This window comes from Vicia villosa, linkage group LG2, assembly GCF_029867415.1.
Source record: "Vicia villosa cultivar HV-30 ecotype Madison, WI linkage group LG2, Vvil1.0, whole genome shotgun sequence".
In the NCBI taxonomy this organism is placed as follows: Eukaryota; Viridiplantae; Streptophyta; class Magnoliopsida; order Fabales; family Fabaceae; genus Vicia; species Vicia villosa.
In genome coordinates, this window is record NC_081181.1 from 183,929,854 (window position 1) to 184,001,942 (window position 72,089).

General features: G+C 34.5%; 6 protein-coding genes across 8 annotated transcripts; 2 read left to right on the top strand and 4 right to left on the bottom strand.

Annotated features, from left to right (window-relative positions):
* Positions 1-9,960: 9,960 nt before the first annotated feature.
* LOC131653219 (uncharacterized) lies at positions 9,961-11,675 on the bottom strand. Its single transcript, XM_058923303.1, has 2 exons — positions 11,476-11,675; positions 9,961-11,398 (listed from the first exon to the last, which is right to left on the bottom strand). Exon 2 carries the CDS (start codon positions 11,395-11,397, stop codon positions 10,543-10,545), a length of 855 nt encoding a protein of 284 aa, XP_058779286.1. The 5' UTR covers position 11,398; positions 11,476-11,675; the 3' UTR covers positions 9,961-10,542.
* Positions 11,676-13,955: 2,280 nt separating this feature from the next.
* Positions 13,956-18,653, bottom strand: LOC131653218 (OVARIAN TUMOR DOMAIN-containing deubiquitinating enzyme 12-like). The gene is made up of 11 exons (XM_058923302.1): positions 18,468-18,653; positions 16,999-17,398; positions 16,744-16,898; positions 16,065-16,138; positions 15,742-15,796; positions 15,530-15,604; positions 15,351-15,424; positions 15,201-15,249; positions 14,798-14,882; positions 14,394-14,450; positions 13,956-14,259 (listed from the first exon to the last, which is right to left on the bottom strand). Exons 2-11 carry the CDS (start codon positions 17,324-17,326, stop codon positions 14,198-14,200), a joined length of 1,014 nt encoding a protein of 337 aa, XP_058779285.1. The 5' UTR covers positions 17,327-17,398; positions 18,468-18,653; the 3' UTR covers positions 13,956-14,197.
* Positions 18,654-20,402: 1,749 nt separating this feature from the next.
* LOC131650826 (uncharacterized) lies at positions 20,403-23,048 on the top strand. Its single transcript, XM_058920538.1, has 11 exons — positions 20,403-20,540; positions 20,740-21,007; positions 21,123-21,213; positions 21,311-21,441; positions 21,535-21,625; positions 21,708-21,864; positions 21,948-22,105; positions 22,199-22,319; positions 22,427-22,636; positions 22,736-22,789; positions 22,869-23,048. The coding sequence occupies exons 1-11, from the start codon at positions 20,403-20,405 to the stop codon at positions 23,046-23,048; spliced, it is 1,599 nt and encodes a 532-aa protein (XP_058776521.1).
* A 1,086-nt stretch (positions 23,049-24,134) lies between these two features.
* On the top strand, positions 24,135-29,580 carry LOC131650827 (uncharacterized). Its single transcript, XM_058920539.1, has 8 exons — positions 24,135-24,738; positions 24,816-24,873; positions 24,937-25,257; positions 25,345-26,261; positions 26,348-27,568; positions 27,679-27,897; positions 28,009-28,866; positions 29,003-29,580. Exons 1-8 carry the CDS (start codon positions 24,135-24,137, stop codon positions 29,578-29,580), a joined length of 4,776 nt encoding a protein of 1,591 aa, XP_058776522.1.
* Positions 29,581-39,866: 10,286 nt separating this feature from the next.
* On the bottom strand, positions 39,867-42,051 carry LOC131647623 (uncharacterized). Its single transcript, XM_058917493.1, has 6 exons — positions 41,726-42,051; positions 41,200-41,559; positions 40,904-40,987; positions 40,655-40,816; positions 40,375-40,462; positions 39,867-40,268 (listed from the first exon to the last, which is right to left on the bottom strand). Exons 3-6 carry the CDS (start codon positions 40,963-40,965, stop codon positions 40,104-40,106), a joined length of 477 nt encoding a protein of 158 aa, XP_058773476.1. The 5' UTR covers positions 40,966-40,987; positions 41,200-41,559; positions 41,726-42,051; the 3' UTR covers positions 39,867-40,103.
* A 25,436-nt stretch (positions 42,052-67,487) lies between these two features.
* Positions 67,488-71,785, bottom strand: LOC131653220 (serine/threonine-protein kinase PCRK1-like). Of its 3 annotated transcripts, XM_058923304.1 has the most exons (6): positions 71,366-71,783; positions 71,038-71,152; positions 69,879-70,289; positions 69,324-69,584; positions 69,070-69,192; positions 67,488-68,073 (listed from the first exon to the last, which is right to left on the bottom strand). In XM_058923304.1, exons 3-6 carry the CDS (start codon positions 70,266-70,268, stop codon positions 67,567-67,569), a joined length of 1,281 nt encoding a protein of 426 aa, XP_058779287.1. In that variant the 5' UTR covers positions 70,269-70,289; positions 71,038-71,152; positions 71,366-71,783; the 3' UTR covers positions 67,488-67,566. The 3 variants fall into 3 exon arrangements, with proteins under 3 accessions (XP_058779287.1, XP_058779288.1, XP_058779289.1); XM_058923305.1 differs by lacking the exon at positions 71,038-71,152 and having other exon boundaries at positions 71,366-71,785; XM_058923306.1 differs by lacking the exons at positions 71,038-71,152; positions 71,366-71,783 and having other exon boundaries at positions 67,488-68,088.
* Between the last annotated feature and the right edge of the window lie 304 nt (positions 71,786-72,089).

Sequence of the window (72,089 nt, forward strand, 5' to 3'; positions counted from 1 at the left end):
TACAAAGGGTTCCTCAATTGAGTTTATCACGTTAGTCCCTCGGCAGTGATCTTCTTTAAAACTTCACCGAAAACAAACAAGGGTTTTATTTTTCCAAAGTTACTAACATACTTCAACTAACATAACTAACAGTCGTGCATCATTCAATTGCATACCTCATTCATACATACTGCACATACATACATTGCTCTCATTGATTTTGAGAAGCTCACTGCATCATACATCACATGCATCATGACATTGCATAAAATTAAGGTTGCCTTTTCAGGCCATGCTACAATCAAAACACGTGGCTCCTTCCAAAAAGCGGTGGCTTCACATTCAAAAAAGAGGGATATTTACCTAGGATGGCATCTTTAAGCCCATCTCCCACGGAATTTCTTCCCGAAAAATGCAAATTTCAGGGCATTTCAGTGTTCAATCATCTTCTACCTTTAGATTACGATAGGCAGACGTGCCTATCTAACTCTTCAGGTTTAAGAAGATTGAACAGGGGCAGCTGTCATACCCCAAAATTTGCCCGATCAAATCTACGTCTATTAATCCATCAAGGTTCAAAATTAAGAGCATTTCTATTGTTAAACCCGCTCTCTTATAAATCAGGTTGAGTTAAAACAAGGGCGTAATTAACAGAGATTTAGGACCCAAACGTTGGGCCCAATTATTACAAGGGTTTTATCATTTTTGGGGGTATTCTGGGTTTTACTAACATTTGTTTCGATTATTATTATTTTTTATCATGACTAACTATTAATATTTATCATTACTATTTTTTATTATTTGATTTCTTTTAGTTAAATAAAAATATATTATATTATTATTTTAATGTTATTATTATTTTATTATTACTATTAATTATTATTATTGTTAGGCTATTAAAATGAAAAAAAAAATGGAGAGTCTTTTTAGAAGCTAAAAGTCTGATTTTTGAGAAAAAGGAAACAGGTGTGTATCATGAGGATTTGGTATGGTTTTGCTAACCTAATTAGTCCCTTATAAATAAAAGAGAGACTGAGATGTAGGGGGTTTTTTTTTTCTGGCCTCCAAGAACCAAAAACCGAGTTCAATAATTCAAAGAAAATTCAAATTCGAATTCCAATAGACAGCCACTTTCAAGAAGGTTTGAGGATTAAATCACGTCCTTGGAGCATTCCTGAAGCGATCCCAATAGTTATCAAGCTCATAGGCGTCAAGAATCAGCACCAGTGCATCATGGTTTGCACACTTATTTTTAATAATCGAATCCTTTAATTCACGCGTCATTAACTGATTTCGATTGCGTATTCTTGTTATTCATACTGCTTGCAATGTGTGGGAATGTTTCGATTCGAGTTTTGGGCCAAATATAGCCGTATGCCATTGTTAGGGTTCATACCTCTCAAAAGAGGGATTTTGGGTTAGAAGCGATTACAGAGTAAATTAGCGTGCCCATTGGATTCTGGAGACATTGTTTGGTCGATCTGGGCGGTCAATTGGCTTTGTTTGGTATTGATTTGCAGGTTTGAAGGAGAAGGTATATGGCCACAAACGAAAACCGTAGCCATATTGAGTGGTATTTTCAGAAGAAAAAAAACATGAGGAAGACGATATTGTGCAGGCGTGAGTTTTTTGTTTTAAAAAAATATGTAACGCTTATTTCTTATATATTGCTTTCATTTAATTTTGTAAACAACTCATAAACGCAACACAGGTGGCTTGGTTGCACAAAGCGAGACCTATGAGGACTGGGTTTGATCACTGTTGCCTCACCATTTGTTTTGAATATTTTTCTTCTGTACAATCCAGTGCTGCGCATCAACGTACGCCCACCGTATACCCTTCAATCATCACCACTGGATCATACCCAGGTCAAATCCAACGCATCAGGGACTGAGGGAGCACCATGGAGTTTCACAGGCGCGCCACATAGGATTACTGTCCAGGTGTTATTATTCTTTTATTTTCTTTTATATATTATTTGTATAATTACATTTTAATGCTTTTAAATATGATTTAGTTTTTAAATTAAATTAATGATAGAATATAAATTAGGATTAGGTGAAGGACTAGGGTTAGGATTTTTCCGATTATTTCGATTATATCGATTTAATTTATTTAATTAGTTTTTACTATTAAATCACAAAAACCCTAGAAAATTATCAACACATTAGGGTTTGCCCAATCCCACTACCCATTTGGCAAAAACATTAATCCTCAATTAATTTTCTCCTCGATCCGACTATACCTATTAGTCGCATTGGCGAGAAATAAATTTAATCTAATTAATTTATTCGTTAATATTAATTTGACTAATACTTGACTAATTCTCTCCTCGATCCGACTAAACCTATTGGTCGCATTGGCGAGAGATAAAATAATAAAACATAAATAATGAAATTCATTATCATGTAATAACCAAATATATTGGTTATGAGAGGTGATGATAAAACATGAAATTTAATTATACAAAATTAAAATATACTTTATTTGCTGTTCGTGACGACCGAATCTATCGGCCAGAATGGTCAGCAATACTTTATTCACTCCGTTAACTATGGTGATCAAACCTATTGATCATCGCAACTAACGGTAACATATTAAACCAGGGTTGTACGCCAAATTCAAACACATCTAAAACACATCAAACCAAAACTACGGATTTTCATCACTTCGACAAGGAAACTCAAAATGCCTTGCAAACCACAAAACTCAAAACTACGATAGGTAATTCAAAATACCTTTAAGTCTTCGTTTAAATCTAAGGTGTACAACCTTGTGCCCCGAACTACGTAGACTCTGATCCTCCATAAGGATGTACGTAGGCACTTGGCAACAAGGCGAGTCCCCTTCCCCAAAACCTCCATTCAGTCAAATCTCACTTTTTGCCCTATTCATTTCCTTAGCTATTAAACCTTAATATTTAGCCATAAACCTTTACTTTAAATTCAAAACCTTAGGAAAGGGTTAAGGGTGCCTAAGACCTTCCCTTGACCTGATTATAATAATCTTACCCCGAATCTTTTAACTGCATAGGGTTTCCTATTCGCCCTGGTAGAATAGGTGGCGACTCTAAAAAGTTAATTTTAGGGCAGGTTGCTACAAGTATGCCTAATGAAAACTCCTTGTGATCTCCTCTGCCTCCTATATGTTAGAACAAGATTTGTTCTGATCAATATTCTTAGTTTTGATGATAACAAGGATATGAATTTTGTGTGAGATAATGTGGTACTCTAATACATTGCAATTTCCATTTCAGGAAATATATAAAGAGTATGCACAAATCAGCGCTCAGAAGCTTTGTCTCAGAAGGTTCAGCATGCAACATCAGAACATGGTCTGGCAAGACATCAGAAGATGGTCAAGGCAGAATCAGAACATGGGTCTATGAAAGCATCAGAAGAACTTGAGATCAGAAGCAGAAGCACTGAAGTTCTCATGGTATCACGCTCAAAAGCACTTCAAGGTCAGAAGACAAGAAGATGCTATGCACCAAGCTGTTTGACTCTGATGATATTCAAATATTATATTCAAACATCAGATCAGAAGAAAGTACAGGTGGCAGGCTACGCTGACTGACAAAAGGAACGTTGGAAGCTATTAAAGGCAACGTCAGTAGACACAGCGTGAACAAGGCTCGAGGTAGTTGACAAAAGCGTGAAACATTAAATGCAAAGCTGTACGGAATACGCAAAGCATTAAATGCGCTCAACGGTCATCTTCTCAAACGCCTATAAATATGAAGTTCTGATGAGAAGCAAGGTCACACCAATTCCGAACAACTCTGAACCAAATTCTGTGAATATTAACTTGCTGAAACGCTGCTAAATTCAAAGCTCAGAAACTTCATCTTCATAAAAGCTCACTACATTGCTATTGTAATATATTAGTGAGATTAAGCTTAAACGTTAAGAGAAATATCACTGTTGTGATTATATCTTTTCAGAAGCATTTGTAATACTCTTAGAATTGATTACATTAATTTGTAAGTAACTAGAGTGATCAAGTGTTGATCAGGATACTCTAGGAAGTCTTAGCTTGTGTCTAAGCAGTTGTAATTAGAGTGATCACGTGGTGGTCAGGATACTCTAAGAAAGTCTTAGCTTGTGTCTAAGCATTTGTTCCTGGAGTGATCAGGTTGTGATCAGGATACTCTAGAAGACTTAGTCGCGGACTAAGTGGAAAACCATTGTAATCTGTTGCGATTAGTGGATTAAATCCTCAGGTGAGGTAAATCACTCCGCGGGGGTGGACTGGAGTAGTTTAGTTAACAACGAACCAAGATAAAAATAACTGTGCAATTTATTTTTATCGTTCAAGTTTTTAAGACTACACTTATTCAAACCCCCCCTTTCTAAGTGTTTTTCTATCCTTCACTATACGCCGCCACACCGAACGCCTCACTGACCATCCTTTGTACTATGGCAACCGCCTCTAAACCGCCATGCTCAATAATCCCTCTCTCCAATGCCTCCATCCCCAATTGAGTATATCCGCAGGCATATCGGCAGGAGATCAGTGGCATGGTCATCCTCAGTCTGCTGGTTCTTCAAGAGCTCCTCGTGTGCTGGCCTAGGTGGACACCCTGGAGCATCGGGTGTCATGATAGGATGTGACACCTGATAAAACCATGTCATGTACCCATCTACACAGTGCCAGCTCTGGTGGCCCGCATACACCGATACTCCTCTGGGACTAGATGATGCGCCTAATCCTCAAATATAGCAATGAGATCTCGGCGAGTAACGGTGTCGAGAGCAGCCTCAAATGGAGATCTCGATATAATCTGCACACGACCAAATTGTCTCATGCACCGCTCTGGCAGATATCTGACCATGGTGTTGGACCCACATGCCAAGCATCTGGAGTATAATTTGATGCGGTCGAATGGGACAACATCACCGTAATCACCGAAGGGCGTCCACTAGATGTCATTGTGAGCAGTACGATCAAAGTATACACGATATGGTCCCACTTTATGATTTTCCTAATGGAGGACATATCGTGCAGCCCTGAGCTTGGCGTTAGTGTAAAAGGGATTAGGATCGTAGTCGTGGATGCGGTAGAAGTAAGAGATGATCCAACTCTGAAACATAACTACGATAATATGTTAAAAAGAAATGTGATATAATTAAATGTGATATAATTAAAAAGAAATGTATTGTGATTAGTGTGTAAGAGCCAGTCAACTGTTTGATTCTCCAGTTGCGGGCTTCATTCAGCTTCTGATATAGGTATACTAGAATGGCGACCCCCCAGTTCCACTCATAAACTATAGTCAGATCAATAAAGTACCGGAGATAATTCATGTCCACGTAGGTTGCACTTTTGTCCACAAAGAGGGAAGTGTCAACCAAGAACATGAACCAACACCGCAAAGCGAAACCACGGTGGTACTCAACAAAAACCCCATCACCCTCCTCCTCAAACTTCGCTGCCGCCACCAAGTGGTTCTCATAAAGCTCTTTCATTATGGAGAACCGGATATGCGCCCCATTAGTTGTTATGCACTCATTATCCTCCATATTTAGGTCCATACCCAGATAATCCACCGTCCACTCTATGTGCCACCTTACAGAAAATTCCCCATGCATGCTGTGGCTTATGGTACTATATTCGGCCATGCATAACCCTCCAAGTCCGGAACCAGCTACAACATCATTAAATCACTGAGCCTGCGTTTTAAACAGATCAAATATTTTCCGCAAATGGTTCACGGATTTTATGGTAGGCCGTTATTGTCACAACAAAAAAAACAATGTTAGTTAAACTGTATAAATTCATTTGAACTATTTGTAATTAAAATGGTTAAACTAGAAAGTGCAAAAAAAAACAACCTCACCGACCCAAATACGTCGAGCGGCATGGTCTTGGTAGTAAATCAAGAGGGATGTGTCAGAAGGCCCTCCCGGGAAGCCGCCCTTTTGTGCGTCCTAAGCATCGTCATGAGCATCCTCTCCGTGCTCAGGATGAACCTCAGGTACCTCTTCCTACTCCTCCCGACTAACCTCACGAGAGCAAGACGCCCAATATAGCCGACTCCTCAGTGCAGATGATGATCCTTCAGGCGCCTCATCCATTTGGAATTGGACTCGGACTCGACCCTATTCTCGTCCTATAGTCACTCCTTGATGCGCGACTCTCTCACACAGAGCCGATGTTGTCTGTGTCTGCCTCCCCTGGCTAAGTCGTGCGGTCGGTACCTGATTATCTGTCATTTTCCTGAAAAAATGTCATTGGTAAGAGTATGAAGAAAAAAAATCGAAAATTAGAAAGAAAAAAAAATAACTCAGACCAAATTTTAGAAGTGCATATCCGAAACTCGTCAGAGGTGATTTCGGAAATGCACTTCCGAAATTACATGCGAACAACCATTTTTGGCAGAGTTTCATTTCTTGCCCTAACTCAACCAAAATCACATTTTTTGCAACTAAAACATATCATTAAACCACAATAACTTCAACCTATAGTATTATCCTAAAATCAAACAACAAAACAACATTCTGAATCTATAATTGAAGATTGTTAAAACTTACAATTTCTTGAAGCTTTTAGTGTAAAGATAATGGAGCTTTGAGATTTGAATGGAAGTTGAGTTGAAATTGTAGAGTATGAAATGCGTAGAATGGAACACTTCAAAATGGGTTTGAAGTTGATTTTTATGTATTCTTAAAACTGAAGCGGGGGGAGGGGGGGGGGGGGCTGTTTACGTTTGATGATAAACCCTAAAATATTTTGGACATGCATCTCTGAAGTCACTTTTTTTTTATAAAAAAAATGGTGTTTTCAAATATGCATATCCGAAGACACCTTTTTTTATTAAAAAAAATGATTCAAAGATGCATATCCAAAAGCACCCTTATGATTAAAAATAGGTGTCTTCGGATATACATCTCCAAAATATATGAATATTTTAGAATTTTCATCGCAGATCTGCCAATATGTATACGAGTGCAATGAAAAATTCTCATCTAAAAATCCTAATTGGTTGTCACCTCAAAGTTCCCGTTCATCATAGAAGGTGACATTACATATTACTATATGAGATTATTAATGGTTATATTAGAAGTCATGATGAGTTGCAAGCAGGTGTCATCACCCATATATACTCCACACAAAACCTTAATCATATATTAATAATTTTAAGGGTTAAGTATGTTTTTGGTCTTTATAAAAATTTCAAATTTTATTTTTAGTCTCTATTAAAAAAATAATATATTTTCGTCCTATAAAAATTTTATGCATGCAGTTTTAGTTCCTGCTATTTTTTAAAATTTTGAAAACTGTTTAATTATCTTAAAATTTTAAATTTTTGAATAATTTTTTTCATACGTGTTTAGAATATTATAAAATATTTCCTTACTAAATTATAGATTTTTTTAAAATAAAAAAATTAAATATAAATTTTTTAAATTTCAAAAGATAATAATAAAAGTATTGCAAATTTCTACTTAGAAATCAAATTTTAAGTGTTTTTTTTTTCGAGAAATTTTTTATAACGTTCTAAACATGTCTGTAAAATAATCATTCAAAAATATTCATCGATTTAACAGTAGAGACTAAAACTACGTGCATAATAATTTTGCGGGAACTAAAATATGTTACTTTTTAATAGAAACTAAAAATAAAATTTAAGATATTTATAGGAATCACAATCATACTTAATCCTAATTTTAAATACATATATTTTGTTTGGGGTTAAACCCTATTTTACCCTCTGCCATTTGGGGAGAATCTCAAAAAGGACCATGTAAAAAAAAAACATAGATTCCATCCTTGCCAAATTCAGATTCCCTCATTTTAAACCCTTGGTGGATGAGATCCCATAAGTAGCTGACATGGATTTGACACGTTGGCAATTCTTATTATTTGAGGTACAGGTGTCATTTTTTATTATTTTTTTTAATTCAGAATAAACATTTAACTTATTTAAATTTAAAAACACTTAAACTAAAATCAAATGAAATTGTTTTGTTGTTTTCAAGTTGTATCTTTTGTTTCTAGGGTTTGTTCACAGCGTAGTGTTCCTCCATCTACAACATCAACCTGCATACGAGGTTCAAAGAATGTCTCGAAGCGCAAGTTCTGAGATTAATAGCTGTGGGAGGAAAGCTCCAATCTGCGGGCATCATCAACCTATGCGAATGTTTGTGTCGAAATCGAAGTCAAACCCAGGAAGAAAATATTGGAAGTGTAAAAATTGGGGGGTATGTTCGATTTCAGGTTATAACCCTAGTTCTTCATTTCTTTTTTCTTAATCCTAATGTTGTTTCAAATTTTTTCAGAAGAACGATGATTGTAATGGGTTTCAATGGGACGATGAAATTGATAGTGAAATAGTTGAAGGTGGCTCTTTAGCTGAAAGTGAACAACTGTTAGAGGTTATGAGGAATTTGGGTGCAGAATTTGGGAAGAATTTTGTACAAAAGGTTGGGATGTCAATGAACAAGATGAAGATTGAGAAACTGAAAATGAAGGCTGCAAAAGATCAGAAGAATATTAATGCCCTTACCTGCACTCTTATTGTATCTTGGTTGTTTTTTGTTTTTCTGTTTAGTAGTAAGTAGATGTTGTTGTAGGAACACTATGTTGCCTTGTTGTATCAGTTATGTTATTATTGAAAAGAATTGAGTTGTGGTAAATAGAAATGTTACTGAGTTGTATCAGATGTACTCTTATTTGAATGCTATTGAGAAAACAAAAACATGGTCATGGAAAGGATTATCCTTTCTATGGTCCTTTAGTGTTTCAAATATCTGAATGAAGCAAAGAAAGAATATGTCAGCAATATTCAAAATGTGTTTACTTTTATTATTCTAATAACCAACTAATCACTGACCCTACCCATACATATCTCAAGTACAAGAACAAAAAATTAGAGAAAAATGTGTACAGAAACATTTGATTGGTCGACATTCTACTCTATTTAAATTGTGACTGGAGCCAAACATAACAAAAAGAGAATTTCTAAGGTAAACAGTTGAAAGCTTAGAAAATTCCCAAGATATATAACAGCTGCACTGCAAGAAAACATAAACATTAGAGAGGTGCAAATTAAACTAGTTTCAATCACACCAGCAACTCATACAGCACAAAACACCAAACTAAGACTATATTATTGAAATAACTGTTGTTTTCTAATCAAAAACAGTACATAGAAGAGTGATGAAGTTGCACTCCTAATTGAAGTTGCACTCCTAATTGCAAACTGAGATACATAACTGAAACTGACTTACAAACTGAGATACATAATTGAAACTGACTTAGTCAATAACATTGGTACAAATAATAACAAAATGCCATTCAGACTTAGTCAAACTGAAATACATAATTGTGCAGAATTCACAACTACACAATTGTTATCAAAATGTCATTGGTACAAAACACACAGAATTACATAACAGTCAGCACTACACAATTGTTATCAAAATGCCATTGATACAAAACACACCCATTCAAAACACACCTAAAATGCCATTACACAACTGAGTTCAAACTGTGCCAAAATGCCATTACAAAACAGAATTACAATACACTACATAACAAAGTGCAACTTCATGTCTTCTTGTTCTTGGATGGAGACTTGTTGGTAGGACTTGAATTAGAGCCAACTTTCTTTTTCTTTTTCTTGTTCTTGGATGGAGACTTGTTGGTAGGACTTAGATTCAATATCTCTGATGCTTGAGTTGCTAAGTCAGCTTCTACTGATGCCACCATTGCTTCAACTGTTGCATCAATTTCCCCCTCAATGTAATCCTCTATTGTCTTAGTGTCACCCACATTGCTTGATGAAGCAGCTTTCCTTGGTGCCTTTCTATGTGACACAACAACATCTCTTTAAACCAAACATTACATTACACAACAAAATCAATAAGAGGAGCAAACAGAATAAGCAAACAAAATCAATAAGAGAAGCAAACTAAATCACACACCTTTCTCTTTAAATCTGCAGGATTTTGAGTTTCAGCTTTACATTTCCTTTGTCTCTGTCTCCACAACACCAAAGGCTAGAGGAAAGTATTGATCATTTGGATCTCTAGCCACAACAATAAGCAACTGGCCACCATACTGGGTCTTTAAATGGCAGCCATCTACACCAATAAATGGTCTGCAACCATGGAGGAACCCCTTCTTGCAACCATCAAAGCAAAAATAGAAACTACCAAACCTTGGTGGTAGTGTGGGAATTGGCCTCTCCACAAATATCTTTACAGTATTTCAATCATTTTGCTTCTTAAGTTCTGCAGCATAATTGTATAACATGGAATATTGCTTAGAACAATCTCCTTCAATTATTTTTTCAGCCATGTGTTTAGCTCTCCATGCCCTTCCCTTAGAAATCCCAACTGAATATTTGCTCCTTAGTTCTGCCATCAGATCTGAGACTTTAACCTTGCCACTTTGATGCCTCTTCTCTACCACAACTTTAGACACCCACTTAGAATTTGCTGACTTGTTATTTAAAACCCTAGAACAAGTATGGGTCCCCACCCAAGTTTTTAATTGAAAAGTGTGTTTGTCACCAACTTTACTACAAAGGGCTGTAAATCCACATTTACCCCTACATTATACCCTAACTCTAGTGCTTTCATTTTTCACAAACTGAATCTCTCTACCATTTAAAACAGACCATTCCCTTATTGCATCTTTAAATTCAACAAGAGAGTTAAACTCCATACCTAGTTTGAACTCATAGTCTTTGTTGAGTAAGTCTCCTCTAAACTTCTCATACTTGGGCATCTTCTCATTGTCACTAACATCTGGATCAGAACTACCAAGCTCTTCACTCTCATAATCAACATCCTGCTCTATAACCTTTGATGAACTAGGTTTGTCCCCAAGCACCCTTGAAGGAACACGCAACTTTATTTTTTTGGGAGACCTTAAAGTTGATGCATCCTTGTTAGCTCTTAACTTGTACCTAAGACTCTTACCTGCCACTTCAACCCTATTACCATCATCTGGTCTTTCAACCTCCACAACCACAAATCCTTCATTGTCATCATTCACTCTTTCTTCCTCGCTGTCCCCAAACCTTACCCCTAGAGAGTCATCATCTTCACTCACTTCACCAACATCAACTATATTTGGTTTCTCAGCCCACTTTGTGTTGTCTCCAACAAAATGTTCTAGCCAAATATGCCCCTCAACATTGTGCAAGATACAGTGCTTTGCAATTTCTGTAACATGAAGATCATCAGTCAAGTGAAAAAAGTTTTCATCAATACCTTCTATTTTCCTGCACATTCTGATTCGACCTCCATCAAAGCCAAGCTGGAGAACTAAACTCATTGCTTCATAGAATGACCAGGTATCTGAATCTTGCCCATGAACAGTCAGTACATCTCCTCCTCTGTAGAATACGAAGTTATCACGCACGAACTCACCACCATGGTGAAAGATTATTTTGCACAGCGTCATTCTTGCAATAGAAAAACCTACCATTAATAACCATGAAAAATGGATTCGGGAACAATAGATGAACTGAAACAATCATACCTTACAACTGTTGATACTTTTCCTTTGAAGATGCGTTGATCATGGACGTTGAAGGGAGAAGATGGAGAAGATGCAAATGGAAGTTTTCTGTTTTAGGGTTGCAAGGGGGTGAACGAAAGTTTCGTATGAAGATTTGATTTTAATTGAAATTGTTTCAATAATTAAATAAGTTAAATGTTTATTCTGAATTAAAAAAATAATAATAAAAAATGACACCTATACCTCAAATAATAAGAATTGCCAACGTGTCAAATCCATGTCAGCTACTTATGGGATCTCATCCACCAAGGGTTTAAAATGAGGGAATCTGAATTTGGCAAGGATGGAATCTGTGTTTTTTTTTACAGGGTCCTTTTTGAGATTCTCTCCAAATGGCAGGGGGCAAAATAGGGTTTAACCCTTTTGTTTGAGAGTTTAAAGGAGACCTAAAGAGAATGGCTTTTAAAAATAAAGGATAGTAGAAAGAATTAATAATTAAGGAGGGGTGGGTTTTGGAAGGCATTTTTTATAACAAAGTTCCCTTAGTTAGGAGAAACTCAATAGGTTGATGTAGGGGTGGCAAAACGGATGGATTTGATGGATTTGGATTGGATTGTTAATGGATGGATCAAAACAATCCATTAATCCATTAACAATCCACTAAACTTTCTTTTGAAAAATCCAATCCAATCTATCCACTAAGGGATATAATCCATCCAATCCATCCGTTAAGGTATTTCTAATGGACGGATATCCATCCATCCATAAAAATTAACTTAAATATTTTTTTTAAATTTTCGATTAATTTTACAAAAACAATTCTTTTATGAAACTTTTTTAAAATTCTTTTAATTATAAATATTTATCTCTGTATTTAATTCTAATCAATTAACTTCTCCATTAACTAATTCTATAAAAAAAAGTTAAAATTCAATGCATACTAATTAAACTATTTTACATAAATATTAAATTAAATAAATACAATGCGTACCAATTAAGCAATTTTAACGTTAATATTAAGTTAATTATAAACAAGGTCATGTTTGAGCATCATTAATTTTTTTTAAGGAGAAAACAAAGTTCTCTGCATATTAAATTAAACGTACATAGGTAGTGTAGTAGACAAGTATATATATTATTTTTGATGTATAGTATACAAGTACATAGTTATTGACGTCAAAAACAAATGTTAAGAAATTATTTAATTTTAAATTTTTATTTAGTAAAAAATTAATTTAATTAATAATAAACTAAAATCCATTGGATTTATAAAATGAGATGGATGGATTGAATCCATCCACATAGTTTTATGGATGGATTGAACCAATCCATTAAACTTAATTTTTGTTTAATGGATGGATTTGATGAATAAATTATAGGATGGATTGGATGGATATTCTCTTAATGGATTTTATTGCCACCCCTAGGTTGATGTTATAATTTAAAACATTAAAAATATATTAATAATATATTTATTTATCATTATATTTAAAAGTTTTCTCTAAAATAATATTAAAATTATATTTATCCCGCTCACTTTTCGTTTGAAAGAAATTATTCTTTAAAAGGTTATCACATCGTCAATTAAAGTTGATCTTATTGCCACCCCTAGGTTGATGTTATAATTTAAAACATTAAAAATATATTAATAATATATTTATTTATCATTATATTTAAAAGTTTTCTCTAAAATAATATTAAAATAATATTTATCCCGCTCACTTTTCGTTTGAAAGAAATTATTCTTTAAAAGGTTATCACATCGTCAATGAAAGTTGATCGTCAATAAAAGTTGAACTCATGTCCTTGTAAAATATAAGTTTATGTTTGGTTTCATGTTTGAGACATCTAGAATTGATTCTTAACGTTTATAATTGATTTTGACGTATTTGGTTGATCTCGAGCAGAATTGATTATGCTTTCCAAAATTGATTCTACTTAAAATGATTTATTGCTTTTCATCAAACATAATCTGTAAACGTAATTTTTACACTAGAATTTATTCTTCAACTCTTTTTTACAAAAATTTCTTCAAATATAAATCACTTTACCTCTAAGTCACTTTTATACACAAGCTAAGTTAACTACTTACCATCTGAATTATCCTTCCTTTGTTTTCTTTTACGATAGAAGATATTTGTTTAAACATGCTGATATATTGCTAGTACTAAAATAAAAATGTGATGACTATTTGCATATACTATTATATATAATTAGTTTAATATAAATATTTATACCTTTTTTTATTATGGATGCTTCTTAAATATGGCCCCTGGGGCAGTCGCTCAGCTCATGGAATCATGTTAATAAAATAATATAAAATTTCATATAGTTATAAAATAAAAATATACCAAATGCCTCAAAATAAGTGTTAGTGAAATCTTTTAAAATCTAAAAACATTTGGATTCTGTAATCTTATTTCGATCTAAATACATTTATGAAAGATTTCTGATAGAATCGATGGATAAGTCAAAAAGGTAGGTATAATGACTGATAAATCTAAATAAAAACATAACTTTGTAGATTAATACTTTTATCCCTTTATATATAAAACCTTATTTCTTTTAGAGAACATCCAAAATATCACTGGACTGTTGCTAGGTCAGCATCCCAAAATTTATATCATTACAATATTATCATCAAAGAAATGTGATAAATATAGATAAAAAATCCTTATTGGCGATAGGCAGGACACCCGTGTATAGAATGAAAGTTGGTCTCCTCTAAACTATAGTCATATTATTAATGTGAGCTCTCAAAGCTCCACCACCTTTTCTTCTTTCTTGACTCATTTGAAGTTATATCTGTATCAATAGTAACATATCACATATAAACCAAATCATACACTAAATTCAAACAAACCAAATAGATTAAACCCTTGGTTTGGTGAAATTGTTTCAAACTGATTAGATAAGTAAAAAATATTGTAAGAATATACCTCCTTGGGGATAGATGGAGTTGTAATGCACCTCTGCCCAAAAACTTATGAAAATCACTGCATAAGAACACATTATACCGATAATTATACACGATGAACAATATAGAAAAGGATCTAAAGTTAGTTAGTATGAGCCAAAATACAGAAAATGCGCCAGTAATCCAAAAAGGACTAACAAATCTATTATACAAAACATTAATTCACACACCACAAATAAGAAAGAAAAAAAAAAACCATTTTCACATTGGTTTCCATATCTACTTAGAAAATCCTGAAAAGGAAGCAGATATTGAACCCATAGTTTCATTCACTAACATCTTATGGAAGCACCAATGCTTATAGAAGAATGTCTAATTGTGTTAATGTGAAGATAAGCTAAATCGTCGAATCTAGGAAAATCTTACCTCCTTTTGGCTTCTCAAAACTAGGAAGAATCTCAATGCAACAGGTGTCTTTGAAAGAAGTCATCACAAATATTCTCACACCATACTGAAGAAAAAAATGGTATTAGTAACAAATTAAAAGGCACATCATATTACATTGCCGATTCAAATTTCAAATATTATTATAAGTTTGTCAATAGCATCATTTGAAGAAACATGCAGGAAATGGCAAATGAAAATTAAATTCAGCCCCGGTTGAGAGGAGAAAGATATTGAACACGCTTAAACCATGCAATATAAGATACTCAAACAAATGTTTGGTTGAAGAGAAACAGTAAGTTTTATAGAATCTTTAAGGTGCATAGAACGGTAATGGAACATATTCAAACAGCTTTATAGATGCAGTAAGTTGCATAACTCATACCGAATCTGCAGCAGCTTGAAGAGTGACATGATCACCCCATTCCCCACTCCTAATTTCATTGAAAATGAAAACGGAAGATGCTATTTGTTAGCTTATACAAAATATTATTTATATAGGAAGATAGATAGAGAAAAAAGTGAAAGTTATTACTTAGACATCTTTTCCAAATATTCACTATATTCCATGGGAACATATGCTTCATAAATATCTGGATGAGACTTCAGCTGTTTAAAAGATCATTCACCAATCAGAACCTAAGAATATGTAATAAAAAAGAAACATTGCAGCTACCAAAATTCCGGTAAGCATGATGAAACATAACAGCTAACCTGATTTACAACTTTTCGTCTCACAAACTTGTGGTGATCAGGTGTGTTATACAATTGATCAGATAATGCACGAAACTGGTAAAGAATGAAGATAAAATAATTATTAATTGATGAATGTAGAAACTTATGATCTGAAATGAAAATGATTAAAGCCACTCTAAAAACACACGAGATCAAAAAATTGGAAAAGTGAATGTTGAAGGCAAACGAACCTGACAATTACCATCACCTTGTACCTTATTCTCCACAAAGTCATATAACTGCAATCTGTTTAACAATATAGGTGGCTTAATTTGACATGTTGACTACAAGTTTTTAGAAGAAAACATAGACAAATAAATAATCCTTTAAATCAACCTAAGCTTTATAGACTATGAATGAACAAAAAATAATAATATAGGGCGTTGCATGCAAACACAAAATTAAGCTGGAACCTATACAATGGACATCTAAAAACTTCTAGACAATGATACATACATGATGGAAGCATTTTTATCAGCTTTTAACAAAGGAGCAATATGACTATGACCAATACCTCTCTAGAAGCCTTTCATGATCTGATGTTGCTTCATCAATAGAAGGAATTTCTCCATTAATTTTTGGAATGTGCTACACAAGAGGGTAAAAACGAAATTTTTAAGCAGGCCATACAACTGATAAAAAAGAAATAAACTTGCTAATATAATAAGACATGAGGTTAGGAACACAGACAATTTAATAGGAAGAATAAAAAGAACAATTATTTTGTTGAAGAATTGATTGAGGGAAGATGTCTCTCTTCCAAGGGTTTCCCCTTCAAGAAGGAGCTCTCTTTTCTCTTACAAACTTTAAATGTACAATGAACCCCCCTAATCTGATTTCCTCTTATTTATATCCCCTTTCTAATTCTTCTAATAAGCTAACTAATGCTCTAAGTGACTAGCACAACAATTATTTTTATTCTATCCCAAAGATACATCCTAACACATATCCCTCAGTGTAGGGTGAAAATGAAGAGATAAATAACCATAACAAAAAATAACATAAAGAACTACTAATTGTGGAATGATCTCATCGTTCATTACTTGGATACATTTTAACCACTCTAATTATCCTATATTCTATATCCTAACAAAAAGAGAATGGTAAACAAGTTCTTTGGTACAAAATAACCATTAAAAAGTGCAGAGTATATAATTATTCATTCAATATATAAATCAAGAAGCTAAACATACAGGAATGGGAGTTATCTCACTCAATCTCCTCTCTATTTCATCATCAAATGGATAGTTGTCAACAAGCTCCCTTGAGCATCCCCCCACTTCACCAGGACTACAGCATGAGCTAGAAGTTTCTATGTCACCAACTCCTTCATTGACATAATTATGACCTGCACATAGAATTTTGATTGAGTTAACCAAATTATCCAAAAAGATAAATTTCAACCATACACAAGCACTGAACATCTTAATGCATGTATTTACTGATACCTCCTGAACAATAGTTCATCATCGGTGTGTTATGCCAATCATATGAAGGCTCAGAAGCATGAAAGTGTTCTTCATCTGCCTGCGAATAACCCGAACGCTCGGCAATCTCTAGCTGTGAAAACTCTTCTTGAAGAGTCCGTGCAATGATCTCATCGTTCTCTACTTGGGTACTTTCAGAATCATAGTGGCTGTGAAAGTAGTTTTCATCATAGACATCACCAGTATCATGTTGAATCATGTCGCCATAGTATCCAGGACTATAACGAGGATCGACATCAAAAAGATTCATACCCCACTGAACAACATCTGAATGCTCATGTAAAGCCATCTTTTGAGTATTAAAAATGACAATGAATTTGAAAGTCTTCTATTGAATGATTCCGCAACAGCAACTGTACTCCTGTCAAAATAAGTTGTGCATTTAGAACCTGGAGCTCAGACAATGATATACTAAATCATGAACAGATAACATTAAATTCATCACTATAGGCATTGTGTAAAATTAAACTGCACCGGCAGGGACAGAAATTAAAATTGTCTAGGCAAGTGTTCATAAAATTTAATAGGATCTCAATTATCGAATGACTATAAAGAGAAAAACATAAACAAAATTTGCACATAAGAAGTTCATGTGTAGAGGATGATTCCAGGGTAAAATAAACAAAAGCAGAAACCATAACTTTTAAGATCAAACAACTGCATCCTTCCATAATCTTCTTAGCTCGACTTGCATCAATAACAAATGATAGTCACAAACAACAGCTCCATGCTAGTTATTACCTAGATCCTTCTAATCCTGTTCAATAGCAGCCCTATAGCACCATAGCATAGGGGAATTTGACCTAATCACTATGGTTCAGCAATACACTATCTTTTAGAAAATGATCTGTTGCCACGAAAACGGCCGCAATAAAACGGTACCAGAAAGTGACGAAACCGATACCGTTTGTGATAAAGAACAAATTGTGGTTAATTCATACCGTGACAATCGCAATCAGCATCGCCATACCTACCTTTATGTGACCGGAAACCATTAATCTAGTACAAAATATTGTCAAATAGCAACTAGAGCTATTTGAACAGACCAATATCTTCTGCTATATGCGATTGACAACACCAGATCCTTGGTTATCAACTAACTCTAGCCACAATCTCTATGTTATAAAAAGGACAACATGCACAAAATAATCCATATCTATGACTCTATCCCCATAACTTTTTTCCGTAAAACACAGTAAGTCTTGTTGCATCTTCCAGTTCAACTGTATCTAAAACAACAAGATGAACAATAATTGAAACCCAAAGCAACCCAATTTTCAAATCAAATTCATACTAATCCAACAAGAATAGAAATAACCACCAAAACCAAATGATCCAATCAACACAATAGCATTAAAAAAGAATCAGAAATTGAATTAGAACCAAAAAAAAAAAAGTAATCAACACATCAAAGAAGAAAACTCTTCTACCTGATTCAGCACCAACGCAATTACACGATCCTCAAAACCTCTTTATGTTAGTCGCAGTTCAAACATGGGAAGTACCAAAATGCAATAGATAAGAATGAAGCATTGAAAATTTGTGGTATGAAAGTGGGAAAAGAAAACGCACTTTGACGCGTTTATATATACAGTTCGCGACGGCGTTAAAGGTCATTTTCTTGTTATGAGCTATTGGGCGGCATTTTTCTATTGAAATTTCTTTAACCCAAAAATTCCTAACATATCTAAACCATATGGCCATTCATTATTATTTTATTCAATTAATTAATTAAAAAATAAATCAAATTTAAATATGGACGTCCTGGATTCGAACTCAGTGACAGTATAAAGCAGTTTTACACTGTCAGTAAAATCATAAATCAATTTTATAATTTTTTTAAAAATTTAACTTTTTCTTTAAATTATATATAAAGTATTTATTTTTAAGAGCAGTGAAGCATTGACCGACAGCGCACTACTTTTAACTTCTTTAATTTCGACGGTTGTGATTGGTGCAGGATGGCTTCTTTTGACGGACTACAAAATGCACCAAATCAGCGTTAAGTAAATAGACAAATTGGAAGCACTAGTCAAAATACGTCACAAAATAATTGAACTAGAAAATAAGAAATTAATTAATATTGACAAATTATTTTTTGAGATTAGGACACATAAAATGCTCCACCGTTTATTGACTGTGTGTGGTTAAATTTTTTATAATTGAAAGAGAATCTTTATATCATTATGCGGCCTGCACTGAGGGTACAATATTCGTTTTCTGTCATTAATCAATGAATAAGTTAACTATTGATCACATGTGACTGTGAATGCTGAATTTGATCAGAATAAACTTTTTAAACAGTTGGGTATGTACAGATATTGTAAATCTAGATTATCAGTTTAGTTTATAAAATTATAATCATTCCTTAATTAACCATACGGTTAGTTAGCACTTAATTATAAATCTGTGACTTAATTAATTGTTTCCGGTGGAAAGGGACACATGAGTTCCCTTAAAAAAAGAATCCAATACGGCCATGAATCATGCATGCATGCCATAAAAAAATATGCAGCGTTATTTTTACTTAAAAAATGCATACATCATGAATCATGCAACTTGTAAGGGTGCATGATATATGAGATGGGTATACTACTTATGGGTAGATACTAGATAGTATACTAATGAAAAAACATATTCCAGTTTTTAAATATTGTATGTGTAATAATTTCTTCAGTGATTCCATTCTTAAAAAATAATGTGACAGAATTGAAATGTAAAAATATTACAGATTATAAGCTATATATTTGTTTTTATTTTTACTTTGTAAATATTACATAATATAGAATTTTATCAAATTATTTAATGATAAGTATTTCTTTTGTGTTCACATTTGTATGGTATGTTGATCTATAAAATAAGAAAATACAAGTACCTGGTTAAGACACAAATGACCTTTGCTTAAAATTTGCCACCTCTCTGTTTTAGGGTTAAAATGAGTCCAAAAAATACTTTTTGGGACTAAATTCTGACTTTGGCTCTCATCTAACTATTGGTTTCTTATTCAGCTCTCTCTATTGGTCAATTAATGTACTACTTGTCCTTTTGTTGCTGATCTAACCGGAACTAACCGAACTGGGTGAGGATAATTGCTCCTCTAATGTACTATCTGTACCCTTTTCATCTTTTTCTCACTCCCAATGTTGCTTTCTAATCACAAATGCATATGCAATCTTCGACACTTTCTCACTCTTCCTCTTCTGTCTCTCACCGTCCTCTCAACTTCTACTTGCAAACCCTAAAAACCATTGAACTCACTCACCGTTCTCTCAACTTCTACCTTTCAAACCCTAAAAACCATTGCAAAACTTCTTCTGCGACCTAAGTTGGAGCCATTGTTTGGACCCTACCTTGATCCAAGAGAAATGGCACGACCGTTGGAAAAGATCTCTGATATTAACGATGAAAAGGAACTTTGGAAAGTTGCTGTTAAGATACATCACAAATGGAGTGTCATCTCTAACAACAAGGAACATTTTGAGATGGTTGTCTATGATTCTGAGGTTAGTTTCAACATTTTTGCGAAAAGTTATATTCCTCTTGTCTTTTGTGTAAACCGTGTGTCTTTGTTCTAATAGGTATATATTTGGTTGCATGGAGGTGTTCAACAGTGTATTTATTGTGTTTGTCATCGCTTGCTGAGGACAGCATTCTTATGGTTTTTTTTGATATTGATGGTTTTTGTTTCTTTTGTTTTTTTAGGGAAGTGATATCCATGTTATCGTACCTCCCGTATATAGGCAGAATTTTGATTCACTGTTTGTTGTTAATGATACTTACACTATTGCAAACTTCCAAGTTCAGCTGAATGATCTGCTGTTCAAACCTTCTGCTCACAAGTACGTCCTTAAATTTACTGGTGGGACAAAAGTTGGGGATAGAAATGTCCATCAGATTCAGGAAAAAGCTAGCAGACTCACACCTTTTCTTGATATTTTAACCGGAAAATGGATTAAAGATCAACTTTTAGGTTAAACTCTATTTACGTTTTCATATAACTTTTCTTGATATCTGATTTTCTATGTAGAACTCTGCATCTCATATTTGGTTTAACCTGATGCACTTTTTCCCAATGACCTGTACAGATGTTATCGGAGTGGTTGATGAAATAGGGTACACGCAGGTCCAGGTGGGTAGCAAAAAGCAACAGGTCAACTTCGTGATCCGCGACTTGAGGTTTAAAGTTTGTTTGTTACCTTACATACATGTTAATGGTATCCCTTTATATCTTATATGTTTACTGACATCATAGTTTAAATGGCATTTTCTGTAGCAACAACACTATAACAGTTACGTTATGGGAGGCGTACGCGGTGCAGTTTATGAACTACGTTGAACAGCAGGTCGATACTGCTGTTCCTGTTGTGATTATGATTCAATATGCCAAAGTTAAAGAAGCTTTTGGTATAAATTACTCCCATACTGGTTCCTACGGTTCATAACGTGTGTTTTATGTTTTGATGTACATATTCTTATTAACTTATTTTGTCTTTTCAGGCAAATATCCTCTGTCTGTTACCAATACTTACAATGTCACCAAACTGGCTATTAATGAAGACATGGAAACAATCAAACAATTTGCTAAAATGTCCTGACTTGGTTTATTACAATTTCCTGCACTTTGTATCATCCTTCTTAATTGACTCTGACAATGTTATTTTCGTCGTCAGGCTTACACAGGATACAATAGTGGCTGTGTCGGGACTTCGCAGCCAGCAGCCTCAGGGAAGGTCGCAAAACTCCTACAGTTCTCGCCAATCACCTACCCAAAAATTGTTGTCTAATGCTGTTGTTCTTCCTCTTGAACAAATCGTTAAACTCAAAGACGTACTAATGTTTCAATTTTTTTCATTTATTGTCTAACTGTTATTACATTTGAATTTCTGTTTACCCCCCTTTTGTAAACACAGACTACTTTTTGTGCTACGGTTGCCACAATTACAAAAATCTTTGCCTCTAAGTATGGATGGTACTACCAGGCATGCCATGAATGCCCGAACAAAGTCACTGGTGATAATCCTCCCTACAAGTGTGTCAAGGGACATGACACAGAAACTGCCATTTTCAGGTATAAACACCAATTAATTATCCTATCGACTGATTTTCACACCATCCTTGTCTGTGAAATGTGATATTACATATTTATATCCCTCAAACTTAGGTATAAAATTGAGGTTGGTGTTCTTCATGCTGGTACAAAATGCAAGTTTGTTTTGTGGGACAAAGAGAGTGAGGACCTATTGGAAGTATCGGCTGCTCATATGCGCGAAACCATGTTTCAGGTACCACCTAATATATCATTGATGATTTTAAAAAACATACTGGTACATATGGGTTCTTTATTTACTGCATATAATTGCTCTCAGTTTATAATTTCAAATTTATGTAGGCTGGAATATTCGATCCCCTCGATTTTCCACTGGCACTTGACAAGCTCCTGAATCAGGAGCTTGCCTTCAAAGTCAAGTGGCAACCAGATTGGTCTAATTGCTCGGTCATCATGTTAGTTAAAGATAAAACTATTGTGGATCAACTCAAAGCTGAATGGGTGGATGCAACTACAGTTAATACACAACAGCTTTCCACCCCTGTCAACCATGTAACACTTGTCTTGCGTTGTGTCTAACGTTGTCTTCTAATTTAGTTGAATACATGTCAGGCAAACTATCTGAATTTCTTGTATTGGTTTATTTTTTAGATCAAAGAGAGTGTTGATGAGGCCGTTCCTATCGATGATTCCGACATTGTTACGGTGTGGTTTTGAGTCCTATACAAATGCAACTTATTTTCCCCCATAAATTCTCTTCGTTCTCACTTATTTTTAACTGCAGGATCCTGAAATAACTTCAAAATTGCACGGTGAACCAGTCACACCTACGGCTAGAAGACAGAGCCCCGATCCATCCATTGAATCTACAGGTCATGCAACACACAGCGAAGGAGATTTGTCTTCGACTAAACTTAAGAAACAGACCAGAATCACTAGGAAATTAGTGAAGATTGAAAAATAGTTTAAAAGGTTTTCCTGGCTGCTATTAATTAGGGCCATTTATGTAAGAAATCTATTTTGAATCTACCTCTTTTGGTGTAATATTACATTATTAGACGACTACCTCATTTTGTGGGTTATTTTATGTAAGGAATCTATTATGAAACTACATTTTTGATTGTAATATTACTTTTGCCCCTTCATTAGGGTCTTATTATGTAAGGATTATATTCGACTACTGTTCGATCAATATAACGAATGTTACGGTATCATACTACTCTCAATCCAATGCAACGTATGGTTTTTGTAATACTCCACTGTCTGATCATTTAAATCGTTAATCGACGGCATTGTTTGACCCAGCTATTTCACGATTGACTGCTGCATATCTTTGTTTCAATGAGACACCCAATTTCCAAACTTTATATATTTTATCTTTCGTATCTCACTAATCTAATGATGTACTTAAACACCCTCGCAAATAGTTACTTTTCTGATGCCTAAAAATCCCAGGAACCGGACAGGAAAAATATATGCTAATTTCTAACTTGATATGGATTATTATTTGACGATACATTCATTTATGGACTATTAAAATAACTTTTACCCATGTATCAGGTAGTACAACTAATGTATTTAAATAATAGTTGATTACACACTTACTTGAGAACTTGGGTTTGCTTTATGCTTTTGAGGAGACGTAGCCCCCTTGCAAGTCACCATCCATCCATTCGGCTTCATACCTGCACAATGATTCCCTAAATTGTGAACAAGTACACCCAGCTGCAGCCTATTAACTGGTGCTACTTTTATATAATTTTTTATTGCCCTTACTTTGTTTACTTATGTAGAACATATTCTGAAGAAATTTTATATTATTATTTGAAACTACCCTTATTTCAAATTTGAAATTTTCCCTGGTTTTTCAAAAATGTTATCCTTTTTCCCTCTTTTTTTTTTCATTAACGAACCCATGGTTCCCCCCTTTCTTCAAATATTTTACATGTCTGACTTTTCCTGTTTTCAATTTTAATCAAGGTCCATCCATTTGTTGGCTTTAACTAAATTTCATACAATCAACTTCTTCATTTCAACTATTTCACTTTCAATGGATGGTAACCCCTTTAATGGACATGATTCCACTACAACTCTTGCAAGAAAAAAGAGGATGATTTTGTTGTCTAAAAAGAAACTCTCTAACCATCGCCAGAACAAAGAAAACGAACCAACATCAACACCTACTGTTGGTACTTTGACCGCCTCTTCCAGGGCCACTGCACCAAGATTTCCTCTCCAGCCAACTACCTCTAACGATTCCCACACTCTACCATCTCAACAACATTTAGAGATTTTGCAAAACAAAAAAAGATCAAGAATTATTGCTGCCAATGGGGTGAATCTGTTCAACCGTTTCAACAATGCCGACACTACTCCATCGTCCCATGTGGGTGAATCATCAAACATCAGCAAGCGTCAAAAAATCGCCCGAAAACAACTACTCATTACAACCCCTGCTGCTCTGAAAAATTCACACACTTCTCCTGGCATAACAAATCCACAGCATGTATCGTATCATAATCCTAATGTACGTCGAACAAGTTATTCCTCCGATGATTCCAATGGAGATTCTGAAGATTGCGAATCATTTGGACACGACTCTGATTCAGATGAATCTGTGGAACCTCAGGATATTTGTGATCAACACAACCAGTGTAAGTTGCTTGAAAACTTCGCTTTACTTACTAAACGGTTTAATTGCTACCCCTCTCTTACAAATTTTTTTCTGCAGCTTATTCTGACATTGGTGACCCGGTGTGGGAATGTTTAATTTGCCAAGCTTGCATGTGGTATGCAGAGCGGAAGAATCTGAGAAAAAATACCACTGTTCCAAAATTCGAATTGTGTTGCAGGAGCGGTAAAATTGTTTTACCATACATGAAACAACCACCGTTACTATTAGAAAAGTTACTTCATCACAAAACTGATCCTGAGAGCAAGAACTTTCAGGCCAATATAAGGACATACAACGCAATGTTTTCTTTTACTTCTCCAGGGATGAAATTTGACACCAACATTCCCAAGGGAGGAGGTCCTCCAACGATGCGCCTACACGGTCAAACATGTCACCAGATAGGCAGTCTTGTACCACCGCAGGGTGCGCTGCCAAAATATGCCCAATTGTACATTTACGACACTGACCACGAGATTACGAATAGAATGCGTTGCTTCAAGTAATAAGGATTCTATTCCAACATTTACCTGAGTCTTTATCCTATTGCTTAAACAAATAATAGCATGTTTGCTATTATGTTTTTCAGGGACAATACATCTATTGAAACATCTGTTGTAGCTAAGTTAAAGAGCATGTTGGATGAAGTTAATGTTCTGGTGAAAGCGTTTAGAATGGCACGTGATATGTTTAAGGCCAATCCATACGTTGAATTAAGGCTGAAACTAATCAGTGATAGACATGACGATGGTCGTGTGTATAATATGCCAACAGTTGCGGAGGTTGCTGCGCTTATTGTTGGAGATGTTGACACAGGTGAAATGAGAGACCTTGTGGTCCAATACCAGAGTGGTAAATTACAAAGAATTGATGAGTTCAATCCAAGTTATCTTTCATATCAATACCCATTGATTTTTTGCTACGGTGAAGACGGTTACCGGAATAATATCCTTCACAAGTTTCGACATGAGACAACTGTTACAAGGCAGAATAGGCAATCTATCAAGGATTGGCTGTGTTTTCGTCTCCAAGAACGCACACATGAACCTAAAACATTATTGTACTCAAGGAAACTTTTCCAACAATTTTTGGTTGATGGTTACTCTATGATGGAATCAGAACGTCTCAATTGGCTGCGAAATAATCAATCAAAATTAAGGGTCGGAAAATACAATAATTTGCAGCAAACGTGTGACCAGGGAGCTCAAAATCCAGGTAACAAACAAGGTAAGCGTGTTGTTCTACCTTCTTCATTTGTGGGAAGCAAACGATACATGGATCAACTTTACTTCGATGGTATGGCCATTTCAAGCAGGTTGGGGTTCCCAGATTTGTTTATCACGTTCACATGCAACCCAAATTGGCCTGAGATTACACGGTTGCTGTCCCCGAAAAACTTAAAACCCCATGACAGGCCTGACATTGTTGCTAAAGTTTTCAACATCAAATTTAAGGAGCTTATGGTAGACCTAACAAAAAAAAATATTCTTGGCAAAGTTATGGCATGTAAGTCTTCCGAACCTTGAAGTTTCTAACTCTTAACTCTTCTTTATTAAGCACAATTACCAGTTCTTTTTGACTAATATATGCAGTTATGTATACAATTGAGTTTCAAAAGCGAGGCTTACCCCATGCACACATTTTGATCTTCTTGCACCCCCAAAGCAAGTATCCAACTCCGTCCGACATTGATAACATAATTTGTGCGGAGATTCCTGATCCTGAAGTTCATCCTGTTTTATACGCACTGGTGAAATCCCATATGATACATGGACCGTGCGGTCTTTCGCGGCCTGATTCACGCTGTATGAGAAATCGTCAATGTTCAAAATATTATCCTAAAAATTTCACCGAAAATACAGTTGTTAATGCTGAAGGTTATCCATTATATAGAAGAAGATCACACACCCATGTAATTACAAAAAATAATATCAAGCTGGAAAATAGAAATGTTGTCCCCTATAACACTCGGTTATTGTTGAAATATCAAGCACATATTAATATGGAATGGTGTAACCAATGCACTTCTATCAAGTATCTATTCAAATACATTCACAAAGGATATGACAGAATCGGTGCAAGTGTGGTTGCTTCTAAGACAAACAACGGACTACAACATGAATGTGTAGATGAGATCAAGCAATATCTAGATTGTAGGTATGTTTCTCCGAGTGAGGCGTGTTGGCGAATATTTTCATACAAGGTTCATGGAAGGAAACCTGCTGTTGAGCGAATGTTTTTCCATCTCATCGGTGAAAAGGCTGTCTATTATAAAGATTGTGAACAAATGGAGCATGTATTAGAAAGTGCAAGCGTAACAGAATCCATGTTCACGTCTTGGCTTGTAGCAAATGCAACATATGCGGAAGCCCGGTCATTAACATATGGTGAATTTGTTACAAAGTTTGTTTATGTTAAGAGAAACAGAATGTGGAAGCCACGTAAAAGAGGGTTCACTATCGGGCGTTTGGTGTGGGTTCCACCGACAACCGGTGAACTTTTCTATTTGAGGATGATGTTGACGGTGGCTAAAGGCCCAACTTGCTATGAAGATATCAGGAGGGTTGGTGAAACACAATATGATACCTTTAGAGAAGCATGCTTTGCTATGGGATTCTTAGATGATGATCGAGAATACATATGTGCGTTAAAGGAGGCAAGCGCTTGGGGTACAGGTCATTATCTTAGAAAGCTGTTTATTGTTATGCTCTTATCGGGTGCTGTAAACCGTCCTGCCCATGTATGGAAGGAATCATGGATTATATTATCCGATGGTCTCTTGTACGAACAAAAACAAATTGCCAACAATCCACGTACACAACTTTGACCTCGCATGCTACTTATTTTCTTAACTACCACGTAATGTATCATATTGTTGTGATCATGCTACAATGTAACGATGCCTTCTTACTACAAACCACAGATTTAACATTACCGGATGATGCAATCCAGCAGCTAACGTTGATAGAGATTGAAAAAATGCTGCAACTGAACCATCGCACACTGCATGATTTCAAGCCCATTCCTTATCCGAATGACTATGTTATTCAACAACTGGGAAACCGGCTCATTTACGATGAAAGACAGTACAATATCCAGGACATGAAGGCGGAATTTGATAACCTCTTCAAGTGTCTCACTGGTAATAAACTCAAAGATTAACTGTATTTGTAATTTTTATATTTCAGGCTTAGGTCAAAATATATCAACATGTATCTAATTATATACTGTTTCTTATTATGGTCTTTACAAGACGAACAGAGGAAGATATTTGACCAAATCATGGATGCCGTCAACAAACAACAAGGTGGTGTCTTCTTCCTGCACGGTTACGGCGGAACCGGTAAGACATATATGTGGAGAACACTTGCAAGTGCACTGAGATCTAAGCATGAGATTTGTCTAACTGTTGCAACAAGTGGGATAGCATCTCTTCTGTTGCCAGGGGGTCGTACAGCTCATTCTAAGTTCAAGTTGCCAGTTCCATGTCTTGACAACTCAACTTGCAAAATTAATTTCAATGACCCTAGCGCTGGTCTTCTAAGGGAGGCAAAGCTAATTATATGGGACGAAGCCCCGATGGCACACAAATATTGTTTTGAAACGCTGGACAAGACTTTGAAGGATGTCATGAGTAATTACGGTAACTCGGAAACTATTTTCGGAGGCAAGGTCGTGATTTTTGGTGGGGATTTTCGTCAGATATTACCCGTTGTACCTGGAGGAAGTCGTTCTGACATTGTCCATTCAACAATTAATGCCTCTTACATTTGGCATTATGTAAAAGTCTTGAATTTGACCAAAAACATGCGTCTATCCTCCGGACCAACTGAACAAGATAAAAAGGAAATTGCGGACTTCTCTAATTGGCTTTTAAAGATAGGAGAGGGACGAATTTCTGAACCTAACGACGGCTATGCTAACATAGACATACCACCTGAACTTTTAATTACGGACTTCGATGATCCTATTCAAGCTATAGTGGATAGTACATATCCTGATTTCTTAAATTGTTACCAATCAAGTGATTATCTAAAAAATAGGGCCATTCTTGCTTCAACTTTGGACGTTGTTGACAGTATCAATGACCATATCCTTGCCATTATGCCAGGTTTAATTTGCCTTTACTTTTATCCACGTTCTTGCTTCCACTTTATATTATGCCAGGTTTAATTTGCCTTTACTACTATCCACGTTCTTGCTTCCACTTTATGTTGTTATGTCTTTCCTAATGGATAGTTTTACAGGGGAAATAAGAGATTACTACAGCTCTAACTCAGTTGATCGATCGGAAATCCATGATAGCAACATTCTTCAGGTCCTTAGCCCAGAATTCCTCAGCTCCTTAAGGACATCCGGCCTACCCAACCATCACTTAAAGTTAAAGGTTGGAACACCAATCATGCTTATGCGAAACATTGATCAATCCCAAGGTCTGTGTAATGGGACAAGGCTTATAATAACCAATATGGCTGCTCATGTGCTTGAGGCCAAATTGATGGGTGATCAAAATAATGGGAAGGTTATATACATCCCGCGAATGGATATGTCCCCGTCTCAATCTCCTTGGCCATTCAAGTTATCGAGACGTCAATTTCCTGTTATTGTAGCCTACGCCATGACCATTAACAAATCACAAGGGCAATCGTTGGATTGGGTTGGACTGTATATACCTCGGGATGTTTTCACACATGGACAGATTTATGTTGCCGTTTCACGAGTTACAACTAAAAGAGGTATCAAGATTTTGATACATGATGATAAAAACCACCCAAAGCATTCAACATGTAATGTTGTATATAAGGAGGTTTTTAACAACATCTAAGCGGTACGTATATTTCTTTTTACCAGTTTTTATTTCTCACTAATTGTTAATAAAATTTTCTATCCCGTACAAACTGTGGTTTTTCTAATACAAAATACCTTCCTATGCAGATCACGCGAAGTTCAGAGGAGCCCATCCAAATTAAACACAAACACTGAACTTTTTATTTTTGAGAGTCAACATTTCTTTGCATACATGACTGTATCACTTATCTTTATTTCCAGTAAAATACTCAATTCCTCCAAATATTTAATGCCTACCAAAAACATACAATAAAATCATAAAATGTATTTAACATCTATGCAACTACAATCAATTTTCATTTTATATCCACACAAACCAACGAATCATAATCAATACAATTTGCATGTTTTACCTGAGGATGCAATGTGAACTTTAATGCTTCACTCCGTAGCAATGTTAGGAGCTTCATCTTAGGCAACTTCCATATTCCGTTCTTCATATTATCTGTGCACTAGTTGTTTGGTGCCCTGTTTTCTTCCACCTGTGTGTATAATAAGTAAACCTCTTCAACATAACCATTTCAATAATGCATCATTTGTTTGTTCCGATATTTACTTTCACGTGGGACTCAACTTTGGCATGGCATGGTCACGTCCTGTTGGAATATATTCTTCCAGCACGTTTTTTGTTTTTTTAACAGCTGCTTTGAGGCAAAACAGGCCCACCACATATCACATGGGAATCGAATCTATTCCTTCTCTCCTGCATATCAATTCCGACCACTATTCACATGCAGTGGGTCCAAGTTAATTTTCATTATTAAAGTCCCATGCACTATTTTATATGGAATCCTATGCAGAATATTTAACAATACTTGGGGTGACTATTCAACTTTGGTATCCTATGGTTTTCCCTTTATATATGGTCCCTCAAGTTGTGAGCATAAATCAAATACATCCAATTCTCATTTTCTACCCCAAGAACAACCACAACATAATTTCATATGGCTTTGATGGGAAAACTTACTCACAGTGACTTGGAATACTCCTTCACAATAGCTAAGTTATCTGAACAGGTTACAACTTATGTTTATGTTTACTACCTTTGCTTTATTGTAGGACTTTACATGGCACCTGATTTTCCATTCTTTTTTAACTTCTATATTAATTGGCAGAAATTTCCAAAAATTGAACCGAAGTTCATATGTCGTTTTGGCAACAACATAACAAAAACATGGACCATCCTCAACAACCAAGGTGTGCATCACGTCCTAATCTATAACAAGGATGAAATTCATCCACTTATAATTAGTGGATGGAAAGACGTTGAAGATTTTTATAATTGCCCGGCCAATGTCGTTCTTGAGGTGGGTTACTATATGGATGATAATTTTAGCATCCTCAACATAAAAAATATAGTGGATATCCAGCAATTGCCCTATTACCATAGCAGGTTTTGGGGAGCTGACAACATTATGGTTTTCGACCTCGGTCTAACAAATGTTGAACTATGTCAAACAAAGTTGGTAGGTACAAACTGTGATTTCAACTTTCTTAAAACTGTTTTTAATATTTTTGCTTTGATTTTATTATTTTTCTACAATGTTCAGAGATTGGAGGAAGACTTTGCGGCACTTTTAAAAGATTACAACTACAACTGTCTCAACTTGTGCTGTGATAATGGTACGAGGACAATCCTGAATTTGGCATACATAAACACTACGTACCCGACAAAGTTAGGACCTGACTGGGAAGAATTTTGTCAAACCAATATGTTCAAAGTTGGTGACACTATTAGGTTTAGATTTGATATCAGGTCTCCAAATAAAAAATGTCATGTATATAAAATCCATTGACTAATCATATTTGCTTTAATTCCATGTTAGAATATTAACATTTGCACTTAACATTATTATAATCGCATACTAATTTTTCTATTACGTTACTTAGCTTTTTAAACTATCTTAGTGGATACAGACGAATTGTGGTGCTTAATGACAGTAACACACCATCTATAACCCAACAAAACTTTCGTTCATGCTTAATATATATAATGCCGTTAACCAACGCCACACCATGCAACTAATGCATGGAAACTCATTACCGTACATGTACAAACATGCCATAACTTACCAATTTAACTAAATTCCTATCTGATTTCAATATTCAACTACAAAAGGGTAGAAAAAGTTATAACACAAAACCTTGCAGTACAATGTCATTCAATGTAACTTACAAAACAGCCGCCGACATTAAATATACCATAATTAATACAGACTGAAGTTCATAAATACTTCTATTAAATTGACAAAAAAAGTTCAGTGAGAACCCATGTAAGTCACAACCTTCTTTAATTTCTCACACCAAAAAAACATATTAAGATGGGAGTCAATGATAATCGATCTCAACCTTCAACGATTCACAACGGTAACCACTATTCTCGATGCACGAGCACTGCGAACAGCAAAAACCAGCTTGTCTCCTTTTTTAAGTTCCCTCTCTTTGGCAAACTCATACCACCCCCGTCCTATGAACCTCACAACCCTATTCTTCTTCTCTGTAAGGTGGACTTCACAAGCATAGTGTTTTCCTGTATCAACATCGTGAATCTGTAGCACTTGATCGTCCTTCAATAAATCGATACCAACAACTTCCTGAGGGATTTCCTTCAGAATACAACATTGTTGTAAGTCAAACATTTCATGGCCCAACTCATTGTTAGTAATAATGTGTCATATTATTCTAAAATGAACTACTCACCAGCATATGTTTTGTAACTGTTTCCCCACAATTTACTTTCAATTTCCATACATGGTATGTTGTGGTCCTGCCAACTACTTTGTCTTTCCTCTCATCTTCGTCTTCTGAGCTGTTAATAAAAATAAGTTAAATAAGCAGCTTTTATTTCCATACTATAACATTTTTAATTTATGAGATTAATGAAATTTATGTTAACCAATACCTATCACTGTCTGAGGATATGGAAATACATGCTGACCCACTACCTATCACACTTTTCATTTTCTTCGAAACCCTAACTTCTTTTGAAAAATCACACCCACTACCTATAACACTTTTCATTTTCTTCGAAACCTGATGTTCGTTTAGGAACTCACCCTTTTGAATCGCACTAACCTTAGCATCCTCGGCATCAACTACACAGCCAATCAACTCACATCCTTTTTTCAGAATATTCGGGTTCTCGGTTGAGTTACCAGCTTCATTTCTCCTTTTGGTACCGGAACAACCGACAACCCTGGTACCCTGTTTCGAACCCTTTTCCTTTTTGCTTTCAACCTGCCTGTTCTGGACGAACAATTCCATCTCTTTGTCAATCTTCATTCTTCTCCATCTCGCCTCCGCCTCAATTGATTGAAGTGACCTACATAGTTATTTTATAGGTTAGAACAAGTAATTAATGCTACCAGTTTTGTTAATGCCAAACCAATAAATATGAGAAAACAGTCTTTATCCAGTACACTAAACATAACCCAACAAATTACTCACCAATATATTTATCCCATAAGGGAAAGGAATATCAGAAAACCTAAGATAAGGAAGGAACAGGGTCTTGCGACCAGAGATAGGGTACGGGAGTCGGTTACGCAAGGGGAAGGTACTAGCACCCCTCACGCCCATCGTACTCGATGGTATCCACCTATGTTTGTTTCTATCTAAAGGGTGTATAACTATGTCTATGTCTAAATGCGAAATGAATGCAAAATGTAGGGAAAATAAAGAATTGTACTCGCACGGGCCCTACCCCGCTGCCTACGTATCCTTTTCAGGAATCAGAGTTACCGTAGCTCGGCTCTTTAGTTTTGTTTGTTTTTGTGTTTTTTAGTTGGGCGGCGTTAACGTTCACACTCTTGCATAAGGGGACAGACCTACGATGCGTACGAGCGGAAATAACGGTGCCCTTAAGAAAGCGAGAGAAGAGAGAGAGTTTGAGTGTTTCGAGAAAATCCCTTAAGCAAGGGAAACTCGAGTTAATCTTTGGTTTGTGTTTTTTTAGAGGTCGGGAACTTACGCCTGAATGGAACCCTTAAGCAAGGGAGCCACAAGCACTCGAACATCCCTTAAGCAAGAGAAGTTACAAGCCTCCATTCCCTTTTTATTAGTCAAAGTATTTATTAGTCATTTTTTATGAGTTTTCTTGGTATTTTTTATGGGAGTTTGTTCAAGTATTTTTATTAGATGTTTTATGGTGAAAAAGAAAAAGAATGAGAAAGTGGGAGACTAGCCTAATTTCTAAGCCTAGTGTTATTCTAATTCTAAGTCTAAAGTTAACAAGGAATCGATTCTAAAAGGGGCATACTAATGATATTAACATGGGCCAAAGTTATAGGCCAAAATCAATGTAAACACAAACATACAAAATTAGCACAAAAGCATATAAGAAACAAATCAAAATTAATTGCAAAAAATGACCTAAAGATACTACTATTTTTATGAGTTTTTGTGGATTAAAAGAATTCTAATTCAAGCCTAAAATATACTAAAAATCTAAATTGTGATAAGCCTAAAACTAATGTTTTTTATTGGTATTTTTGTCTAACTATTACCTAAAAATCTAACAAAATTTTAATGGCCTTTTTAATCTCTATTACTAAGAAAAACTATGTCAAAAAACTAAATTCTAACAATAATGAAAACAAGTGATCAGGGGGTGCATATTGAATTATAGGTGTAGTCAGTAAGGAAATGGGTGCTGCAGATATGGCCCATCAGATTATTATTATTTGTTTGCATATTTTGTTTCAAGAAAAAAGACAATGGGCTCAGTGGGATGCAGAACGTGAAGGGCCCACAGATAGGTTCCTTTTGTTAGCTTTTCTCTTGCCAAAAATGGCAGTGTAACAGGCCTACATGGGTTGTGAATATAATTCGGCCCAAGGAGCTTTTTCTGTGATCCACATCGTTTTTATTATTCAGAATTAGAATTAAAATAAAAAACAATTAATTAAAAGAAAATTGAAAGGGGAAATTAGGGTAATACAATGTGACGATTCAGATCCCATCCTCAGACTCTCCTTCCCATTCTCTCGTCGCGAAGACGAACAAAACGGCGGCGGCGCAACCTTCACCTACAAAATCTAACGGCGCGCCACCGTGAAACAATCAAAGCTCCACCTCCCTCGCACCTATCACCTCCAAATTCGAACCTAATCTCAATCGATTTCACTTTACCAACTCTCTATCTACGCTAGAATATGAAAACCCTACGTCTACAAAGTTCATGGAACATCAAACGCTATAATTAGGTGAGAAGAAGGTGAAATGAACCTGATTGAAGCCCGATGAAGAAAACAGAAGGCTAGAAGTTCCGCGCTTGCCGTTGCGCGAAATAAACGCGATAAGCGGAGAATTCCTTCAGGTGAGTCTCGATTCCTCTTTAGCTCATGCTTGCCGATTCTTCTTCTTCTTCTTCTTCTTCTTTTCTTTGATTTTTCTGTTGAACGTGTGCGTGATACGAGATCGAGTTGCTGTTTGTTGTTGACATGAGAGTGAGACGAAGATTGCAGAAGGTTGAGGTTTAGCTCTACCTCAATGAAGCTTCAATGTGAGGCTTCAAGAGGTATGTCGAAGGAGCTCTTGTGAGGGTTAGGGAGATGAGAGAGGGGGAGTTGCAGAGAGAACTATGGGAAGGTGAAGGTTGAAGAAGTGGTGGAGAATGTTATGGTGTGTGAAGTGTGGATGGTGATGAAGTGAAGGTTGCGGAGAAGATGATGGAAGATTTGAGAAGAATGAAGAGTGGAAGATGAAGTTTGAAGAATGAAATGGTGTGGATTCAGAATTGTGGAGGGAAGAGTGGTTATATAGAGTGTAGGTTCTGGTGATTGTGAGGCTTGGAGTGAGGTTTGGGTGGTGATTAGGATCGGTTTCTATTAAGAGGTTGGGAGTTAGTTATAGGGGAATGAATCTGAGCCCTTGGACTGAATTTCAGTTAGGGGATTAGAGGGTGAGGATTGAGCGTTTGAATTCAGTTATAAGCTACTTGAGAGTTGGTTCTGAGGTGGTTACATTCTGTTATGGGTTTTTGGATTCTGTTAGACTATTAGGAGTTAGTTAGAAGGTTTATGAAAGGTTAGTTTTCTGTTGGGATTCTGTTATGAATGTTGGTAATTTGGTTAGTGAATTCAGTTGGGGGAGATACAGCTAGTTAGGAATTGTGACTGCTTGTGATTGGGAACTGGTTTGTTAGTCGAGTGTGATTCTGTTTTGGATGTGTGATTGGTTATTATATGGTTAAATGTATTGTATGCAGGGTTGTTTTGGAATGTATTTGGCTGTTGGTTTTGGTTTATTCGATTCTGTTTTCTGCTGTTAGTAAACAAGTGGTCAGGAAGCAGTTAGGTTGTTAGTTAATAGGTGATGTGTACACTTGAAATGATGAATGCTGAATTGATATGAATGTTGCAGGTTTGGAGTTTGATTAATTGTGCAGGGGCTGTTTTGAATGATTTTGGATTTTAGCATAGTGAATGGATTGGATTCGGTTTTATGTTTGTAATGCGTATGGTTTTTCTGCAGGGACTGTTTTGGTTCAGCAAGATGGTATGGTAGCAGGCAGAGGTCGAAGATGACAATCGCGAAGCGATAAGGTTATGTCCAGTTGGTAAACTGGTTGAGGATTGGTAAGTGGCTACCGGGATTTTCTTCTACCCTTTTTCCAGGTTTGAATTGATATGAACTCTATTTAGATGTGCTTGAATTGGGTATCAGTTTTGAATAAAACAAAAGCGGTACGGTTTTGTTCTAGCTTGCGCAGGTTTGAATGTATGAAACTGGACCGCCTTGCTATGCTTACATTGTACCGTCGTGAATGAGGTTAAATAGATGTGTGCCTGTGTCGGTTTTGATATAGTCCATTTTTTTTGCAGGATTTTGGTTTTGTTTTGAACTGTTTGTATAGTTTGGTTTATTTGGATGTAGCTGGATTTTTGTATGTTTTTTGGATTGGATTTTGAACGATGCAGGGATTTCTGAGACAGATTCAGAAGTAGCATGAGTGTCTTCTTTTGAATGTATGCTGGCTGAGCTTGTATTTTTATGAACCAAGACTTATTTCAAATGTGTTTTGGAGTGTATGTGAATGTATATGTATTCTTTTTTTGTGTATGATTTTTGAACCGGCAGCTGGAAATTTAATAATGGTGATTGAACTTGTGTTTGCAGGTTGATGGCATTGGAGGCACATGGGATACATGGCACATGGTTCTGAAGCAAGAGAAGCAATTTTATGAACACTTAGTCTTAGTGTAGCTTCTTAGTGTTTAGGACATGCCTTGTAATGTGATTCCTTATGCTCACCACAATGTAACGACCAGACACGGTTTGCGATTTTGAAGAGATAATATAAATGGAATGTGGATAACTATGTAATCTCATGAATAGACTTGAATGAATCTTGTAGCCCATATAGATCTTGGATTTTCAATGACATTTTCTACTTTCTCAATTTAAATGTATTCTTCACTTTCTCCAATTTGCCTCTAGTTTGAATTCAAAACTTCTTCTTTTGGACTTCAGATTGCAATTTGAATAAACCAAAGATAAGATGGAAACCAAAATAGGCTTAACATGTACTTTGGTCAAAAGTCAACCTTCCATGGTTGACTTTGAACAAAAGTCAAAGTTATCCCTCTTTAGCATATGATTTCCAATTTAAAAGTGACCTTAGAAACAATATCTCTCTCTTTTTTTTTTTATCTAGCTCTTGCACAACATCAAAGCATATATGACACTTGTAACATATGTAATCAGACGAACCAAACTTTGACTTGATGATGAAGCTCAGGTGAAACCTCAACATTTTAAAATAGGCTGTGTAAAGATCTTAACAAAGCCCTGAAATCAACCTTGATGAAGATAACACCCTTGTAGTTTGACAAGCGGAGGATTTTAACGATCATAAACACAAAAACCTTTTCAAGATCCTTGATCCTATGCCGTGTTACTAGTAAATGATGCATGGTGTTAAATGACCTAATGGGAGGTATGTACATGAAATGTAAAGCCTAAGCCAGATGAAAGTAAAAGGGTAGGACAAATTTGGGGTATGACACTCACCAGCATATGTTTTGTAACTGTTTCCCCACAATTTACTTTCAATTTCCATACATGGTATGTTGTGGTCCTGCCAACTACTTTGTCTTTCCTCTCATCTTCGTCTTCTGAGCTGTTAATAAAAATAAGTTAAATAAGCAGCTTTTATTTCCATACTATAACATTTTTAATTTATGAGATTAATGAAATTTATGTTAACCAATACCTATCACTGTCTGAGGATATGGAAATACATGCTGACCCACTACCTATCACACTTTTCATTTTCTTCGAAACCCTAACTTCTTTTGAAAAATCACACCCACTACCTATAACACTTTTCATTTTCTTCGAAACCTGATGTTCGTTTGGGAACTCACCCTTTTGAATCGCACTAACCTTAGCATCCTCGGCATCAACTACACAGCCAATCAACTCACATCCTTTTTTCAGAATATTCGGGTTCTCGGTTGAGTTACCAGCTTCATTTCTCCTTTTGGTACCGGAACAACCGACAACCCTGGTACCCTGTTTCGAACCCTTTTCCTTTTTGCTTTCAACCTGCCTGTTCTGGACGAACAATTCCATCTCTTTGTCAATCTTCATTCTTCTCCATCTCGCCTCCGCCTCAATTGATTGAAGTGACCTACATAGTTATTTTATAGGTTAGAACAAGTAATTAATGCTACCAGTTTTGTTAATGCCAAACCAATAAATATGAGAAAACAGTCTTTATCCAGTACACTAAACATAACCCAACAAATTACTCACCTTTCTGGTCTTTGACCGTGAAATGGGTTCCCGTAACCATTGTTGGCCATTTTTCAACTGATTGCTGAACAGTTAATATGAAAGACTCCAAATTTCTCGCGTTCAACAATACCCGCAGCCGAATACAATGTTTTTGCCCTAATTTGCGTTAATTATTTCTTCATCATACTTACTCTGCAGACAATGGGTCGATACACTATGCCTAAAGCCCAGCTTATTCTACGGCCCAATATTGTAATAATTATTTTTACAAGACATTTTTGGGAACAATGCAATACTGTTATTTTATATGGTATAACTTATAATCGCCATTGTCTCTATTACAACACTAACCATTAAGGTACTATAATTTGTATGGGTAACATCATGAACACCTTTTTTTTTTAAATTGTTGATACTTACTTCGGGAACAATGGATCAATATGAATGACCTAAAGCCCACATTATTCTTTTGTATGGGTAATAATATGTTTTTCCCAATTGTTAAGTTGGAACGATGCAAATAATCTTATTTTTCATGAATTAAGTTTTTATCTCTATTGTCTATACTCCAATACTGACCATTATTGGTCTATACTTTGTATGGGTTGCAACATTAACTACTTCTTTCTTTTCTCAACAAAAGAACAATTCTATTTTTCTTTTGCCTTTTACGCACTGTTTTAACCAAATTTATTATTATTTATTCATGTACCAATGTCATTAACTATATTATCAACTATACACAAAACCATTTTTTAATGGCCTGAGGAACTTTAACATTTGTTTATCCACACAAAACTGACTACAAACTTCTAACTCTTTTAATATAAATTAATACAAACTACACTGATCCAAATGTTCTACAAAACACAGGCAATATGAAGTTTTGCAGCAAATGCATTACAAATTTCGTGACAAAGCAAAATACTACAAATATATAAACTTAATATAAAATCACCAAAACAAATTAACAAAATAACAGGTCCTTTGTTCCTAAGCAGCAGACACTTTAAACATTGTCTGATAAATAACAACATTATACCATATGCCTGAACCAAGGCATTCAAAACATCCTGATTATAAAACAATAAGGGTTACACCCTTATCTATTGTATTCAACACAAGGTTATTTTTTCTATAAACTTTTAAGTACCACACTATCTATTCATCTTAATACTAACCTTATATAATTACCTGTAACATGTCATTTAATTCGTCATATAAACTAATCTACATAACTTATTTATAAGTTATTCTTTCTATTATACTTATCCATTAAAATATTCATTTCATCTTTTAATTTACCAAAAAATCATCAGCCTTTTAATAACAACTACTACATTGCATCCAATTTTTTTATTAAAACTAAAACAATTACTTTAATAACCCATGTCATATATATATATATATATATATATATATATATATATATATATATATATATATATATATATATATATATATATATAGACTAAAATCTCACAGGAATCCAATGTAACCTAAACAAAATACAACAAAATGTACTTAAATTACCATATGCCATAACAAACACATCCCATGTTTGGTTGTCCAGAATTATATTACAACAACATTAATTTATAAACTCTTAATAAAACCACTTAATACACAGTAGCCCAAAACAAACACAACTTCAAGGCATCAGGTTCTTCACTAATTCCGACGGCAAACAGATACGAGAATTTCTTCCACAGGAGGGTACCTTATGGTGAAACGCAAAACATCACCTTTCTTCAACTCTCAGCTCTTGGCAAACTCATACCAACCCCTGCACAGAAACATCTCATTTTTCCCATCTCTCTTCTTCAGGACACATTTATAGCCCTTCTGTATCTCTGTGTCATACAACATGATGTTGTTCTTGCCGACCAAGTTACAAGCAGTGATTACCCCAGCAGGAATTTGCTACAATTTTAAATGCATTGCTCGAATTAAATTTTCCTAAATTAAAATCTTAGAATAACTTTATAAATCATGTCAGACACATGTAGACTTTAACTTAGGAACTTACAAGAACCTGAGTCCCCATTGTTGTTGGCTTGGTGACCTCCTGGATCCAGCTTTGTTCCTTTTCCATTACAATTGCCTCATACTCTTGGCTGAATGTAATTGTAGCATTATCAAACATTTATATAATAATAATCAACTAAATTCTATTACTATAACATAGCAGGTTGTCAAAATCTATGTTTTAATGCCTTGTATAAATTATAAAAATCAATTTTAACATTTAGGGTCTCACTTTTGATTTGGATTACCTTCTAAATATTAACAGAAATTTTTATATATACCTTTCCACATGAGATGAAATAGAAACGTCGTCCTCTTCATCCTCTACCATTACTTCTTTCCCTTTCCTAACAGATCTCCTATCTTTCACACTGCCACTGGGTCCATATTGCTTCTTGCTGCTGTTGTCCAGCTTTGTGCACCCTGTGCCATCCATCCCTTCCCTACAACAACAACAACAAACACATTAAAACCGTCTTCCTAATTATTCCACATTACGCAGATTATTATAATACTTTTCTAACTTTTACCTTTCTTCAACTGTTGTGCTATGTCCTTTCTTGGTCATTTGCCTCTTCTTAGACTTTTCCATTTCTTTACCAACCTGTTCTTCCCTACATCCAGAAGAAAATCAAAAGAAACTTGTATCAACACATTAATACAATTATCACACCGCTTTTATCCTTATGTATTACCTACTTAAGGTCATCTTCTTCCTTTGATATGTCCAGCAGTTAAATTAATTCATATGGCTTCTCACATACCCATAATAACTATCAACTAAATTCAAAGTAACTCAGTTAACCAGATGGTGTAAAGCTTTTACCTTTCGGAGTCAGAGGATAATACTATCACATCAGATTCAGCCTTTCTAATGGACTTCCTTTTCCTATCGCCAGAACAAATAACACCCTCACCTGCAGCAATGCCTACAGCAGTTCCAGAATGGGCGGATTGCCATCCTGCCTTCCATTTTATGGAAGAAAGTCATTTGTCAAGAATTCCCATTACACGCCGAAAGTGGCTCTCGCGTTTCCAGAGGCATCCAACCCACTTCCTGCGGTTGCCTCTCTCCCAACCTCTCCTCCATTTACCTGCTTGAGTTATCAGTTGCACCACCCACCGAATCTCAATCTCCCTCTTCACTCTTTCCCAGTTGTTCTCCCTTGCGAGTTGCTGTATCGTTCTGAAATTTCAACAAACAATTAAAACCTAAAAAATGATAAACATGAACAATGAACTCATACGAAAGTAAACACTTGAAAGGTGTTCACGTTTAAGCAAATTCTGTATAAATAAACGATTAAGATGAAAACTGAAATCATACTCAAATATAACTACATGCAACTAACCGTTGGGGGATGTCATATGGCCCGGAATCTGTCATTGCACCGCGAGATCGTTCGTTGCTCCGTCGACACAGCCTTCGTCACCGTCCAGAAACCCTAACGTTTGAGGAAAATACTAACTGAACATATGCGAACAACCTATATATTACCTTCTGTTGCATGTGTTTGTCTTGGGCCCTTTAGTACTATATTTAGCCTAATGTCCTTATCTTGGGCCCATTAGATTTTGTTCTTTTTTGTCCTTTTTAAAAAAAACAAATTCTGTTGCAACTATTAAATCATATACATTACAAACTGATTAGTACTTTGTGATGTCAAGTATATTTATTATAAACTATATTTATTGGTTTTTTTTGCCCTATTTGTATCTCATTTTTTTCTTTCCAAGTTTTGACTTATTGGACCTACTAATTTTAACTACATAAATAATATAAATAATTTAAAAACTCATCCTATTAATTTTTTTTCCTACACATTTTTTATATCAACCTATGTTATTTTCATAGTTTTATTTACTAATAACCCATTTTACCGATTTTATTCCGTTTACTGTATATATGTATAAACAAAGTTATTAACCTACACATTTTATTTATTCCATTCTAATATTATTTCTATTTTCTATTCTTTAAGAAAAAGATACACAAAACGACACCAGAACCCGTGCGGACGCACGGGTTTCCCACTAGTTTTTTTAATAAGGCTTGTCTGGTAAAACTAGCTAGTAGCCGATAGCTGGTAGCTGGTAACTTGTAGCTGGTAGCTAGTAGCTGATAGCTGATACGTTAATTTGAATGTTTGTTAAATTAACTATCATACATACAAAATTACATAATTAATTAAGAAATTTATAATCTCATTATATTATTGTATTATATAATTAAATTAATTTTTATAAAATAAAAATACATATATTAGCAAACACATGCAAAAAAAATTAATATATAATAAAATTAAAAATAACATCAAAATATATCGAACAATTATATATAAATTTTTAAATAAACTTATATAATAAAATTTATATAAAAATTTAATGAGATATATAAAATAACATCATTACGATTTTGAATTCAGTTATATTAATTTAAAATAATAATCTCTTAATGTTTCACAAATTTAAAAATTAGCAACACTATCTCTACATTCATTACAATGCATGTAATTTTAATGTTATTAAAAAAAAAATTAAATATTGCATTATTTTTTGTTAATCGACACGAATATAATTATACAACGCAAAAACTATTTTAAATATATATATAAGGGTAAAATTGTATTTTTGTTCAAATAATAGGGGTATAAATTAAATAAAAAGTCACAGGCTAAAAGCTAAAAGTTTAAAAGCTACTTTAATTAGCTTTTGAGAAAAAAACTAAAAGCTAGTAAAAAAAACTACGAGCTAAAAGCTAAATGACAATTACAAAACATAACTTTTTTGTTAATATTGTTGGAACATACAAATCAAATTAAGGTTTCTTTAATGGAGAAAGTGATGAATTGAAGAAGATGAAGATTAAAGAATGAAAGGAAAATAATAGAGAGAGAGAGTAATTGAGGGTGAGATAGTGAATTGGCATTAACCACAAAATAGGAGTAGTGAGCTCCTTATATAGTACATGTTACAAAACAATTGGAATGAATTAAAGTACCAAAAAACAAAACAGAAAAACAGTTGGGCTTCAGTGTAACCGGTTACGGCAAACAGCGTAACCGGTTACGCAAACGCAACACCTACAGTGAATCTGTTTCACGGGTTCGTAACCGGTTACGGTAACAGGCGTAACCGGTTACGCCAACTGAAGTGCTAAAAACAGTAGTTTCAACACACCACCTCACTTCAGTTGGTCCAAGTCAAGCATGCTCAGCTTCATTCTCAGCCTCTTGAACACCTCATTTGTCACACCCTTCGTCAACAAATCAGCTACTTGATCTTCGCTTCGACAATATCCCAATCGTAACTTTCCATCGCTCACTAACTCCCTCAAATAATGAAACCGCATCTCTATATGCTTGCTTCTTCCATGTGCAATCGGATTCTTCGCAAGATTAATGCAGAAACATTATCAACAAGGAGAGTAATAGCCTCACCCTCACTACTATTAAGCTCCTTCAATAGATTCATAAGCCACATGGCTTGGCAAGCATACAACGATGCCGCAATATACTCGGCCTCACAAGATGAGAGTGCTACCACCGGTTCCTTTTTTGAACACCAAGAGATTGGGGTTCTACCTAGCATAAAGATGTATCCAGCCGTTGACTTTATATCATCCTTATCACCACACCAATTGGAATCGGTGAAACCAAGTAAATCACACTTTCGGCCCGTATCCGATGCCGGAAAGAGAATTCCACAACCAAGAGTCCCTTTAATGTATCTAAGGATCCTCTTGACAGCTGCCATATGAGATACCTTTGGTCTCTCCATGAATCTACTCGCAATACCGACACTAAATGCCAAGTCCGGTCGCGTATTGCACAAGTACCGCAATGATCCAATCAATCTTCGATATTGAGTTGGATCAACATCTTGCTCATCCTCACTCTTGGACAGCTGTAGCCTTGCCTCACATGGTGTAATGGCAACATTACAATGTTCCATTTCACACCTCTTCAAGATTTCAAGTGCATACCTCCTTTGGTGCATGAGCAGTCCCGTTTTTGACCTTTGGAACTCTATGCCAAGGAAGTATTTCATGATTCCAAGGTCCGTCATCTCAAACTCACTCATGAGTTCCTTCTTGAACTTTGAAATACTCTCCTCACAGCTGCCGGTAATCAAGAGATCGTCCACATATAGGCAAAGAATTATCACTCCATCCTTAGCATTCGATCTCACATATACACCATGTTCGGACACACAACGCTTGAAATCAATGTCAACAAGGAAGCCATCTATGCATTTGTTCCAAGCTCTTGGAGCTTGTTTCAAACCATACAAGGCTTTATGCAACTTGTAGTATCTCATCTCTTGATTCTTCACTACAAAGCCGGGGGGCTGTCCAACATAAACCTCCTCATCAAGTGGACCGTTCAAAAACGCAGATTTGACATCCATTTGATAAACGCTCCAATTGTTGTTGTTTGCAATACCAACAACCAATCGGATGGTCTCAAGCCTAGCCACAGGAGCAAACACCTCCTCAAAGTCTATTCCTTCACGTTGCAAAAACCCTTTCGCTACTAATCGAGCCTTATACTTGATTATCTCGCCCTTCGGATTTGCTTTCACTTTATAGACCCAACGGACACCAATTGGCTTTTTACCATGAGGTAAATCAACTAACTCCCAAGTACCATTTTTCTCTATTGATTCCAGCTCCTCTTTCATTGCACAAATCCATTTTGGATCCCTTAGAGCCTCTTCCGTATTCACCGGTTCAGATTCGGCCATAAGCGCAAAATGAACGAAATCACCTTCATTATTAACTTCATTATCTTGGAATCTCTCGCATTCTTGGAGTCTAGATGGCAACACCCTTTGCCTTGTTGATATTCTACGGTGTTCTTCAGTTTGAACATCATTCGGAGGCTGCAGAACTGTTTCGGGACTGACTGGATCATCAAAAAATACAGCAGTTGGGGTTCTGTTTTGCTCGTAACCGGTTACGCCTGTATGTACTGGCTGGCCGTAACCGGTTACGCTGTTCTCTGCAGAATTCTTGTTCTGTTTTTCCTGTCTGTAACCGGTTACGCCAGTTTGTACTGGCTGGCCGTAACCGGTTACGCTGAGACTGCTGCTGTTATTTTCTTCAAAAATAACATCTCGACTAATTTGAATCTTCCGATTTCTCGCATCGAACAGTTTGTAACCGCCTGTAGAGTGATATCCAACGAATATCATTTCTTCTCCCTTGTCGTCCAACTTCTTTCTCAATTGTCCCGGCGCATGTTTATAAGCCACCGAACCGAATACACGCAAATGACTTAGATTCGGTTTGAATCCACACCAAGCCTCTTCCGGTGTAAGCTTCTCAAGCTTCTTTGTAGGACAACGATTCAATAGGTATCTGGCTGTAGAGACCGCTTCTCCCCATAGTTCCTTCGGTAGATTTTTACCGCTTAACATGCTTCGAACCATGTTCATAATCGAGCGATTTTTCCTCTCGGCAATACCATTTTGCTGCGGCGTATAGGGTGGTACAACCTCACGCATTATACCCTCATCATCACAATACTTCCCAAACGCAACCGAGGTATACTCACCTCCACCGTCCGTTTTGAGAACTTTCAACTTGCGACCGCATTGCCTCTCCGCCATGGACTTAAACCTCTTGAATACATCAAACACCTCATCCTTTCTCTTGATGACGTAAGTCCACAACTTTCTACTAAAATCGTCAATGAACGCGACAAAATATCGATTGCCACCAAACGTGTCCACTTGCATAGGTCCACAAACATCGGAATACACCACCTCAAGGTGTGCATTGGTCCTATGACCCGCATCCTTGCTAAAACTTCCTTTGTGTTGTTTTCCTTTCACACATTCCTCACACAACTCAGCTGGAACGTTAATGCGTGGCAGCCCGGTAACCATACCTTCTTGTTGCGACGCTTTGAGATCACGAAAATTCAAGTGACCGAGACGATAATGCCATAACCACTCTTCTCTACTTGCAGCTGTAGCTAAGCACCTATGCTCCAATACTTTCAGATCAACTTTGAAAGTCCTATTGGTAGCCATGGGAGCCTTTAGGATCAACACACCACTAGCATCAACAACCCGCAAGATCTTATCTTCCAAGCGTATGTTGTAACCTTTTTCGAGCAATTGACCAATACTCAAAAGATTACACTTAATACCTGGAATATATAGCACATCCTTGATCATAGAATGTCCACCATCCTTTTTCTCGATCAACACATCACCGACACCTTCGGCCATGAGAGTGGAATCATCCGCAAACTTCACTTTGTTTTTTGCCACTTGATTGATTTGCACAAACCAATCTCTTCTTCCCGTCATATGCGTTGAACATCCGGAGTCTAAGTACCACTCCTCTTTTCCTTGAGTTCCTTCACGAACCGAAATCATCACATTTTGTTCCGAACTCAAAACTGTCGCTTTTTCTGCACTGCTGCAGCTGCTGTCCCGTGACTTGCAGCTGCTGTCCAGCACCTCTGTCATGCCGTCGCACTCATCGGTAATCATCATTAAGAGTGTGGCTTCATCATCCACCTCTTGCCTAGCAACCTTGGCTTCATCCCCTTTAGTTTCAAGCTGTTTAGCACCACACTTTGCTTGAAAATGCCCAAGTTTCTTACATTTCCAGCATTGTACTTTGCTCATGTCTCTTGGTTTTCCACCTCTCGCGTTGCTTCGATCACCATAACCATTTGAGTTGCTGCTCTCACCCTTTTCTCCCTTCGAATGTTTAGATTCACCATCGCCTTGCTTCCCTTTCGAAGGCCATTTCCCTTTCGAACCTTTACTCCTTTCATTGAAACGAACTTGCAAAGCTAACTCCGCCTTTGCCTTATCGCTTCCTCTCTCGTCCATTTTTTGTTCATGTGCTTCTAGGGAACTTTGAAGCTCATCCTTGCTCAGAGATGTAAGGTCCTTCGACTCTTCAATAGAGACCACAATGTTGTCGAATCTTGACGTCAACGAACGTAAGATTTTTGACACAACATTCTGCTCTAAGATAGTTTCCCCACACGACTTAATTTGATTCACTAAGCGCGTAATGCGCGTCACATAATCGTTGATCGTTTCCTTCTCTTCCATTTGCGTTAACTCGAATTGCCTCTTGTGAGTTTGTAACCTCACAACCTTCGCCTTCGCAGCCCCAGCATATGCTTTCTCAAGAATTAACCAAGCTTGCTTCGCGGACTCGCAATCACCGACCTTTTCGAAATTATCACCATCGACACAAGAGTGTATCAAGAAGAGAGCTTTGTAATCTTTTTTCTTCTCTTCTCTGAAAGTGGCTTGATGTGCAGCTGTAGGTTCAGCCCCAAGAGGTGTGACACCATTGTTGACGATATCGAGAACTTCTTGATATCCAAACAAGACCTTCATTTGTTTAGACCACTTGTCGTAATTCTTCGAATCAAGAATCGGTAAATTGGATGGGATTCGATCATTGGTACTCATTGTTGCAGCGGAATTGGATCAGAACCAGTGCTCTTGATGCCAAATGTTGGAACATACAAATCAAATTAAGGTTTCTTTAATGGAGAAAGTGATGAATTGAAGAAGATGAAGATTAAAGAATGAAAGGAAAATAATAGAGAAAGAGAGAGTAATTGAGGGTGAGATAGTGAATTGGCATTAACCACAAAATAGGAGTAGTGAGCTCCTTATATAGTACATGTTACAAAACAATTGGAATGAATTAAAGTACCCAAAAACAAAACAGAAAAACAGTTGGGCTTCAGTGTAACCGGTTACGGCAAACAGCGTAACCGGTTACGGCAAACAGCGTAACCGGTTACGCAAACGCAACACCTACAGTGAATCTATTTCACGGGTTCGTAACCGGTTACGGTAACAGGCGTAACCGATTACGCCAACTGACGTGCTAAAAACAGTAGTTTCAACAAATATGAGCTAAAAAACTAAAAGCTCTTTTTTTTGTGTTACCAAAGAGACCCTAACTCAATTTTAAAAATAAAAACCACTTCTAAAATTTATAGTTAGTGTATTTTATAAATAAAAGTTTTTAGGAGTTGAAGTATCTCATTCATTTTTGTATTTTTGTTAATTAGAAAATTTAAATTTTAAGTAATTGATTAGCACTTTGACATTATTTCGCATCGGGGTGGATTAATTTGAATTGTCTTATTAAACCGATCTACTCATTGTTTTTTTTGAGCAAACAAATTGGATTAGGTCGGGTGTTTGATTGATCTCATTTCTTATTTTGGATTGTATAAATTTATTTCGACCAGACTCGAATCATTATTTTAAAGTCGTCGAAAATCGAATCCTACCGAATTCAACTAATATTTACTTTATTCATTGTTATTATTATATGGCTTTCCCAGTATGAAAATAGGATTCATGATATTGTTAAATTATTATATTTTTATAATATAATTGTGGCATTGTGTACTCAGAAGATGCCATATAAAATTTTGAGTGTTATTTAATTTGTAGTTTAAAATATAATAATAACCAAATTAATATTAAACGGTATTGAAAATGTTATCGCGTAATAATAATTTTTTCCATTAATAAAAAAATAATTCTTCTTTAGACTATTTAATAATTTTTTATAAAAAAATTAAATAATGAATGTTTGTAAATTTTGAAAAATATGGACCATATTTTGTGGATTTAACCAAATTCGTCAAAAACCAAAATTATATCGATTGAAATTGGGTCTTTAAATAAAATTGCAGTTTGAATTGGATTTAAGTTTTGTATCGATCTGAACTGATCGATTGTTCAGCCTTAGTTTTGCACATGGAATATATTTTCTTAACAAAATTTTAAGTAACTTGTATTTTAAAAAACAACCGAAAAAATATGATCTTAATGTATTTCAATAAGTCTGAATATCAGACACACATGCTCCTAAATTGCATTACAGAGGCAACAGACAACTCTTTCATAGATGAATTTAATATACCAGTTCATGCATTCATAATCTTTTCCACCGCCACACTTGCTTGACCATTTTTCCGTCTTCAACCTTGATTTGTTTGGTGCCTATCACAGGTTTTAGCCGACTCCTCGCATCTTTTGTAATGTGATATCGATAAAGTAATGCGTAGAATGTAGAAAACACTTTGCGACTGAATTCATTAGTGTGGTGTCTCGATCGGTGATAAATACTTTCGGCATGTTTTTTTAATCCTTCAACAAAGTCTTACACACTTCCAAGGCCCATGTAACGTTGACCTCTTTTTCGGATTCTAAAGATGCAAATCCCACTGAAAAAGTCTTTTCCGTAAAAGTAACACCAACCATTTCAAGAAGCGGAAACAATTGTTCGCGAGCAGTATACAATTATTCATTCATTTAAGAAATGTTGAACAACGTCTATATTTGTATCATTATAACATCATATTTCAATTTATCCGGTTTAATATCCTCCTTAACTTCAACTAGTTTAACATTATCCTTCACTACATCTTATTTTACATCGTCACATACATCTACTTTGGAAAACATATCCGGGTGAACCATATATAATAAGAAACAAAACAACAAAAATTTTAAAACCACTAACAGACGAGCTCGAGAATACATTTCCGAATAAATGTAGGTGAGCTCATTTTCTGAAGCAACGTGTTCTTTCTTTCAGCTCAAACTAAAGATCAATGCAGGTAATGAGGGATAAAATGAAGGAATTTCATCTGAAATTGCAGCTTATGATGTTCCTTTTGATGTGTTAGAATGCACAAACTCTCATTTTGAATCGAAAAGTTGTTGATAATGAGATTATTTTTTCAAGGTTTTTTAGTTATGGAGGTGTTATATAGTTTTTGAAAAGGGAACAAGATGATCATGTAAGGTGGTCATATACTCAAATTCTCGTCGTACCTTTTCGGAAATATATCTTCGAAAATATCACTGAGAGGTAAAAAAATATTCTTCTAAATGAAATAGATGACTTCGAACATGCATATGTGAATTTACGTTTGAATTTGTTCAAAAATATATCTCCAAAATAAAATTTACCAAAAAAATAATATTTGATGTATTCAAAGATACAGATCTTCAAATGTATCTAGAAATATTTTTGGATATTTACGCTCCATTTAACTAAGGTGGATGAAAAATTGCCTAATTGTATGGATTACATCCAATCCATCGACCAATTTTATATGTCATGAATAGTTGATAACTTATTGTAGGATTGATTAAATGAATTAAGAGCAAGACTTTGATGCAGCCGTCATAACAAAACTTTGAACAGAAGAAAGAGTATTAATTATAGGGGACAACTTCTCTACCCATCATAAAAAAACATAAAAAGATGAGTAGTGTACATTCCACCAATCAAATGACACCATTTAATTTTTATGTATTTAATTATTTATTATATAAAACACTTATTTGATGTTTTCAATGCATTTTACACTAAAGGTAACCTTACCCACCTTTTTGAGGTGGGTAAATAAAAATTCACCTTAATTATATCGCATTATATAACGTATATACTACTCTATAACAAAATAAAATTAAAAATATATAATGCATCTTTAATCTATCCTTATCCTGTCCAAAATAGTCAAATATTAAGTTTTTTTCCTCCACTCAACTCTTTTTCCATTATATATAAATTGTGTCATATTTTCAACCTTTCAAATCATTGAAAAGAAAAATGCTCACGTTCATGCAATAAAAATAAATGCGTGTGCTCTTAACGTAAGAGTTTTTGTTTGCTACGTATCTTGAAAATAATATCCAATTAAGCAAACGTAATCAACGGCTGTATATGTGTAAATTGTCAAACAAGTTATGTAATATTGCAAGCAGGTTGAGTTAATATAAAGACTAGTTGGGTGAGTGGAGTTTTGACAGTTCCTATTATGTCATATCTGAAATGTGACATTTTTGGAAAATACATGGCTTTGAAGAATATATACATCAGTTTGGGTTTGAAAGTGTGACTTGTGGTCCAGCAATCTGTCATTTGTTATGTGTCACCAAGGAGAGGTTGAGAATTGCCATATGAATTTGAACGTGTGGGAGGTAAGGTATGGATTAGTTGGTTGAGGGCAATTAGAGAAGATACTTAAGAAAAATTTGAAGATATTTTAACTTTTCTCATGCTTCACCTACTTAAAAATTATTTTTTAAAGTCTATTTTTTTTTATATATTTAACATTTTAGATTAATAGTTTTTTAAATAAAAAATATAGAAATAAAATAAAATTTATAAGATTGAAATTTATACGATGTTGATTTTATTTGTATAATTATTTTTTAAAATATTTTATTCACTTGAGAATATAAATTATCAATTAAAACCGTTAGATTAAAAAAATATATAGGGTTTAGACTTGAAGCTAATCTTTAAACCTATTCTTAAGGACAATATAATTCATCTCATATGTAATCGAGTTGACTCATGAGCCTAACGAGTCGAACAATGTATAGTTCAAGTTCAACTGATTTAGTTTACTAACTTAATTTTTAACTCATATTCAACTCATTTGGTTCATGAACATTATTCAACGATTTAATTGTCGAACCGAATTTCAAACTATTTTTGAGTTGGTTCGATTCATTGACATTCCTGTATCCAGTACATCCTCCACACTCTCGATCCCTCCCTTAAACAAAATAACATTTTTACCGAACAATAACATCCAACTAACAACTATCCATAATTCTACAAGAATAACTTCTAGAGAGAGATGCTCTCCCTTCTCTCTAGAAAACATTCCTCTAATCCTCTAGGGTTTGGTGGTTTCTCCCCACCTCCATGGTGGTCATCTCCCTCCACCTTTATGGTGGCCACCTCCTTCTCTTTGGAGAGCATTTTACCCTTCATCCATCTTCTTTCTCATGTCCTCACCGTAACTAAGCTTCTCACCGGAATCTCCCTCTCTCCACCACTACCAATCATCGAGTTTCCTTTTCTTCTTTTGCGGTTGCCACCGGAGTCACCACCACCAAGTTATGTGTAAATTGTCAAACAATTTATGTAACACTAGTATTGCAAACATGTTGAGTTAATATATAGACAAGTTGGGTGAGTGAAGTTTTGACAGTTCCTATTGTGTCATTGTTGAAATGTAATTGCACATTCAGTATTTACTGTAAGTTTATTTTGGGTCGTGTTTTGGGCTTTAGCTAGTTGGCCAATATGATTTTAGTATAGGCTATTTCTTTTTCCACCCGGTGGTGGTGAAAATCATCCCCTGAAAACCCAAAAACTCCCTTCGGAGATGCATCTCTGAACGCAACATAATAGAGGTGTTTTCAGAGATGCATCCCCGATAGAACTCTTTATGCGTTTGAAAGGTGTTTCAGAGATGCATCTCCAAAATAAACGAAAAAGCACAAAATGTTGTTCTAAAAATCATAATAATATTATACATAAATTATTTTGGAATTAAAAAAACATAGTCTACTGCGTATTCCTAATCCTCACCACCTGGCCCCTCCTCCGCCTCCTGTATCCCACCGCAGTCGCTGCCTCGCTAACCACCCTCTCCATGATGGCCACCGCCTCGGGACCGCCCCTCTCAATGATCCCTAAGTCTATATCCTCCCGCCTAATTGCGTGTATCTGCTTACAGATCGCCAAGACATCAGTGGCATGGTCATCCTCGGCCTATTGGATCTCCAAAATCTCCTCATGAGCTGGCCTAGGTGGACGTTCAAGAGCATCCAGTGTCATGATAGGGTGCGACACTGTGTAGAACCATGTCACGTATCCCTCCACATAATGCTAATTGTTGGATGTTGGCATCATCTGATAATCTTGTGGCACCAAATGATGCTCCCAATCATCAAATATCTCATCGAGATCCTGGCAGACAATGATGTCGGGAGTAGCCTGAGATAGAGATCTAGGTATGATTTGGACATAGCCAAATTGTCGCATGCATCGCTCTGACAGATACCTGACCATAGTATTAGTCCCACATGCCTGCCATCTAGAGTACAAGGATATGAATTCGAATTGGATAATCTCTTTGTGATCCTGGAACGGCGTCCAAAAGATGTCATTGTAACGCCCCAAATTTAATTAATTTTTAATTAAATTATTTGAGGATTTAATTATTAGAATTTAGTCGAAGTTTGGGAATTATCGGCGGAATTGGATTATTTAGTCGGTTAATCAAAGAATTAATAAAGTTGGATTATGTTGAAGAAAATAATATTAGTAATTATATTATTTAGTTGGGTTAAGTTGTATGTGTGTTAAATAGCAAAGGAGGTGTAAATAATAGGCTCATTAAGAGTTATGAGAAAATATTATTATTAGTTGGATTTATTGGATTAAAGGAATAAAAGGAGAATATATATGGAATTAGGTTTATGTAGAAATAAGGTTTTGGCTTTTGGAAGAATAGACCGTGAAACGAAGTTGCCGGCAAAGAGGAACGATGTTTTGGCAAAAAGGAGGAATTAATCGTTGATCGTTGGTAAAATGCTTGCACTCGATCGGATATTAGGGGCGATCTCCATATACAAGGTAAGGGTGGGGTTCGAATTATATAACCGGGGATATGATGATTAGTATGTGGGATTGGGATTATATTAATTAATACCATGAATTGATTGTTGTGTCGGTGTTGCGTTGAATTAATGAGATAAATTTGTAGCTACGTTGATTTTGTTGATGTGTTGATTTCTGTTACCACGTTGATTTTGTTGATGTGTTGATTTCCGTTACCACATTAATTTTAGTATGAGTAGAAGTTATTTATTTGTTTATAAACCGGTGTAAAATAATACTGTGTTGGCCGGTACATAAAGAAAATTGAATCGGCCGGTACATAAAAAAAAATTGAATCGACACTAGAAAAAGAAAAATATGGTGACCCCGTTGAGAGCCCTGCCGAACGGCAGGGATGGATGGTGTTGGAGAGAGGGCTGCCGTTTGGCACCCTTTGTGAATAATGCTAGAGTGTCGTGGGGCACATGAAGAGTAAATCTATAATTAAGTTTCTAATTGATGATCCACTTGCATTGTGTATACATATTGCATTGCATATATATATAACGTTAGGAACAGTATATGAAACTGACATCAAAATTCTAATTGAAATATATTCCAATGTTACAAAGTTACTAACACAGTAACTAAACATAATAATAATAATAATAATAATAATAATAATAATATATTAATTAGTTGTCTTAGATTTATATATATATATATATATATATATATATATATATATATATATATATATATATATATATATATATATATATATATATTAGAATTGAATAATCTAATTACGTTAATACATATGTATATATGTTTAGTAGAATGGTAATAAAATGGTAGAGATATTTCTGTGGCAGTAAAATAACAGAGTTGGTACTAAATAGCCGAATTAGTAGATTTAAGCGGTATAATTAGTTAACCGAAATTAATTGAAAATTGTCGGAGTCGGTCGTGTATATTGGTAGGTATTTTTAATTTGTTTGTTTTGTTATGATTTTGTCGAATAAGTTGAATTGCAGGTACGGTTGAATTGTTTCGATTTATGGAATTGTGTGGTTGATGGGTTGCTATTGAATGTGTTGTTTTGAATACTTGTTGCTGATTTTGTTGTTGCCAAATATAATTGTTGTTGTTTTATGCGAAGTTGAAGGATGTTTCAGTGACGATGTATACCTCTATTTATGGGTATAGCAACGATATAGGCTTGTGCCTTTGTGACGATGATGTTGTGTGTGTTTGTTGCATTCATATACATATGCATTTTTGGTGACGGCCTGGATTGGCAAATTAGTGACGAAGGCTTATGCCTTGATGCCTCGGTTTGACTGGCAATTAGCGATGGGGGCTGAAGCTCTGGGTACCACATGCATGGTCATAGTTGTGTCGCATTTTGAGTCGTTGTGAAGTTAATGTTGATATGATTTGATGTTGATATAAGTTGATGTTGATATAAGTTGTGTTGGTTTGAGTTGCGAAATAATTATTGTAATTATTGTGATAATAGTTGTTGTTGATGGTTGTTATAATTGTTGTTATAAATTGTTGCTAGATGTTATTATAACTGTTGTTTGAAGGTGGTGATAATCGTATGATTTGATCTAATATATTAATTATCATACTTTTGTTTATATCTTTCGATATCTCACCCCTTCTGAATGATGTTTCCCTTACCGTGGGAAACGGACAGGTACTCAAGATAGCGGTGGAAGTTTGAAGTGATTTTATGAAGTCTTTAGTTGTTGTTAGTGAGTTGGTGTCTTGCTCTGATACGTAGCACTCGGGGGGATAAAGCGATTGTTTTAATTATTATTTCTTTTGCTGAATTTTTATATGGTTTTGGTTTAAATTGTAACTTAAAGTTACCATGCAATGATGCTACGACTTGAATTGAATATTTATGAAGTTTGTTGATTCCGCTGCGAGTTAATTATTGAATTTAAACAAAGTGATTTTTAGTAATGATTTGATTATCGTTTTAAATTTATGTGCTATGTATCTATGTGAAGGCAAATAAGCCGTAACTGTTTTTGAAATGACGAATATGTGATACCTCAAATGAACTTGTTTGGAATTTATACTCTTATTTTCCGTATAATTTATCGGGTAGATTTGGGGTGTTACAGTCATCATGAACAATCCGATCAAGATACACCCAGAACACCAACACAACCTGATTCCCTCTATGGTGGAGATACATGGCAGCCCTCGGCATAACCTCTATATAGTCAAAAATTAAGAGCATATCCATGAATGCGGTGGAAGTGAGAAATGGTTCATCCCTGAAGTAATGAATAAGAGACATGTAAGAAAAAATTATTAATAGTAAAATAAATTTAATAGTGGGAATGAAAGGTACCGTTAGCAGCATGCAAGAGCTTGTAAGCTGCCTTGTCCACTAGTTAGAGGCTTCATTCAGCTTTTGGTATAGGTATACCAAACAGCCGACCCCCAAGTTTCACTCACTCACCGCATCCAAATTCAAAAAGTACCAGAGATATGTTACATCCACATTGTTATCATTTTTGTCCACAAAAAGGGACGTGTCAACCAAGTACATGAAGTAACACCTCAAAGCATACTGAAGATGATACTGAACAAAAAAGTCAACACCCTTAGTCTAGGAATCAGCTACCGCAATAAGATGGTCGTCATAAAGGTCCTTCAAGAACGAGAACTTCTCATGTGCCCCATTAGTCGAGGAACACTGATCAACTTCCATTTCCGGTTGAGCACCCAAATACTCAACCATCCACTCAATGGCAACATCATGAGTGATTCGGGATTGGTTAAGGAGCCTCCCTCAGATAGGAAGGTGTAACAAGCAAGCGACGTCATCCAGAGTGATCGTCATCTCTCCAACTGGAAAGTGGAAAAACAAAGTCTCCTTGTGCCATCTCTCTATGAATTCCCCCTTGCATTCCGTTGTTAATGGTGTTGCAAATGAAACAACAAAGTCCTAAAAGTTCGAAGGCAATAATGGCATACCTGAACCAATTCGTAAGACGATGATGCAGAGTGAAAATTTTGCGAGCCTGGTTCACAGACTTTAGTATCGACCGCTCCTATAAAACAAAAATTAATTTCAAAATGGAGGTATAATACAAAAGTGTAATAAAAAAGTACAATTGTAATTAAAAAAGTGTAATAAAATTATACCTCCCCACGGGAAACATGTCTGGCGACATGATTGGAGTAATATATTAAGAGGGAGGTGTCAAAGGACCCTCCTAGGTAAGTCAGGGTAACACGCACGGGTGCCGGAACACGAATCTCCTCTGGTGTCGAAACACGAACCCCTTCAGTGCCTCTTCGGGTGCAGAAACATGTATCTCCTTTGGGGTCTCCTCATTATCCCTAGATGAGGACGCACGGGATAGACGACTCCTGGGAGAAGAAGTAATTAGTCCCTCCACTTCCTTCTGCGGTACCCGACGGCATTCGCAACCCTTCGTAGCCTGCTTAGCTCTTTCATGCCTAGCGGAAGCAGTTTGGGTTGGCCTGCAGAGTCTAACTCTGTCCGGATCGTCAGACATTTTTCTTGGAAAAAGAATTGACAAAAATAGGTCAGGTTTGAAAAATTTTAAAAACAACTCAGTCATTATTTTGGAGATGCATCTCCAAAACCCCTCAGAGGTGTTTTCAGAGATGCACTTCCAAAAATACATGTGACCTCCATTTTTTGAGCTTCAACCTCAATCACCCAAAAATACCCTTTTTACACATTTTAAACTTCAAACAACCAACATTAAACAATACCTAATAACTATAAATGATCCTAAACATCTTTTTAAACACATGCAAATAGAAAAAAAATCAAAAACCTATTCAATGTGTGGAAATTTGTTGAAATGTGTTGAAATTTACTCAATGGTGTTGCAATGAGTTGTAAGGAGTTGCAATGAATGGAATAATATTTGTGAAAATAGATGGAAATGTAGATTTAAGGGTTTTTGGGTGTCTGAGTTTTAAGGTTGTTTGAGGTTTGGAAATAGACAGAATGAGGGTGGTTTTATCGTGGGTTACATTATATAGTCTAATTTGGAGATACATCTCCGAAAAGCCCAAAATAAAAAAAAATTGGTTTATTCGGAGATGCATATCCGAAACACCCCTGATTTTGAAAAAAAGTGAATTCGGAGACGCATCTCCGAAAACACCTAGAAAAAACAAAATGTGGTGCGTTCAGAGATGCATCTCTGAATTATGGGGACAAAAAGGAATTACGTCAGAGGCCCCTAAGAAGGCATAAAGGTAGAAAAAGAAATATCCTTAGTATATATTGCATTTTGCTTTGTAATGGTACAGAAGTGTAGAATCATTCATTATAACTGTTTTTCAATTGAGGAAAAATTTAATTACAGTTTCTCTCTTTTTTCTCTCTTCCATCATCATCTTCTTCATCCTCAACCTTGTGCTCCAACAATTGGTGTCTAGAGCTCGGTTCAGATCCATGGGAAGGAAAACACGAGTGTACGTGAGGTGTGTGATTGTTTTGATTTCAGATTCATTCAATTCATAGTGAATTAAAGATCAAAATAATATTAGAATTACATTTCTAGATATCGAAGGATCGTAAAACTCGAGAAATTCATTGAGTTTACTTACAACATAAAAAGTCTCAGATATAGAATGAATCAAGTACAATAATTTTCTTATCAAATTTTTATAAGTTGCAGGATCAAATAATAGTTAACCAAGAGATTTATGAAGTTGAATATGTGGTTGCATAAGTTTATAGTAAGGTTCGACTCCAAGTAACCTTGCATCTTGGAGTAGATCTAAGGCATACTTTTTTTGACTTAGGAAAATTCCTATTTTAGTCCGGCCACTTCAAAACCTGTGAAGTATTTTAGCATCCCCCAATTTTTAATGTTAAAATTGTCATTTAATAGGGTCTCAATTTTTGTAATTTTATTAAGTTCAGTTCCACCTAAGACCAAATCATCTACATAAACTATGATTATTGTAAATATTACGTAATTCTTCTTGATAAAGAGGAGGTAATCAACTTTGGATTAGAGATAGTCAGAATGAATCAATTTCTTAGTGAGTTTAGTGTCTCATTGTATGCTTGCTTTTTTTAAGTCATAAAGGGATCTTTGTAATTTGTAAACCATACCAGAATGAGGGAGTCAGAGGCATGGAAACATGGCACGACATAGACGATTTTTACATCCCTCACACCAAAATCTAAATCTCCAAACAATCCCTATTCTCTGCCCCCAATCTCCAATGAGGATGGAGAATTAAAACTTAAACTCATCCTGCATGGGTTGCGTTGGGCTCAGATATCTTCGCCTTTTCATCATCCTTGTAGTAGAATTAATATTTCTTTAGTATAAATGGTCCTTTTCTCAACATCAAATTACATTCCTATTTTAGTCCGGCCACTTCAAAACCTGTGAAGTATTTTAGCACCCCCCAATTTTTAATGTTAAAATTGTCATTTAATAGGGTCTCAATTTTTGTAATTTTATTAAGTTCAGTTCCACCTAAGACCAAATCATCTACATAAACTATGATTATTGTAAATATTACGTAATTCTTCTTGATAAAGAGGAGGTAATCAACTTTGGATTAGAGATAGTCAGAATGAATCAATTTCTTAGTGAGTTTAGTGTCTCATTGTATGCTTGCTTTTTTTAAGTCATAAAGGGATCTTTGTAATTTGTAAACCATACCAGAATGAGGGAGTCAGAGGCATGGAAACATGGCACGACATAGACGATTTTTACATCCCTCACACCAAAATCTAAATCTCCAAACAATCCCTATTCTCTGCCCCCAATCTCCAATGAGGATGGAGAATTAAAACTTAAACTCATCCTGCATGGGTTGCGTTGGGCTCAGATATCTTCGCCTTTTCATCATCCTTGTAGTAGAATTAATATTTCTTTAGTATAAATGGTCCTTTTCTCAACATCAAATTACATTACTAATAATATAATAAAATAATCTCAAAAATTCCATATACATTTAAAATATTTAAAATAATAAATTTAAAACCAAAATATCAAAACATTGAAGATACATTTAATATTCTAAATTATCAAAACGTACTGAATAATAAAGTACATAGTAAAATTAACAGAGCAGATTCGAGGGTGATACTAGTGTCCCATTTATCCAACTTATTCCCATATTTGATAACCAGAGAAAACCTAAACTCGAACCCAAACCTAATCAAATAAGGTTTTCGCCATCAAACTCTGAGCGGGTTAGAGTGACTCTTAACTGGTGGAGGTTATGTTGTCACGCCTAAAATAATCTAATGTCTAACAATTGAATATTGGTAATTAAGACCTTTCAAAAACAAAATAACTAAATCACTATCTTTTTTTTCATTTATTTTGTCAATAGCTTTGTAATTAATGTCACAATTACAAAAAATATAAACGAAAATTTTCTAATTATCGTCAAAAACTTCTTCAATTTGGTGTAATGGAATGAAAAAGAACAATCACCTTGCTTCAAGTTGCATATTTCTTCTTGAATGTTGGTTATTATGAAGACATCTCTTTAGTAAAATCGATCTATCAATTCTTTCCATATTTTAGGTGCATTTTCAATTCACGAGATACTTTGGAAAAAATTCATCTGTTAACCCATGACATTATCATGATGCTACATTTATCCCAAACAATATAACCATGATATGTATCAGATGGTCGTGGTAAGGATCCGTTGACGAAGTATAACTTGTTTTTAGATCTTAATGTCATAATCATTGCTTGAGTCCAGGTATTATAATTACAACTAGTTAATAAAGGAGTGATAAAATAGACTGATATTTTTATTGGGATGCATGAAATACAAGTTTAAAGTGTCAGTTTGGTATCATTTGTTTGCATTAGATGAATTTATGTCATTAACAATACTTTCAGAACTTATTTCAGACATGATGAAGAGGCAGAGAAGCCAAGAAAACAAAAAAGAAGAAGAAAGTTGAATCAAATTGTGAATTGTGTGAGATTTAGGAAGAAACTTATTACAACAGTAATGATGGATGTAATACGGTGGGAGAACTGACTTTTAAGTATGTGCGAATAGCAAGAGTCGCCACCGACTTTTATTTTATCCAATTGGAAAGGCAAAAAGAACAGGAAAGACCTTTGAAAGATTTTGAGTTCGGGGGGTAGGTTATACAAAGGGAATGTGTAAGCACCCTTTGTATCTATGGTTATCCATGGACTCTTAATTGCTTAGCTCACTTTGTTTGTTTGAAATGTTTGAAAAGTGTCGTGTGTGTTTAGAAAAGATTTTTTGAATAAGGACTTTAACTTGTAAATAAGTGTAGCCTTTTGGAAATTAATTTGAATAGGAGTGGGAAAAGTATTTAATTTTTTAATTGAATGTGGAGCAAGCATTTAAGAGAACCTACCCTAAGAGTGGATCTTTCTTGTTCTTTGAGTCTTTCATTTGAAAGGGCTATCTATATCATAAGGAGGGTAGGTAGTCTTTTTATTGGATGTACGGGTCATCGAGGGTCATCATTTGCCATAAGTCTATCCATACCATATGGGAGGGAAAGAAGTCTTTAGAAAAGGATGAGAATAGTCATAAAAGGCAACATGTAGGGATACCTTAGTGATTGAATCTTGCTCTATCACAATCTGCTCTAACATTTACAAGTCAATGATGCCATGTGAAAACGTAGAATTAGAGCTACATAGATGGAGAAGAAGAATGATTCAAATGTGTATTTCACTAATCTGAATATTACAATAAAGGGTTAAATGGCTTTCACCCCCCTGCAATAGTAACGAGATTTAATTTATCCCCTTTTAAAAAAAAAAAATTGATTTACCCCCTGTAATATTAGGGCACCCCCTAAGCGTGTAAAAACGAGGGTGGTAAATCAAAAATATATATTTTACAGGGGGTATTTTTCCCTCTTAGGGGGCAAAAGACTTACAATTTTAATATTATAGGTAATCCAAAATTAAAAGGGGGTTAATCAAATCTCACTACTATTGCAGGGGTGAAAGCCATTTAACCTTACAATAAATGATTCAACCTTATATATGATAAGTCTATTATCTATTATAATATATAAAAACAAAAGTACCTGGAATTTACACTATAAGCCCTTTGATAAAACAACTTAAACTTTTCTTATTCCATGGGTAGAAAAGACTTTTGACAAAATAACTCAATATTATTGATTTGGCATTTATTACGGGTGATGTGGCACAACCTTAATTTTTTTGGTTTTTAAATTATTTTAATTATACAAAATATCCCAATAAATCCTGATTAATGTTAACGCGCTAAACAATTTATCAACATTAATAATGGCTGCGGAATATGAGCAGCCAACCGAAAATTGGGAACTTCTCACACGTTTCACGATTTTCCACTCAAAGCATCCTTACCCAAGAGCAAAACCATTGATTTTCTGCAGAGGATATAAAGATAGTTCCATAATTTGTTGTTCATCCAAAAATCCTAGCTGTTTCAATAATTTCTCAGGTAATTTTCTTCCTTCAACCCTAAAACCCTGATTCAAACTCAATAACTAAATTATGGCACAAAATTGATGCAGTTTCACATATATTTTTCTTGATTCGTTGTTTGAATTTGTAAAAGAATGAAGGACATAGACGGGGGAGAAGAAGAAGACGATGAAGGGGAAGAGAAAGTGGAAGAGACTGGATATGAGGATTTCTGTTGTTTTATGTTGCAAAATTAATCTGTGTTATTTTAATGGAATTTCACAAATTTGGACGGGATTGATGCGAAAGAGAAGTATTATTGAAATTGTTAATGAAATCCCCAGTCTTGATATTTCTGTGTAGTGTTATATTCTTCTCTATCTTTATCTTTATTGTTGGTTGTGTTTCAACCATTTTGACAATATCCTTTTTATTTTTATTCATGTTTTTTTTCTTTCTTTGGTATAACTTACCAATTGAATTGAATATAAATTGACATGCAAGTGGATATATATTGATACTGATAATGTTTAAACCAGTCATTTAACAATTTTTCCAGCAAATAATATGTGATAGAGGAAATAGTTGAAGAAGCATTAGATTATGTTCTTCCAACCACAACTGAATTTACATTGATACTGATAATGTTGTTATTTCTTAATAGATATTCATAGTATTTTTCAACTCTCCTTTTTAATAAGCCTTTTTAATTAGAGTCAAGGTTCTGCAATGGTAGCAGGTATACAAATGTCAAGATCAATGAGTGCAAAATGAGTTAAAACTTATAGTGGGTATGAAGAGGACAGTGGATGAATCAAATTTGAAAAAGTTTGTTCATGAATTTCATTTTATTCATTTTAATATTGAGAATTTACGGTTAATCTTTGTGCATGTACCTTGAAACTTTTAGCAGGATTTCTTTACATCTTCCTATCAAAAGGATCGACTATAATTATCTTGGGTACATGCAATGTAACTCAAATTTTAAATATAATTAGATTCCTTTTTATCACTTTTTAAAATTATTAGTTTTAGTCACCAAATGTTATTCTGTGCCATTATTCTTTTGTTGTCAAACATTGCTGCTTAAATTTACATATGCAGATTTTTTTTTAAATATATGCAGATTTTTTTTAAATATTTATAAATATAGGTAACACCAATAACTTTTGTTGCAGATCTTTGATATTTTATTTAATCTTTGATATTTTATTTAATTATGTATATGATTAAAAAATATTTGTATTTTTTTAAAAGTTGACCGAAAAAATATTTATATTTGGATTAAATATAGTTGAAGGATTGTTGAAGACAATTTCTTCATGACATCAAAACGAGTTAAAGACAACTTATGACACATAAATATTTTGTATTAATAAAATGTAGGAGTATCAAACATTAATATATAATATCAAACATTAATATATAATGTGTATTTAAATTAGTATGACACATAAATATTCTGTATTAATACATTAATATATAATGTGTATTTAAATTAGTACTCATAATAATTTATATAAGTAAATTATTTAATTTTGTTATAATATTAAATGTTTATAATTAGATCTTCGCTTGATTGATGTTTATATTGGCACATCTATACAATACTTATTTTAAATCTCAATTTTTACTGTTCAATGCAATTAATTTGAAAGGTTATACGGGAGATGAAAAGTGGAAACCCAATTTTTTTTAGCTTTCCATTCAAATTTTTAATTTTCTTAAATCTTAAAGGTAGTTAAATGATAATTACAATAATAATGCTCAAGCTATCATTTAACGTAGACTTTAAGAAATTTTATTATCGAATGAAATTATTATTACTAAATTGAAAATTAAATAATTCCTCATAATTATTCTCGCCATTTTTTATTATATGTCGTTTACCTTTTTAACTTTTTCTAATTTTGTTAATATATTATAGGCTTTACCTTTTTAACTTTTTCTAATTTTGTTAATATATTATAGGATGTTCCAATACTTTTTTGAAGTTACATTTAAAATCTCTTTTTCCTAAATAAATCATTATAATTTGATAATAAAATATTTAAAATGCACTTATTTCATCCATAAAAAAATGTACGTGTCTTTCCACTGATCCCACTAATAAAATAAATTCTTATTATAAAATAAAAAAAAAATTAACTTTTATTATTTTCTCTCGAAACTATACCATTTTTTTATCCTCATTCTTTATTTTTCTCCCTGAAACTCTAAACCACTTTAAAAAAATTGTTAATTTTTTTATACTAAATTAATCGTAATTTGAAAATAAAAATATACTGTGTTTTTTTAATTTACCACCATTAATAAAAAACTTCTTATTTTAAAATTTAAAAAAATTAAATTCACATTATTATTTTCTTTCTCTTAAATAAAGTCATTATACTATTAGCAAAATTAGGATATGCATTATACGTTACAAATTTATATATTTTGTTTTATGAAAATAGTATTCAAAATTTTAATTTAATGTTCAAACATATAATTTTTTAAATATAATATAATTTTTAGTATTCAAAATTTATGTGGTTGTTGTTATTAAATTTATTTTTCTTTTTAAAATTTTAGTAATATATTAACTATAAATAAAACTATTATGAAAAATTATTTTGTAATTATTTAGATCCTTAGTTGAGATAAAATTTATTTTGAAATTATTTAGACTTTTATAAAAAGGTTAATAAAACAAAGCAAAACTAATTGAGATTTTTTAATTTTTTTAAACTTATGAAATAACTAAAAAAATTTCAGAATTTTTTCTAATTAACTTCTTAATTGTAATCATGTTAAAAATATGTTAATGGGTAGTCATGAAAATTTAATGATAAATGGTAATCATAAAAAATAATGATAAAAGATAAAAATTTATTAATATAGTCAATTTTATAAATTGAATAAACTACCATTGTTTTTATAAACGGGAATAAGTTACAAAGCATTTTAAATTTGAGATTTTATATTTATTATACTATCAAATGGAGACTACTTAATGTGATTATTTTAAATATATGAGAATAAATATATATTATTTACCATACATAGGTTTTAAATTTCTATTTTTTTATAATTGTACATAGATCTAATTACTCTATTAAGGTATTTTTATTTTTATTATTTGTTTAATTTTTAAATATTTTAAGTATACATTAAACGTAGAAACTTTTAATAATAGACGGGAGATGTCATACATTTTAGGTTTGAAAAAAATGAGCTAATATCTCAAATAGGTTTAATAAATTTTATTCTCTAACTATGTTTAATTTCTTAATTAAAATTATATTTTTTAAACTTATTAAATTATATATTTTTTATATTATAATAATATACATTAAAGGTAGAAATTAATTCTTAAGCATTTAACGGGAGTTGTTATACCTTTTACGTTTGGGAAAATGGGCTAATATTTCAAATATGTTTAATAAATATTTAGAATTAACTCATTTGGATTTAACTGGGGTTTCTTAACTCATCTGAATTGACGGGTAGATGTGAATGTATCTATGAGATACCAGTGATTGACGGATCATTTTAATGTCTATCTTTTAACTATTTCTTTTGTTAGTGTTTTATATATTTGAAGTTATAAAATTAATTGACGGGTAGATGTAAATATATCTATGAGATATCAGTTATTGATTGAAATTACGTGAATATTTATGAACTGCAAAATAAGTTATATTATGTTTGATATTCCAAACACATCAATTAAATTTTGATAAATGATTATAAGTTATAAATATATTAATGTTATCTCACTGAAAATATGATGTCATATTTAATAATTTAGTCATTGATACGTGTAATATGAATCCAGATGTTTATTGTTTTTACTTAAAGAGCTAAAAAAATTGATGTATTATTAGCTCTTTCATTATTAACTATTATGTTTTTGGAATTAACATTGACTAAAATTTGTTTGCATTTTGGTTAAATATATGATTGATTTATATAAAAGAACTTTACAAGTGATATTTAGATACATGTATGTGAATCCTCGACCAGACCCGTGCGATAGCACGGGTTTCCTACTAGTTATTCTTAAAGTTATTTACAACACTTACAAGATAGTTGAGTTAGTTATAGACCGCTCCTAACTAGCTTTATATGCTACTTTGCTACTTCTTTATACTAAACACTTAAAAAGATAGGAAAAGAAGTTAGAGTAGGGTGTGTTATTAGAAAGAGACAGAGAGAAAAAGTTAAAAGACAATTTCCTCCCCAAAGTCAATCATTCCGAATCTCAAACAATAAACATACCATTAGACTTCAAATTTTTTTTTTTGTTACTAAAATTATTTTCCAACTATTTATTTATCTAAATATGTTGAAACTATATTACCTACTCTTAACATTATTAATTTTTTTTTTTTGTGAACAAAATGTATTTTTTACTATTGTGCATTCGATTTTTGACAAATAAAATTATTTAACATATTTTAGGGGAAGCAACACTAAACTTTTAGTAAGACAGTCACACTTATTCAGTATTTAGTAACAAAAAATTTAAGCTAGTGGAAGCATCTTCCTCCAATTACATGAAATCGGATTCATCCTTATAAACCAGATATAGTAAAGATGAAATATGTTTATTTCAAGAGTATAACAGGGAAAGGTGTAAGAAAACTGAATAATACAGTTTGTTGGTTGGTTTTATTTTCCTGTAATTCTGTTATGGCATCACTTTAGTAGCCTATAAATATGAGTCATTGAATCTCCTTTATTCAATATGAAATTATGAATCATACAATGAAGCTCAGCTTAAGGTAGTGAGAGAGAGCCATATACACCTCTGTTTTTGGGGCAAATTTAATTAATTATATCAAGTGCATATATACAGCAAAAACTGATTTGTAAAATAAAACTAAGGCTGAATAAAAATGTTTTGGATACAACACACAAGATTTTATACTCATTAGCCAGCCAACACTTCAGAATGTAAATAAACATGTATAAAAACATATTAATCTTAATCTTTGTACATTTTATGCAAGACCTCGCAAAATATTAAGGATCTCTATATGTGAGGACTGAAAATGCAATGTGCATAACTACAACTCAACCAGATGCAATAGGCTCATCAACTTGGCGAGCATATCACAGAAATCCAACCTCTATGTTAAAACAGTTTGACATGCAGGATGCAACGGCAAGAACCACATGCAGTTTCTATACGTTGTTAGGGGAGAAGAGGTTAGTCTTCAATATGATGTGTCTTTGCTACATATATGGTAATTATAGATGGATAACTTTTGTATAAAAGAAACTCTGCATGCAATTCATAGCTCTGATTCATTTAAATCTGTAACAATCAGCATGTTCTTAAAAGCTTTGGTCTCCACGACCTAAACCAATTACAATCTGGTTTTGGATCCATGATCCTCTTCTTGTTCTTGATTTCAGTGTTTTGAGAATCATCGGCTGAGGCTACGCTATTCATGGATGGTTGTGGAATAGTACTTGCCGAAGACTCCACAATCTGATTAACCATTTCTAATACTTCGCTCATCTTCGGGCGATTCTTTGGGTTTCTGACCAAGCATCTGTTAGCTACTAAAGCAAGTTTTTGGGCTGACTTTGAGAAGTGTTTCCTCTCAAGTCTTGGATCCAATATTATTTGAAATTTCTTCACATCTGAAAGGTATGGTCTTATCCAGTCCAACAACTTCTGCTCACCCTTGGGGCGATTTCGATCTAATGGACGCCTGCCAGTAATGAGTTCATAAAGGAATACACCGTAGCTCCATACATCAATCTTTGAAGTGAGTCGTCCTGTTTGAATATATTCAGGAGCAGCATAGCCCATTGTTCCTACAACCTGACAGGGAAGGATCTATTAACAAGACATTGGAGGTAGATGCCCCCACTTTCTTCTAAAATACAACACATACCTCACTAGGATATACCTATACCGACAAATGGATTGAAAGTTATTTTATAGAATAGAATGTTATTTAAGACAACAATTTTTTTAAATTACAATAGTTAATAATATTTTATAACATTAGTGTGGTCAAAAAAATTATGTATTTAAAGGTTGTCTTTTCCTATGAACGTTTTTAAAAATCATAAGTAAAATTTTGTAAAAGATAAAAATTTATTAAGATATAGGTGTGTTTTGGTCCCTTAATTTAATGTTTCGCTTTAGTCCCTTAACTCAAAAACGTTATAAAGTAGTTCCTTAAAAATCCTTTTGTTACCTAAAGTGGTTCTATCTTTAGTTTTTCTGGAAAAAAACGACTACGTGACATGACAGGTAGGTAAATAGTAAAATATTGATTCTGTAAGTGTGTTATAAACGCCTTCTAGGGTTGAATCATCATCTTCCTATAGGGTTGAATCATCATCTTCCTATATCATGATGATTAAACCCTAGAAAGCGTTTATAACACATTTGCTGAGTCAACATTTTACCATTTGCCTACTGTCTCAATACTTAACATTTTTCTCAAAAAAAAAAACTAACGGCGGGAACCATTTCAAGTAACAAAATGGTTTTTAAGGGACTACTTTGTATCGTTTTTTAGGTAATGAGCGGAATATTAAATTAAGTTAAGGGATTTGGTGACTAATTATGCCTAAAATATATTTTCAATGCAATAAATTTACGTATGAATTTGCCACCACTACTTAAAAGTTCTGGATCCGTCCCTGCAAACTGATGAATACGTTATACACCGCCATACAAACATCGTTAAAATAAAAGCATTCAAACAAAATATAGAAACAATTTGAGACTTTTTATGGCATGGTAAATTAATCCTTTTTTTCATCAAATATTTAGATTTAGAAAGATGAAAAAACATGATCATACCGCTGTTGAGACATGAGTTAACCCGTCAGATGGTCCCAATCTTGCTAATCCAAAGTCTGATAGCTTTGCATTCCACTGCTCGTCCAGAAGGATATTTGAAGATTTGAAATCTCTGAAAATTATCTAAATATCTCTCGCAAACAGTTAGTAAAGCAATATCAAGCTGCGCAATATTTTTATATAGCAAATAAATTACTATTAAAAAGTTCAATTTAGCTCCTCCTAGCTTCCTTTATGGGGGTGAGTTTCTATACCTGAAAATCCATTTCCTCGTGCAGGTATGTTAAGCCGCGAGCAGCGTCTTGGGCTATTTTCAGTCTCCTACTCCATGGGAGAGGAGTTTCCGATCGTGGGGATAAATGGTGTTCCACGCTTCCATTGGGCATATATTGATATATCAAAAGCCGCTGGATTCCCCTTTCATCATCGTCAGCACAATAGCCCACTAGTTTCACAAGATTGGGATGCTCAACAATACCTAGAACATTCACTTCAGTGACCCATTCTTTGTGCCCCTATAAGCCAAAAGGAAAGTAAGTAAGTAAGCAAGTCACACACATTGTAATGCAGAGGAAAAAGTAATCCTATCCGGTGTAGCAAAATTGAAGTGACGGAGGATACGCATCCATAAGTTTCTCATTTCTAATTGACTCTACAAATAAGTCATGAGACAATTTAATTAAGCTTTATAACATTATGCTTATTATAGCCTGCTTTATGATATTTAAACACAAAAAGTACACGATGGAGTCAAAGAACTAAATTTGTATAACTTTTAGAAAGAAACTTAGAGAGCTGCAGAACCTTGCCTGAATTCCTCTTTTACCAAGTTGTTTAACTGCAACTTCAATTTTACTAGGAGGGTCATCTAAACTCTTGATCAATCCCTTGTAGACACACCCAAATCCGCCCTCACCAAGCATAACAGAACGACCAAAATTCTTAGTGGCTGATTTCAGTTCAGACACAGTAAATACTCTAAGGTTGCTAGGTCTTTGGGACAAATTCGGAAACGCATTCCTCCTGAGGGAGTCTGAGCTGTTGCCTGATGAGGCATCTAGAGAATTTAATTCAGAGCCAGTTCTTCTCATGTCACTCCCACCATAAGTAGAGTTGTTCGACAGACCCGATAGTGTCTGCAAGCCCTTATCATCACCCTTCTTTTCTCCATAGTAGATGTTGAATGGAAAACAATTCATTGCCACCTGATTCAAACCGCACTGCAATTTCACAAAATTCAAATGAAATTAAGAGCCATAATGTTATTTAAAAACAACATAGCATCTAAATTGAAGGTCATAGATGATGACGACTTTCCAAACACTTCATTATTCAAAAAGTGAATACAAAGTTGCATTTCTTTTTAATGGTCAAATAATATATTAATAAAAAGGCAAAAAGAGCGCAAGAGTACACAAAAAGACCACAAGCACAAGAAGTACCGGGCCAGCAAACACCAACAAAAAAACTACCAAAGAAACAAAACAAAGTGAAGCAAAAACAACAACAACAAAACAGCACTACAAGAACAAGAGCAACAACAAAAAAACAAGCCGAAAAAGTTAAAGTCCAGCAGCTAAAGAACCAGCAAATCAACAACCAACACTGACCAAGTGAGAGCTCTGGCAACAAACCCCCCAACCGCGAACCAAGACCACACAGAATCACCAAAAAGCCACTCGACAACAAGGGGCCAGATCAGCACTCTTGAGCCACTATTGATTCAGACATAGGTTAGGGTTTGGATAGGGTTCTGAAGCTAATCAGTGAAGGAGAGAATTCACCGGGATTTATTATTAAACCAACTTCACGTCAAAAAAATACTCTATCCTCTACCTCTTTCACATTTGTTGACAAACCAGAAAAAACTTATCATTACGAACAGACCAGCAGACCAGATAATTAAGTAACTAAATGATTAAACTTCATATATATAATAGAAGATCATAGCATCATTTTGAACCCAACCTATTGCGATAAGGCTTGGTTGTTGCTGTCGTATAATCAAACTTCAGAGTAAGGAATGATCGACCTCAAGTGGTTAATGAACTTCAATTAAGGTTGAATCATCGGAGTTCCAATTCTGCCCCCAAAATAGAAATGTTATTAAACTAACGAAATCATAAATCTATCATAATTGTGCAAATTATGCAACATCACTGACAGAAACAAACCTATTCTAAATCTAGCAATTGTCAATTTTAAAAAAGAAACCTAATTATCTTTTCCCTTTTGGGATGAATTGCTTGCAGAAGTTGTTTAATTATAATAAAGAGGTAAAAAAAAGAAACCTAACCTGTAGTTTGATCGGAAAAAAAGTTCAAATTGTGTGAATTATGATAAAATCCCAATTTGTTTTATGAAGCGAGAGTTCTGTTTTGTCTGATAATGGAAGACTGAATTCAAGTAAACTCAATTGAAACCATTTTGGGTGGAAACTTAAAACTGGGTTTGTAGTATGAACGGGTCTTTCGGGTTCGAAGGACCGAGTCGGAAAAAAAAACAGAAACAGAAACAGCAACTAGGCAGCGTTATTTGTCGTTGTTGTGTTCTTATGTGGCACACACATCGTTTTTGGTCTTATTATTATTATTTTCCGTCATTCACAATTGACACTCAGATGTAAAACCTAGATAGTTGTTGATTTCGATTTTGGTCTTTTTCTTTTTTTTCTATGAAAATGATTGAAGTGAAGGATGTGAAATTGTTCAAAACTTTGATTGGAAATGTGCAACCGACATAGCCATCTATATGACATAATAATCACTGTTAATTCAATAGAAAAAACAGATAAAAACGAAATTGACACAAATATAGAAGTTATGGAATTTATTTCAAAAAATTTATATTAAAAAATAACTTAAGATATGTGTTTTTTTTTTAATATATCAAAAGTGAATGTTTATAGAAAATCAAATAAACGGAAGGTGCGGAGAAGCGCGCAAAGGGAACAAAAAGTGGTATGAAGTTTCGCGGTCTTTACCATCCTTGACCATAATGCAGAGAATTTACTCACACAG

Excerpts from the sequence above, each read along its gene's own strand:
- LOC131650827 (XM_058920539.1), top strand. The coding sequence starts at position 24,135 with ATGGATGGTAACCCCTTTAATGGACATGATTCCACTACAACTCTTGCA. Across the intron at positions 24,874-24,936 it reads ATTTGCCAAGCTTGCATGTG|GAGCGGTAAAATTGTTTTAC; the intron begins GTATGCAGAGCG and ends ATTGTGTTGCAG. Across the intron at positions 26,262-26,347 it reads TCTTGGCAAAGTTATGGCAT|TTATGTATACAATTGAGTTT; the intron begins GTAAGTCTTCCG and ends TAATATATGCAG.
- LOC131647623 (XM_058917493.1), bottom strand. The coding sequence starts at position 40,965 with ATGGAAAAGTCTAAGAAGAGGCAAATGACCAAGAAAGGACATAGCACA. Across the intron at positions 40,463-40,654 it reads ATTTCATCTCATGTGGAAAG|CCAAGAGTATGAGGCAATTG; the intron begins GTATATATAAAA and ends AATTACATTCAG. Across the intron at positions 40,269-40,374 it reads CAATGGGGACTCAGGTTCTT|CAAATTCCTGCTGGGGTAAT; the intron begins GTAAGTTCCTAA and ends TTAAAATTGTAG.
- LOC131650826 (XM_058920538.1), top strand. The coding sequence starts at position 20,403 with ATGGCACGACCGTTGGAAAAGATCTCTGATATTAACGATGAAAAGGAA. Across the intron at positions 21,008-21,122 it reads GATTAAAGATCAACTTTTAG|ATGTTATCGGAGTGGTTGAT; the intron begins GTTAAACTCTAT and ends TGACCTGTACAG. Across the intron at positions 21,442-21,534 it reads CAAAGTTAAAGAAGCTTTTG|GCAAATATCCTCTGTCTGTT; the intron begins GTATAAATTACT and ends TTGTCTTTTCAG.
- LOC131653220 (XM_058923306.1), bottom strand. The coding sequence starts at position 70,268 with ATGAATTGTTTTCCATTCAACATCTACTATGGAGAAAAGAAGGGTGAT. Across the intron at positions 69,585-69,878 it reads TTGGTAAAAGAGGAATTCAG|GGGCACAAAGAATGGGTCAC; the intron begins GCAAGGTTCTGC and ends TTTGGCTTATAG. Across the intron at positions 68,089-69,069 it reads TAACTCATGTCTCAACAGCG|ATCCTTCCCTGTCAGGTTGT; the intron begins GTATGATCATGT and ends TCTTGTTAATAG.
- LOC131653218 (XM_058923302.1), bottom strand. The coding sequence starts at position 17,326 with ATGGCTTTACATGAGCATTCAGATGTTGTTCAGTGGGGTATGAATCTT. Across the intron at positions 15,797-16,064 it reads CATGAAAGGCTTCTAGAGAG|ATTGCAGTTATATGACTTTG; the intron begins GTATTGGTCATA and ends ATTGTTAAACAG. Across the intron at positions 15,425-15,529 it reads GACGAAAAGTTGTAAATCAG|CTGAAGTCTCATCCAGATAT; the intron begins GTTAGCTGTTAT and ends TCTTTTAAACAG.
- LOC131653219 (XM_058923303.1), bottom strand. The coding sequence starts at position 11,397 with ATGACGCTGTGCAAAATAATCTTTCACCATGGTGGTGAGTTCGTGCGT.